Raw genomic sequence first — 72,089 nt, 5'->3', positions numbered from 1 at the left:
CTTGGGCCTTGAATCGGCAGATTGCGCCCGGGGTACCGTCCGCGCGAGGCATCACACACCCACTTAGTTGCGTGAATGCGCGCATATCGAGTTTATTTCAAGTATACCACGGCACTGTCACGCCGTAACACGCTCGCTAGGGCGGTGAATCGGCAGATTGCGACAGGGGTACCGCCCGCGCGAGGCATCAACACGCCCCCTTAGTTGCGTGAATGCGCTCATATCGAGTTTATTTTAGGCATACCACGGCACTGTCACGCCGTAACACGCTCGCTTGGGCCGTGCATGAGCAGATTGCGCCAGGGGTACCGTCCGAGCGAGGCATCACACGCCCCCTTAGTTGCGTGAATGCGCTCATATCGAGTTTATTTTAGGTATACCACGGCACTGTCATGTCGTAACACGCTCGCTAGTGCCGTGCATCGGCAGTTTGCGCCATGGGTACCGTCCGCGCGAGGCATCACACGCCCACTTAGTTGCGTGAATGCGCTCATATCGAGTTTATTTTAAGTATACCACGACACTGTCACGCCATAACACGCTCGCTAGGGCCGTGTATCAGCAGATTGCGCCAGGGGTACCGTCCGCGCAAGGTATCACACGCCCACTTAGTTGCGTGAATGCGCTCATATCAAGTTTATTTTAAGTATACCACGGCAGTGTCACGCCGTAAAACGCTCGCTAGGGCCATACATCAGCAGATTGCGCCAGGGGTACCGTCCGCGCAAGGTATCACACGTCCACTTAGTTGCATGAATGCGCTCATATCAAGTTTATTTTAAGTATACCACGGCAGTGTCACGCCGTAAAAACGCTCGCTAGGGCCATACATCAGCAGATTGCGCCAGGGGTACCGTCCGCGCAAGGTATCACACGCCCACTTAGTTGCGTGAATGCGCTCATATCAAGTTTATTTTAAGTATACCACGGCAGTGTCACGCCGTAAAACGCTCGCTAGGGCCATACATCAGCAGATTGCGCCAGGGGTACCGTCCGCGCAAGGTATCACACGCCCACTTAGTTGCGTGAATGCGCTCATATCAAGTTTATTTTAAGTATACCACGGCAGTGTCACGCCGTGACACGCTCGCTAGGGCCATGCATCAGCAGATTGCGCCAAGGGTACCGTCTGCGCGAGGTATCACACGCCCACTTATTTGCGTGAATGCGCTCATATCGAGTTTATTTTAAGTATACCACGGCAGTGTCACGCCGTAAAACGCTCGCTAGGGCCATACATCAGCAGATTGCGCCAGGGGTACTGTCCGTGCGAGGCATCACACGCACCCTTAGTTGCGTGAATGCGCTCATATCAGTTTATTTTAGGTATACCACGGCACTGTCACGCCGTAACACGCTCGCTTGGGCCGTGCATCAGCAGATTGCGCTAGGGGTACCGTCCGCGCGATATATCACACGCCCACTTATTTGCGTGAATGCGCTCATATCGAGTTCAAGAATACCACGGCACTGTCACGCCGTAGCACGCTCGCTTGGGCCGTGAATCGGCAGATTCCGCCAGGGGTACCGTCCGCGCGAGGCATCACACGCCCACTTATTTGCGTGAATGCGCTCATATCGGGTTTATTTTAAGTATACCACGGCACTGTCATGCCGTAACACGCTCGCTAGGGCCGTGTATCAGCAGATTGCGCCTGGGGTACCGTCCGCGCGAGGCATCACACACCCACTTAGTTGCGTGAATGCGCTCATATCGAGTTTATTTTAGGTATACCACGGCACTGTAACGCCCTGACACGCTCGCTAGGGCCATGCATCAGCAGATTGCGCCAGGTGTACCGTCCGCGCGAGGTATCACACGCCCACTTTGTTGCGTGAATGCGCTCATATCGAGTTTAAGTATACCACGGCAGTGTCACGCCGTAACACGCTCGCTTGGGCCGTGAATCGGCAGATTGCGCCAGGGGTACCGTCCGCGCGAGGCATCACACGCCCCCTTAGTTGCGTGAATGCGCACATATCGAGTTTATTTTAGGTATACCACGGCACTGTCATGCCGTAACACGCTCGCTAGGGCGTGCATCGGCAGATTGCGCCATGGGTAACGTCCGCGCGAGGTATCACACGCCCACTTAGTTGCGTGAATGCGCTCATATCGGGTTTATTTTAAGTATACCACGGAACTGTCACGCCGTAACACGCTCGCTTGGGCCGTGCATCAGCAGATTGCGCTAGGGGTACCGTCCGCGCGAGGTATCACACGCCCACTTATTTACGTGAATGCGCTCATATCGAGTTTTAGTATACCACGGCACTGTCACGCCGTAACACACTCGCTTGGACCGTGAATCGGCAGATTGCGCCAGGGGTACCGTCCGCGCGAGGCATCACACGCCCCCTTATTTGCGTGAATGCGCTCATATCAAGTTTATTTTAAGTATACCACGGCACTGTCACGCCGTAACCCGCTCGCTAGGGCCATGCATAAGCAGATTGCGCCAGGGGTACCGTCCGCGCGCAGTATCACACGCCCACTTAGTTGCGTAAATGCGCTCATATCGAGTTTATTTTAAGTATACCACGGAACTGTAACGCCGTAACACGCTCGCTAGGGCCGTGTATCAGCAGATTGCGCCAGGGGTACCGTCCGCGCAAGGTATCACACGCCCACTTAGTTGCGTGAATGCGCTCATATCGGGTTTATTTTAAGTATACCACGGCACTGTCACGCCGTAACACGCTCGCTAGGGCCGTGTATCAGCAGAATGCGCCAGGGGTACCGTCCGCCGAGGTATCACACGCCGACTTAGTTGCGTGAATGCGCTCATTTCGAGTTTATTTTAGGTATACCACGGCACTGTCACGCCGTAGCACGCTCGCTAGGGCCATGCATCAGCAGAATGCGCCAGGGGTACCGTCCGCCGAGGTATCACACGCCGACTTAGTTGCGTGAATGCGCTCATATCGAGTTTAAGTATACCACGGCACTGTCACGCCGTAACACGCTCGCTTGGGCCGTGAATCGGCAGATTGCGCCAGGGGTACCGTCCGCGCGAGGCATCTCTCGCCCCCCTTAGTTGCGTGAATGCGCTCATATCGAGTTTATTTTAGGTATACCACGACACTGTCATGCCGTAACACGCTCGCTAGGGCCGTGCATCGGCAGATTGCGCCATGGGTAACGTCCGCGCGAGGCATCACACGCCCTCTTAGTTGCGTGAATGCGCTCATGTCGAGCTTAAGTATACCACGGCACTGCCACGCCGTAACACGCTCGCTTGGGCCGTGCATCAGCAGAATGCGCTAGGGGTACCGTCCGCGCGAGGTATCACATGCCCACTTATTTGCGTGAATGCGCTCATATCGAGTTTAAGTATACCACGGCACAGTCACGCCGTAACACGCTCGCTTGGGCCGTGCATCAGCAGATTGCGCAAGGGGTACCGTCCGCGCGAGGTATCACACGCCCACTTAGTTGCGTGAATGCGCTCATATCGAGTTTATTTTAAGTATACCACGGCACTGTCACGCCGTAACACGCTCGCTTGGGCCGTGCATCAGCAGATTGCGCAAGGGGTACCGTCCGTGCGAGGCATCACACGCCCCCTTAGTTGCGTGAATGCGCTCATATCGAGTTTATTTTAGGTATACCACGGCACTGTCACGCCGTAACACGCTCGCTTGGGCCGTGCATCAGCAGATTGCGCTAGGGGTACCGTACGCGCGAGGTATCACACGCCCACTTATTTGCGTGAATGCGCTCATATCGAGTTTAAGAATACCACGGCACTGTCACGCCGTAACACGCTCGCTTGGGCCTTGAATCGGCAGATTGCGCCAGGGGTACCGTCCGCGCGAGGCATCACACGCCCCCTCAGTTGCGTGAATGCGCTCATATCAAGTTTATTTTAAGTATACCACGGCACTGTCACGCCGTAACACGCTCGCTAGGGCCATGCATCCGCAGATTGCGCCAGGGGTACCGTCCGCGCGAAGTATCACACGCCCACTTAGTTGCGTGAATGCGCTCATATCGGGTTTATTTTAAGTATATACCAGGGCACTGTCACGCCGTAACACGCTCGCTAGGGCCGTGTATAAGCAGATTGCGCCAGAGGTGCCGTCCGCGCGGTATCACACGCCCACTTAGTTGCGTGAATGCGCTCATATTGAGTTTAAGTATACCACGGCAGTGTCACGCCGTAAAACGCTCGCTAGGGCCGTGAATCGGCAGACTGCGCCAGGGGTAGCGTCCGCGCGGGGTATCACACGCCCACTGAGTTGCGTGAATGCGCTCATATAAAGTTTATTTTACGTAAACCACGGCACTGTCACGCCGTAACACGCTCGCTAGGTCCATGCATCAGCAGATTGCGCCAGGGGTACCGTCCGCTCGAAGTATCACACGCCCACTTAGTTGCGTGAATGCGCTCATATCGGGTTTAATTTAAGTATACCACGGCACTGTGACGCCGTAACACGCTCGCTAGGGCCGTGTATCAGCAGATTGCGCCCGGGGTACCGTCCGCGCGAGGCATCACACACCCACTTAGTTGCGTGAATGCGCGCATATCGAGTTTATTTCAAGTATACCACGGCACTGTCACGCCGTAACACGCTCGCTAGGGCGGTGAATCGGCAGATTGCGACAGGGGTACCGTCCGCGCGATGTATCACACGCCAATTTAGTTGCGTGAATGCGCTCATATCGAGTTTATTTTAAGTATACCACCGCACTGTCACGCCGTAACACGCTCGCTTGGGCCGTGCATCAGCAGATTGCGCAGAGGGTACCGTCCGCGCGAGGTATCACACGCCCACTTCGTTGCTGTGAATGCCCTCATATCGAGTTTATTTCAAGTATAGCACAACACTGCCATGCCGTAAGACGCTCGCTTGGGTCGTGCATCGGCAGATTGCGCAAGGGGTACTGTCCGCGCGGGGTATCACACGTCCACTTAGTTGCGTGAATGCGCTCATATCAAGTTTATTTTAAGTACACCACGGCAGTGTCACGGCGTAACACGCTCGCTAGGTGCATGCATCAGCAGATTGCGCCAGGGGCACCGTCCGCGCGAGGTATCACACGCCCACTTAGTTGCGTGAATACGCTCATATCGAGTTTAAGTATACCACGGCACTGTCACGCCGTAACACGCTCGCTTGGGCCTTGAATCGGCAGATTGCGCCCGGGGTACCGTCCGCGCGAGGCATCACACACCCACTTAGTTGCGTGAATGCGCGCATATCGAGTTTATTTCAAGTATACCACGGCACTGTCACGCCGTAACACGCTCGCTAGGGCGGTGAATCGGCAGATTGCGACAGGGGTACCGCCCGCGCGAGGCATCACACGCCCCCTTAGTTGCGTGAATGCGCTCATATCGAGTTTATTTTAGGCATACCACGGCACTGTCACGCCGTAACACGCTCGCTTGGGCCGTGCATGAGCAGATTGCGCCAGGGGTACCGTCCGAGCGAGGCATCACACGCCCCCTTAGTTGCGTGAATGCGCTCATATCGAGTTTATTTTAGGTATACCACGGCACTGTCATGTCGTAACACGCTCGCTAGTGCCGTGCATCGGCAGTTTGCGCCATGGGTACCGTCCGCGCGAGGCATCACACGCCCACTTAGTTGCGTGAATGCGCTCATATCGAGTTTATTTTAAGTATACCACGACACTGTCACGCCATAACACGCTCGCTAGGGCCGTGTATCAGCAGATTGCGCCAGGGGTACCGTCCGCGCAAGGTATCACACGCCCACTTAGTTGCGTGAATGCGCTCATATCAAGTTTATTTTAAGTATACCACGGCAGTGTCACGCCGTAAAACGCTCGCTAGGGCCATACATCAGCAGATTGCGCCAGGGGTACCGTCCGCGCAAGGTATCACACGTCCACTTAGTTGCATGAATGCGCTCATATCAAGTTTATTTTAAGTATACCACGGCAGTGTCACGCCGTAAAACGCTCGCTAGGGCCATACATCAGCAGATTGCGCCAGGGGTACCGTCCGCGCAAGGTATCACACGCCCACTTAGTTGCGTGAATGCGCTCATATCAAGTTTATTTTAAGTATACCACGGCAGTGTCACGCCGTAAAACGCTCGCTAGGGCCATACATCAGCAGATTGCGCCAGGGGTACCGTCCGCGCAAGGTATCACACGCCCACTTAGTTGCGTGAATGCGCTCATATCAAGTTTATTTTAAGTATACCACGGCAGTGTCACGCCGTGACACGCTCGCTAGGGCCATGCATCAGCAGATTGCGCCAAGGGTACCGTCTGCGCGAGGTATCACACGCCCACTTATTTGCGTGAATGCGCTCATATCGAGTTTATTTTAAGTATACCACGGCAGTGTCACGCCGTAAAACGCTCGCTAGGGCCATACATCAGCAGATTGCGCCAGGGGTACTGTCCGTGCGAGGCATCACACGCACCCTTAGTTGCGTGAATGCGCTCATATCAGTTTATTTTAGGTATACCACGGCACTGTCACGCCGTAACACGCTCGCTTGGGCCGTGCATCAGCAGATTGCGCTAGGGGTACCGTCCGCGCGATATATCACACGCCCACTTATTTGCGTGAATGCGCTCATATCGAGTTCAAGAATACCACGGCACTGTCACGCCGTAGCACGCTCGCTTGGGCCGTGAATCGGCAGATTCCGCCAGGGGTACCGTCCGCGCGAGGCATCACACGCCCACTTATTTGCGTGAATGCGCTCATATCGGGTTTATTTTAAGTATACCACGGCACTGTCATGCCGTAACACGCTCGCTAGGGCCGTGTATCAGCAGATTGCGCCTGGGGTACCGTCCGCGCGAGGCATCACACACCCACTTAGTTGCGTGAATGCGCTCATATCGAGTTTATTTTAGGTATACCACGGCACTGTAACGCCCTGACACGCTCGCTAGGGCCATGCATCAGCAGATTGCGCCAGGTGTACCGTCCGCGCGAGGTATCACACGCCCACTTTGTTGCGTGAATGCGCTCATATCGAGTTTAAGTATACCACGGCAGTGTCACGCCGTAACACGCTCGCTTGGGCCGTGAATCGGCAGATTGCGCCAGGGGTACCGTCCGCGCGAGGCATCACACGCCCCCTTAGTTGCGTGAATGCGCACATATCGAGTTTATTTTAGGTATACCACGGCACTGTCATGCCGTAACACGCTCGCTAGGGCGTGCATCGGCAGATTGCGCCATGGGTAACGTCCGCGCGAGGTATCACACGCCCACTTAGTTGCGTGAATGCGCTCATATCGAGTTTATTTTAAGTATACCACGGCACTGTCACGCCGTAACACGCTCGCTTGGGCCGTGAATCGGCAGATTGCGCCAGGGGTACCGTCCACGCGAGGCATCACACACCCACTTAGTTTCGTGAATGCGCGCATATCGAGTTTATTTCAAGTATACCACGGCACTGTCACGCCGTAACACGCTCGCTAGGGCCGTGAATCGGCAGATTGCGACAGGGGTACCGTCCGCGCGATGTATCACACGCCAACTTAGTTGCGTGAATGCGCTCATATCGAGTTTATTTTAAGTATACCACGGCACTGTCACGCCATAACACGCTCGCTTGGGCCGTGAATCGGCAGATTGCGCCAGGGGTACCGTGCGCGCGACGTATCACACGCCCACTTCGTTGTTGTGAATGCCCTCATATCGAGTTTATTTCAAGTATAGCACAACACTGCCACGCCGTAACACGCTCGCTTGGGCCGTGCATCGGCAGATTGCGCCAGGGGTACCGTCCGCGCGAAGTATCACCCGCCCACTTAGTTGCGTGAATGCGCTCATATCAAGTTTATTTTAAGTATACCACGGCACTGTCACGCCGTAATACGCTCGCTAGGGCCATGCATCAGCAGATTGCGCCAGGGGTACCGTCCGCGCGAAGTATCACACGCCCACTTAGTTGCGTGAATGCGCTCATATCGGGTTTATTTTAAGTATACCACGCCACTGTCACGCCATAACACGCTCGCTAGGGCCGTGTATCAGCAGATTGCGCCAGGGGTACCGTCCGCGCAAGGTATCACACGCCCACTTAGTTGCGTGAATGCGCTCATATCAAGTTTATTTTAAGTATACCACGGCAGTGTCACGCCGTAAAACGCTCGCTAGGGCCATACATCAGCAGATTGCGCCAGGGGTACCGTCCGCGCAAGGTATCACACGTCCACTTAGTTGCATGAATGCGCTCATATCAAGTTTATTTTAAGTATACCACGGCGGTGTCACGCCGTGACACGCTCGCTAGGGCCATGCATCAGCAGATTGCGCCAAGGGTACCGTCTGCGCGAGGTATCACACGCCCACTTATTTGCGTGAATGCGCTCATATCGAGTTTAAGTATTCCACGGCACTGTCACGCCGTAACACGCTCGCTTGGGCGGTGCATCAGCAGATTGCGCTAGGGGTACCGTCCGCACGGGGTATCACACGCCCACTTAGTTGCGTGAATGCGCTCATATCGAGTTTATTTTAAGTATACCACGGCACTGTCACACCGTAACACGCTCGCTTGGGCCGTGAATCGGCAGATTGCGCCAGGGGTACTGTCCGTGCGAGGCATCACACGCACCCTTAGTTACGTGAATGCGCTCATATCGAGTTTATTTTAGGTATACCACGGCACTGTCACGCCGTAACACGCTCGCTTGGGCCGTGCATCAGCAGATTGCGCTAGGGGTACCGTCCGCGCGATATATCACACGCCCACTTATTTGCGTGAATGCGCTCATATCGAGTTCAAGAATACCACGGCACTGTCACGCCGTAACACGCTCGCTTGGGCCGTGAATCGGCAGATTCCGCCGAGGGTACCGTCCGCGCGAGGCATCACACGCTCACTTATTTGCGTGAATGCGCTAATATCGGGTTTATTTTAAGTATACCACGGCACTGTCATGCCGTAACACGCTCGCTAGGGCCGTGTATCAGCAGATTGCGCCTGGGGTACCGTCCGCGCGAGGCATCACACGCCCACTTAGTTGCGTGAATGCGCTCATATCGAGTTTATTTTAGGTATACCACGGCACTGTAACGCCCTGACACGCTCGCTAGGGCCATGCATCAGCAGATTGCGCCAGGGGTACCGTCCGCGCGAGGTATCACACGCCCACTTAGTTGCGTGAATGCGCTCATATCGAGTTTAAGTATACCACGGCAGTGTCACGCCGTAACACGCTCGCTTGGGCCGTGAATCGGCTGATTGCGCCAGGGGTACCGTCCACGCGAGGCATCACACGCCCCCTTAGTTGCGTGAATGCGCACATATCGAGTTTATTTTAGGTATACCACGGCACTGTCATGCCGTAACACGCTCGCTAGGGCGTGCATCGGCAGATTGCGCCATGGGTAACGTCCGCGCGAGGCATCACACGCCCACATAGTTGCGTGAATGCGCTCATATCGAGCTTAAGTATACCACGGCACTGTCATGCCGTAACACGCTCGCTAGGGCCGTGTATCAGCAGATTGCGCCTGGGGTACCGTCCGCGCGAGGCATCACACACCCACTTAGTTGCGTGAATGCGCTCATATCGAGTTTATTTTAGGTATACCACGGCACTGTAACGCCCTGACACGCTCGCTAGGGCCGTGAATCGGCAGATTGCGACAGGGGTACCGTCCCCCGCGAGGTATCACACGCCCACTTAGTTGCGTGAATGCGCTCATATCGAGTTTAAGTATACCACGGCAGTGTCACGCCGTAAGACGCTCGCTTGGGCCGTGAATCGGCAGATTGCGCCAGGGGTACCGTGCGCGCGAGGTATCACACGCCCACTTCGTTGTTGTGAATGCCCTCATATCGAGTTTATTTCAAGTATAGCACAACACTGCCACGCCGTAACACGCTCGCTTGGGCCGTGCATCGGCAGATTGCGCCAGGGGTACCGTCCGCGCGAAGTATCACACGCCCACTTAGTTGCGTGAATGCGCTCATATCAAGTTTATTTTAAGTATACCACGGCACTGTCACGCCGTAACACGCTCGCTAGGGCCATGCATCAGCAGATTGCGCCAGGGGTACCGTCCGCGCGAAGTATCACACGCCCACTTAGTTGCGTGAATGCGCTCATATCGGGTTTATTTTAAGTATACCACGCCACTGTCACGCCATAACACGCTCGCTTGGGCCGTGCATCAGCAGATTGCGCCAAGGGTACCGTCTGCGCGGGGTAGCACACGCCAACTTCGTTGTTGTGAATGCCCTCATATCGAGTTTATTTCAAGTATAGCACGGCACTGTCATGCCGTAACACGCTCGCTAGGGCCGTGCATCGGCAGATTGCGCCATGGGTAACGTCCGCGCGAGGCATCACACGCCCTCTTAGTTGCGTGAATGCGCTCATGTCGAGCTTAAGTATACCACGGCACTGCCACGCCGTAACACGCTCGCTTGGGCCGTGCATCAGCAGAATGCGCTAGGGGTACCGTCCGCGCGAGGTATCACATGCCCACTTATTTGCGTGAATGCGCTCATATCGAGTTTAAGTATACCACGGCACAGTCACGCCGTAACACGCTCGCTTGGGCCGTGCATCAGCAGATTGCGCAAGGGGTACCGTCCGCGCGAGGTATCACACGCCCACTTAGTTGCGTGAATGCGCTCATATCGAGTTTATTTTAAGTATACCACGGCACTGTCACGCCGTAACACGCTCGCTTGGGCCGTGCATCAGCAGATTGCGCAAGGGGTACCGTCCGTGCGAGGCATCACACGCCCCCTTAGTTGCGTGAAAAGCGCTCATATCGAGTTTATTTTAGGTATACCACGGCACTGTCACGCCGTAACACGCTCGCTTGGGCCGTGCATCAGCAGTTTGCGCTAGGGGTACCGTACGCGCGAGGTATCACACGCCCACTTAGTTGCGTGAATGCGCTCATATCAAGTTTATTTTAAGTATACCACGGCACTGTCACGCCGTAACACGCTCGCTAGGGCCATGCATCCGCAGATTGCGCCAGGGGTACCGTCCGCGCGAAGTATCACACGCCCACTTAGTTGCGTGAATGCGCTCATATCGGGTTTATTTTAAGTATATACCACGGCACTGTCACGCCGTAACACGCTCGCTAGGGCCGTGTATCAGCAGATTGCGCCAGAGGTGCCGTCCGCGCGGTATCACACGCCCACTTAGTTGCGTGAATGCGCTCATATTGAGTTTAAGTATACCACGGCAGTGTCACGCCGTAAAACGCTCGCTAGGGCCGTGAATCGGCAGACTGCGCCAGGGGTAGCGTCCGCGCGGGGTATCACACGCCCACTGAGTTGCGTGAATGCGCTCATATAAAGTTTATTTTACGTAAACCACGGCACTGTCACGCCGTAACACGCTCGCTAGGTCCATGCATCAGCAGATTGCGCCAGGGGTACCGTCCGCTCGAAGTATCACACGCCCACTTAGTTGCGTGAATGCGCTCATATCGGATTTAATTTAAGTATACCACGGCACTGTGACGCCGTAACACGCTCGCTAGGGCCGTGTATCAGCAGATTGCGCCCGGGGTACCGTCCGCGCGAGGCATCACACACCCACTTAGTTGCGTGAATGCGCGCATATCGAGTTTATTTCAAGTATACCACGGCACTGCCACGCCGTAACACGCTCGCTAGGGCCGTGAATCGGCAGATTGCGACAGGGGTACCGTCCGCGCGATGTATCACACTCCAATTTAGTTGCGTGAATGCGCTCATATCGAGTTTATTTTAAGTATACCACCGCACTGTCACGCCGTAACACGCTCGCTTGGGCCGTGCATCAGCAGATTGCGCAGAGGGTACCGTCCACGCGAGGTATCACACGCCCACTTCGTTGCTGTGAATGCCCTCATATCGAGTTTATTTCAAGTATAGCACAACACTGCCATGCCGTAAGACGCTCGCTTGGGTCGTGCATCGGCAGATTGCGCAAGGGGTACTGTCCGCGCGGGGTATCACACGTCCACTTAGTTGCGTGAATGCGCTCATATCAAGTTTATTTTAAGTACACCACGGCAGTGTCACGGCGTAACACGCTCGCTAGGTGCATGCATCAGCAGATTGCGCCAGGGGCACCGTCCGCGCGAGGTATCACACGCCCACTTAGTTGCGTGAATACGCTCATATCGAGTTTAAGTATACCACGGCACTGTCACGCCGTAACACGCTCGCTTGGGCCTTGAATCGGCAGATTGCGCCAGGGGTACCGCCCGCGCGAGGCATCACACGCCCCCTTAGTTGCGTGAATGCGCTCATATCGAGTTTATTTTAGGCATACCACGGCACTGTCACGCCGTAACACGCTCGCTTGGGCCGTGCATGAGCAGATTGCGCCAGGGGTACCGTCCGAGCGAGGCATCACACGCCCCCTTAGTTGCGTGAATGCGCTCATATCGAGTTTATTTTAGGTATACCACGGCACTGTCATGTCGTAACACGCTCGCTAGTGCCGTGCATCGGCAGTTTGCGCCATGGGTACCGTCCGCGCGAGGCATCACACGCCCACTTAGTTGCGCGAATGCGCTCATATCGAGTTTAAGTATACCACGGCACTGTCACGCCGTAACAAGCTCGCTTGAGCCGTGAATCGGCAGATTGCGCCAGGGGTACCGTCCGCGCAAGGTATCACACGCCCACTTAGTTGCGTGAATGCGCTCATATCAAGTTTATTTTAAGTATACCACGGCAGTGTCACGCCGTAAAACGCTCGCTAGGGCCATACATCAGCAGATTGCGCCAGGGGTACCGTCCGCGCAAGGTATCACACGTCCACTTAGTTGCATGAATGCGCTCATATCAAGTTTATTTTAAGTATACCACGGCAGTATCACGCCGTGACACGCTCGCTAGGGCCATGCATCAGCAGATTGCGCCAAGGGTACCGTCTGCGCGAGGTATCACACGCCCACTTATTTGCGTGAATGCGCTCATATCGAGTTTAAGTATTCCACGGCACTGTCACGCCGTAACACGCTCGCTTGGGCGGTGCATCAGCAGATTGCGCTAGGGGTACCGTCCGCACGGGGTATCACACGCCCACTTAGTTGCGTGAATGCGCTCATATCGAGTTTATTTTAAGTATACCACGGCACTGTCACACCGTAACACGCTCGCTTGGGCCGTGAATCGGCAGATTGCGCCAGGGGTACTGTCCGTGCGAGGCATCACACGCACCCTTAGTTGCGTGAATGCGCTCATATCAGTTTATTTTAGGTATACCACGGCACTGTCACGCCGTAACACGCTCGCTTGGGCCGTGCATCAGCAGATTGCGCTAGGGGTACCGTCCGCGCGATATATCACACGCCCACTTATTTGCGTGAATGCGCTCATATCGAGTTCAAGAATACCACGGCACTGTCACGCCGTAACACGCTCGCTTGGGCCGTGAATCGGCAGATTCCGCCAGGGGTACCGTCCGCGCGAGGCATCACACGCCCACTTATTTGCGTGAATGCGCTCATATCGGGTTTATTTTAAGTATACCACGGCACTGTCATGCCGTAACACGCTCGCTAGGGCCGTGTATCAGCAGATTGCGCCTGGGGTACCGTCCGCGCGAGGCATCACACACCCACTTAGTTGCGTGAATGCGCTCATATCGAGTTTATTTTAGGTATACCACGGCACTGTAACGCCCTGACACGCTCGCTAGGGCCATGCATCAGCAGATTGCGCCAGGGGTACCGTCCGCGCGAGGTATCACACGCCCACTTTGTTGCGTGAATGCGCTCATATCGAGTTTAAGTATACCACGGCAGTGTCACGCCGTAACACGCTCGCTTGGGCCGTGAATCGGCAGATTGCGCCAGGGGTACCGTCCGCGCGAGGCATCACACGCCCCCTTAGTTGCGTGAATGCGCACATATCGAGTTTATTTTAGGTATACCACGGCACTGTCATGCCGTAACACGCTCGCTAGGGCGTGCATCGGCAGATTGCGCCATGGGTAACGTCCGCGCGAGGCATCACACGCCCACTTAGTTGCGTGAATGCGCTCATATCGAGCTTAAGTATACCACGGCACTGTCAGGCCGTAACACGCTCGCTTGGGCCGTGCATCAGCAGATTGCGCAAGGGGTACCGTCCGCGCGAGGTATCACACGCCCACTTAGTTGCGTGAATGCGCTCATATCGAGTTTATTTTAAGTATACCACGGCACTGTCACGCCGTAACACGCTCACTTGGGCCGTGAATCGGCAGATTGCGCCAGGGGTACCGTCCACGCGAGGCATCACACACCCACTTAGTTTCGTGAATGCGCGCATATCGAGTTTATTTCAAGTATACCACGGCACTGTCACGCCGTAACACGCTCGCTAGGGCCGTGAATCGGCAGATTGCGACAGGGGTACCGTCCGCGCGATGTATCACACGCCAACTTAGTTGCGTGAATGCGCTCATATCGAGTTTATTTTAAGTATACCACGGCACTGTCACGCCGTAACACGCTCGCTTGGGCCGTGAATCGGCAGATTGCGCCAGGGGTACCGTGCGCGCGACGTATCACACGCCCACTTCGTTGTTGTGAATGCCCTCATATCGAGTTTATTTCAAGTATAGCACAACACTGCCACGCCGTAACACGCTCGCTTGGGCCGTGCATCGGCAGATTGCGCCAGGGGTACCGTCCGCGCGAAGTATCACCCGCCCACTTAGTTGCGTGAATGCGCTCATATCAAGTTTATTTTAAGTATACCACGCCACTGTCACGCCATAACACGCTCGCTAGGGCCGTGTATCAGCAGATTGCGCCAGGGGTACCGTCCGCGCAAGGTATCACACACCCACTTAGTTGCGTGAATGCGCTCATATCAAGTTTATTTTAAGTATACCACGGCAGTGTCACGCCGTAAAACGCTCGCTAGGGCCATACATCAGCAGATTGCGCCAGGGGTACCGTCCGCGCAAGGTATCACACGTCCACTTAGTTGCATGAATGCGCTCATATCAAGTTTATTTTAAGTATACCACGGCGGTGTCACGCCGTGACACGCTCGCTAGGGCCATGCATCAGCAGATTGCGCCAAGGGTACCGTCTGCGCGAGGTATCACACGCCCACTTATTTGCGTGAATGCGCTCATATCGAGTTTAAGTATTCCACGGCACTGTCACGCCGTAACACGCTCGCTTGGGCGGTGCATCAGCAGATTGCGCTAGGGGTACCGTCCGCACGGGGTATCACACGCCCACTTAGTTGCGTGAATGCGCTCATATCGAGTTTATTTTAAGTATACCACGGCACTGTCACACCGTAACACGCTCGCTTGGGCCGTGAATCGGCAGATTGCGCCAGGGGTACTGTCCGTGCGAGGCATCACACGCACCCTTAGTTGCGTGAATGCGCTCATATCGAGTTTATTTTAGGTATACCACGGCACTGTCACGCCGTAACACGCTCGCTTGGGCCGTGCATCAGCAGATTGCGCTAGGGGTACCGTCCGCGCGATATATCACACGCCCACTTATTTGCGTGAATGCGCTCATATCGAGTTCAAGAATACCACGGCACTGTCACGCCGTAACACGCTCGCTTGGGCCGTGAATCGGCAGATTCCGCCGAGGGTACCGTCCGCGCGAGGCATCACACGCTCACTTATTTGCGTGAATGCGCTCATATCGGGTTTATTTTAAGTATACCACGGCACTGTCATGCCGTAACACGCTCGCTAGGGCCGTGTATCAGCAGATTGCGCCTGGGGTACCGTCCGCGCGAGGCATCACACACCCACTTAGTTGCGTGAATGCGCTCATATCGAGTTTATTTTAGGTATACCACGGCACTGTAACGCCCTGACACGCTCGCTAGGGCCATGCATCAGCAGATTGCGCCAGGGGTACCGTCCGCGCGAGGTATCACACGCCCACTTAGTTGCGTGAATGCGCTCATATCGAGTTTAAGTATACCACGGCACTGTCAGGCCGTAACACGCTCGCTTGGGCCGTGCATCAGCAGATTGCACCAGGGGTACCGTCCACGCGAGGCATCACACGCCCCCTTAGTTGCGTGAATGCGCACATATCGAGTTTATTTTAGGTATACCACGGCACTGTCATGCCGTAACACGCTCGCTAGGGCGTGCATCGGCAGATTGCGCCATGGGTAACGTCCGCGCGAGGCATCACACGCCCACTTAGTTGCGTGAATGCGCTCATATCGAGCTTAAGTATACCACGGCACTGTCAGGCCGTAACACGCTCGCTTGGGCCGTGCATCAGCAGATTGCGCAAGGGGTACCGTCCGCGCGAGGTATCACACGCCCACTTAGTTGCGTGAATGCGCTCATATCGAGTTTATTTTAAGTATACCACGGCACTGTCACGCCGTAACACGCTCGCTTGGGCCGTGAATCGGCAGATTGCGCCAGGGGTACCGTCCCCGCGATGTATCACACGCCAACTTAGTTGCGTGAATGCGCTCATATCGAGTTTATTTTAAGTATACCACGGCACTGTCACGCCGTAAGACGCTCGCTTGGGCCGTGAATCGGCAGATTGCGCCAGGGGTACCGTGCGCCCGAGGTATCACACGCCCACTTCGTTGTTGTGAATGCCCTCATATCGAGTTTATTTCAAGTATAGCACAACACTGCCACGCCGTAACACGCTCGCTTGGGCCGTGCATCGGCAGATTGCGCCAGGGGTACCGTCCGCGCGAAGTATCACACGCCCACTTAGTTGCGTGAATGCGCTCATATCAAGTTTATTTTAAGTATACCACGGCACTGTCACGCCGTAACACGCTCGCTAGGGCCATGCATCAGCAGATTGCGCCAGGGGTACCGTCCGCGCGAAGTATCACACGCCCACTTAGTTGCGTGAATGCGCTCATATCGAGTTTAAGTATACCACGGCAGTGTCACGCCGTAACACGCTCGCTTGGGCCGTGAATCGGCAGATTGCACCAGGGGTACCGTCCACGCGAGGCATCACACGCCCCCTTAGTTGCGTGAATGCGCACATATCGAGTTTATTTTAGGTATACCACGGCACTGTCATGCCGTAACACGCTCGCTAGGGCGTGCATCGGCAGATTGCGCCATGGGTAACGTCCGCGCGAGGCATCACACGCCCACTTAGTTGCGTGAATGCGCTCATATCGAGCTTAAGTATACCACGGCACTGTCAGGCCGTAACACGCTCGCTTGGGCCGTGCATCAGCAGATTGCGCAAGGGGTACCGTCCGCGCGAGGTATCACACGCCCACTTAGTTGCGTGAATGCGCTCATATCGAGTTTATTTTAAGTATACCACGGCACTGTCACGCCGTAACACGCTCGCTTGGGCCGTGAATCGGCAGATTGCGCCAGGGGTACCGTCCACGCGAGGCATCACACACCCACTTAGTTTCGTGAATGCGCGCCTATCGAGTTTATTTCAAGTATACCACGGCACTGTCACGCCGTAACACGCTCGCTTGGGCCGTGAATCGGCAGATTGCGCCAGGGGTACCGTGCGCCCGAGGTATCACACGCCTACTTCGTTGTTGTGAATGCCCTCATATCGAGTTTATTTCAAGTATAGCACAACACTGCCACGCCGTAACACGCTCGCTTGGGCCGTGCATCGGCAGATTGCGCCAGGGGTACCGTCCGCGCGAAGTATCACACGCCCACTTAGTTGCGTGAATGCGCTCATATCGAGTTTATTTTAAGTATACCACGGCACTGTCACGCCGTAACACGCTCGCTAGGGCCATGCATCAGCAGATTGCGCCAGGGGTACCGTCCGCGCGAAGTATCACACGCCCACTTAGTTGCGTGAATGCGCTCATATCGGGTTTATTTTAAGTATACCACGCCACTGTCACGCCATAACACGCTCGCTTGGGCCGTGCATCAGCAGATTGCGCCAAGGGTACCGTCTGCGCGGGGTATCACACGCCAACTTCGTTTTTGTGAATGCCCTCATATCGAGTTTATTTCAAGTATAGCACAACACTGCCACGCCGTAACACGCTCGCTTGGGCCGTGTTTCGGCAGATTGCGCCAGGGGTACCGTCCGCGCGGGGTATCACACGCCCACATAGTTGCCTGAATGCGCTCATATCGAGTTTATTTTAAGTATCCCACGGCACTGTCACGCCGTAACACGCTCGCTTGGGCCGTGCATCAGCAGATTGCGCAAGGGGTACCGTCCGCGCGAGGTATCACACACCCACTTATTTGCGTGAATGCGCTCATATCGAGTTTATTTTAAGTATACCACGGCACTGTCACGCCGTAACACGCTCGCTTGGGCCGTGAATCGGCAGATTGCGCCAGGGGTACCGTGCGCGCGAGGTATCACACGCCCACTTATTTGCGTGAATGCGCTCATATCGAGTTTAAGAATACCACGGCACTGTCTCGCCGTAACACGCTCGCTTGGGCCGTGAATCGGCAGATTGCGCCAGGGGTACCGTCCGCGCGAGGCATCACACGCCCCCTTAGTTGCGTGAATGCGCTCATATCAAGTTTATTTTAAGTATACCACGGCACTGTCACGCCGTAACACGCTCGCTAGGGCCATGCATCAGCAGATTGCGCCAGGGGTACCGTCCGCGCGAAGTATCACACGCCCACTTAGTTGCGTGAATGTGCTCATATCGGGTTTATTTTAAGTATACCACGGCACTGTCACGCCGTAACACGCTCGCTAGGGCCGTGTATCAGCAGATTGCGCCAGGGGTGCCGTCCGCGCGGTATCACACGCCCACTTAGTTGCGTGAATGCGCTCATATCGAGTTTAAGTATACCACGGCAGTGTCACGCCGTAAAACGCTCGCTAGGGCCGTGAATCGGCAGACTGCGCCAGAAGTAGCGTCCGCGCGGGGTATCACACGCCCCCTTAGTTGCGTGAATGTGCTCATATAAAGTTCATTTTACGTAAACCACGGCACTGTCACGCCGTAACACGCTCGCTATGTCCATGCATCAGCAGATTGCGCCAGGGGTACCGTCCGCGCGGTATCACACGCCCACTTAGTTGCGTGAATGCGCTCATATCGAGTTTAAGTATACCACGGCAGTGTCACGCCGTAAAACGCTCGCTAGGGCCGTGAATCGGCAGACTGCGCCAGAAGTAGCGTCCGCGCGGGGTATCACACGCCCCCTTAGTTGCGTGAATGTGCTCATATAAAGTTTATTTTACGTAAACCACGGCACTGTCACGCCGTAACACGCTCGCTATGTCCATGCATCAGCAGATTGCGCCAGGGGTGCCGTCCGCGCTGTATCACACGCCCACTTAGTTGCGTGAATGCGCTCATATCGAGTTTAAGAATACCACGGCAGTGTCACGCCGTAAAACGCTCGCTAGGGCCGTGAATCGGCAGACTGCGCCAGAAGTACCGTCCGCGCGAGGCATCACACGCCCCCTTAGTTGCGTGAATGTGCTCATATAAAGTTTATTTTACGTAAACCACGGCACTGTCACGCCGTAACACGCTCGCTATGTCCATGCATCAGCAGATTGCGCCAGGGGTACCGTCCGCTCGAAGTATCACACGCCCAATTAGTTGCGTGAATGCGCTCATATCGGGTTAAATTTAAGTATACCACGGCACTGTGACGCCGTAACACGCTCGCTAGGGCCGTGTATCAGCAGATTGCGCCAGGGGTACCGTCCGCGCAAGGTATCACACGCCCACTTAGTTGCGTGAATGCGCTCAGATCAAGTTTATTTTAAGTATACCACGGCAGTGTCACGCCGTAAAACGCTCGCTAGGGCCATACATGAGCAGATTGCGACAGGGGTACCGTCCGCGCGATGTATCACACGCCAACTTAGTTGCGTGAATGCGCTCATATCGAGTTTATTTTAAGTATAGCACAGCACTGCCACGCCGTAACACGCTCGCTTGGGCTGTGCATCGGCAGATTGCGCCAGGGGTACCGTCCGCGCGAGTTATCACACGCCCACTTCGTTGTTGTGAATGCCCTCATATCGAGTTTATTTCAAGTATAGCACAACACTGCCACGCCGTAACACGCTCGCTTGGGCCGTGCATCAGCAGATTGCGCCAGCAGTACCGTCCGCGCGGGTTATCACACGCCCACTTAGTTGCGGGAATGCGCTCATATCAAGTTTATTTTAAGTATACCACGGCACTGTCACGCCGTAACACGCTCGCTAGGGCCATGCATCAGCAGATTGCGCCAGGGGTACCGTCCGCTCGAAGTATCACACGCCCACTTAGTTGCGTGAATGCGCTCATATCGGGTTAAATTTAAGTATACCACGGCACTGTGACGCCGTAACACGCTCGCTAGGGCCGTGTATCAGCAGATTGCGCCCGGGGTACCGTCCGCGCGAGGCATCACACACCCACTTAGTTGCGTGAATGCGCTCATATCGAGTTTATTTTAAGTATACCACGGTACTGTCAAGCCGTAACACGCTCGCTTGGGCCGTGCATCAGCAGATTGCGCCAAGGGTACCGTCCGCGCGAGGCATCACACACCCACTTAGTTGCGTGAATGCGCGCATATCGAGTTTATTTCAAGTATACCACCGCACTGTCACGCCGTAACACACTCGCTTGGGCAGTGAATCGGCAGATTGCGACAGGGGTACCGTCCGCGCGATGTATCACACGCCAACTTAGTTGCGTGAATGCGCTCATATCGAGTTTATTTTAAGTATAGCACAGCACTGCCACGCCGTAACACGCTCGCTTGGGCCGTGCATCGGCAGATTGCGCCAGGGGTACCGTCCGCGCGAGTTATCACACGCCCACATCGTTGTTGTGAATGCCCTCATATCGAGTTTATTTCAAGTATAGCACAACACTGCCACGCCGTAACACGCTCGCTTGGGCCGTGCATCAGCAGATTGCGCCCGGGGTACCGTCCGCGCGAGGCATCACACACCCACTTAGTTGCGTGAATGCGCGCATATCGAGTTTATTTTAAGTATTCCACGGCACTGTCACACCGTAACACGCTCGCTTGGGCCGTGCATCAGCAGATTGCGCCAAGGGTACCGTCCGCGCGAGGTATCACACGCCCACTTCGTTGTTGTGAATGCCCTCATATCGAGTTTATTTCAAGTATAGCACAGCACTGCCACGCCGTAAGACGCTCGCTTGGGTCGTGCATCGGCAGATTGCGCCAGGGGTACTGTCCGCGCGGGGTATCACACGCCCACTTATTTGCGTGAATGCGCTCATATTGAGTTTATTTTAAGTATCCCACGGCACTGTCACGCCGTTACACGCTCGCTTGGGCCGTGCATCAGCAGATTGCGCCAAGGGTACCGTCCGCGCGAGGTATCACACGCCCACTTCGTTGTTGTGAATGCCCTCATATCGAGTTTATTTCAACTATAGCACAACACTGCCACGCCGTAACACGCTCGCTTGGGCCGTGCATCAGCAGATTGCGCCAGCAGTACCGTCCGCGCGGGGTATCACACGTCCACTTAGTTGCGTGAATGCGCTCATATCAAGTTTATTTTAAGTATACCACGGCACTGTCACGCCGTAAGACGCTCGTTTGGGCCGTGCATCGGCAGATTGCGCCAGGGGTACCGTCCGAGCGAGGTACCACACACGCCCACTTAGCTGCGTGAATGCGCGCATATCGAATTTATTTCAAGTATAGCACGGCGCGTGCACGCCGTAACACGCTCGCTTGGGCCGTGCATTAGCAGATTGCGCCAGGGGTACCGTCCGCACGCGGTATCACACGCCTACTTAGTTGCGTGAATGCGCTCATATAAAATTTATTTTAAGTATACCACGGCACTGTCACGCCGTAGCGCGCTCGCTAGCGCCGTGCATCGGCAGATTGCGCCAGGGGTACCGTCCGCGCGATGTATCACACGCCCACTTATTTGCGTGAATGCGCTCATAACAAGTTTATTTTAAGTATACCACGGCACTGCCACGCCGTAACACGCTGGTTAAGGCCATGCATCAGCAGATTGCGCCAGGGGTATCGTCCGCACGAGGTATCACACGCCCACTTGGTGGCGTGAATGCGCTCATATCGAGTTTATTTTAAGTATACCACGGCACTGTCAGGCCGTAAAACGCTCGCTTGGGCCGTGAATCGACAGATTGCGCCAGAGGTAACGTCCGCGCGAGGTATCACACACCCAATTAGTTGCGTGAATGCGCTGATATCAAGATTATTTTAAGTATACCACCGCACTGCCACGCCGTAACACGCTCGCTAGATGCCATGCATCAGCAGATTGCGCCAGGGGTACCGTCCGCGCGATGTATCACACGCCCACTTAGTTGCGTGAATGCGCTCGTATCAAGTTTAAGTATACCACGGCACTGTCACGCCGTAACACGCTCGCTAGGGCCGTGCATCGGCAGATTGCGCCAGGGGTACCGTCCGCGCGAGGTATTACACGCCCACTTAGTTGCGTGAATGCGCTCATATCGAGTTTATTTTAAGTATACCACGGTACTGTCACGCAGTAACACGCTCGCTAGGGCCGTGCATCGGCATATTGCGCCAGAGTACCGTCCGCGCGAGGTATCACACGCCAACTTAGTTGCGTGAATGCGCTCATATCGAGTTTATTTTAAGTATACCACGGTACTGTCACGCCGTAACACGCTCGCTAGGGCCGTGCATCGGCAGATTGCGCCAGGGGTACCGTCCGCGCGAGGTATCACACGCCCACTTAGTTGCGTGAATGCGCTCATATCGAGTTTATTTTAAGTATACCACGGTACTGTCACGCCGTAACACGCTCGCTAGGACCGTGCATCGGCATATTGCGCCAGGGGTACCGTCCGCGCGAGGTATCACACGCCCACTTAGTTGCGTGAATGCGCTCATATCGAGTTTATTTTAAGTATACCACGGTACTGTCAAGCCGTAACACGCTCGCTAGGGCCGTGCATCGGCAGATTGCGCCAGGGGTACCGTCCGCGCGAGGTATCACACGCCCACTTAGTTGCGTGAATGCGCTCATATCGAGTTTATTTTAAGTATACCACGGCACTGTCACGCCGTGACACGCTCGCTAGGGCCGTGCATCGGCAGATTGCGCCAGGGGTACCGTCCGCGCGAGGTATCACACGCCCACTTGGTAGCGTGAATGCGCTCATATCAAGTTTATTTTAAGTATACCACGGCACTGTCACGCCGTAACACGCTCGCTAGGGCCGTGTATCAGTAGAATGCGCCAGGGGTACCATCCGCGCGAGGTATCACACGCCCACTTAGTTGCGTGAATGCGCTCATATCGAGTTTATTTTAAGTATACCACGGTACTGTCACGCCGTAACACGCTCGCTAGGGCCGTGCATTGGCATATTGCGCCAGGGGTACCGTCCGCGCGAGGTATCACACGCCAACTTAGTTGCGTGAATGCGCTCATATTTAGTTTATTTTAAGTATACCACGGCACTGTCACGCCGTAACACTCTCGCTAGGGCCGTGTATCAGCAGATTGCGGCAGGGGTACCGTCCGCGCGAGGTATCACACGTCCACTTAGTTGCGTGAATGCGCTCATATCAAGTTTATTTTAAGTATACCACGGCAGTGTCACGCCGTAATACGCTCGCTAGGGCCATGCATCAGCAGATTGCGCCAGGGGTACCGTCTGCGCGAGGTATCACCCGCCCACTCAGTTTCGTGAATGCGCTCATATCGAGTTTAAGTATACCACGACACTGTCGCGCCGTAACACGCTTGCTAGGGCCATGCATCAGCAGATTGCGCCAGGGGTACCGTCCGCTCGAAGTATCACACGCCCACTTAGTTGCGTGAATGCGCTCATATCGGGTTAAATTTAAGTATACCACGGCACTGTGACGCCGTAACACGCTCGCTAGGGCCGTGTATCAGCAGATTGCGCCCGGGGTACCGTCCGCGCGAGGCATCACACACCCACTTAGTTGCGTGAATGCGCTCATATCGAGTTTATTTTAAGTATACCACGGTACTGTCAAGCCGTAACACGCTCGCTTGGGCCGTGCATCAGCAGATTGCGCCAAGGGTACCGTCCGCGCGAGGCATCACACACCCACTTAGTTGCGTGAATGCGCGCATATCGAGTTTATTTCAAGTATACCACCGCACTGTCACGCCGTAACACACTCGCTTGGGCAGTGAATCGGCAGATTGCGACAGGGGTACCGTCCGCGCGATGTATCACACGCCAACTTAGTTGCGTGAATGCGCTCATATCGAGTTTATTTTAAGTATAGCACAGCACTGCCACGCCGTAACACGCTCGCTTGGGCCGTGCATCGGCAGATTGCGCCAGGGGTACCGTCCGCGCGAGTTATCACACGCCCACATCGTTGTTGTGAATGCCCTCATATCGAGTTTATTTCAAGTATAGCACAACACTGCCACGCCGTAACACGCTCGCTTGGGCCGTGCATCAGCAGATTGCGCCCGGGGTACCGTCCGCGCGAGGCATCACACACCCACTTAGTTGCGTGAATGCGCGCATATCGAGTTTATTTTAAGTATTCCACGGCACTGTCACACCGTAACACGCTCGCTTGGGCCGTGCATCAGCAGATTGCGCCAAGGGTACCGTCCGCGCGAGGTATCACACGCCCACTTCGTTGTTGTGAATGCCCTCATATCGAGTTTATTTCAAGTATAGCACAGCACTGCCACGCCGTAAGACGCTCGCTTGGGTCGTGCATCGGCAGATTGCGCCAGGGGTACTGTCCGCGCGGGGTATCACACGCCCACTTATTTGCGTGAATGCGCTCATATTGAGTTTATTTTAAGTATCCCACGGCACTGTCACGCCGTTACACGCTCGCTTGGGCCGTGCATCAGCAGATTGCGCCAAGGGTACCGTCCGCGCGAGGTATCACACGCCCACTTCGTTGTTGTGAATGCCCTCATATCGAGTTTATTTCAACTATAGCACAACACTGCCACGCCGTAACACGCTCGCTTGGGCCGTGCATCAGCAGATTGCGCCAGCAGTACCGTCCGCGCGGGGTATCACACGTCCACTTAGTTGCGTGAATGCGCTCATATCAAGTTTATTTTAAGTATACCACGGCACTGTCACGCCGTAAGACGCTCGTTTGGGCCGTGCATCGGCAGATTGCGCCAGGGGTACCGTCCGAGCGAGGTACCACACACGCCCACTTAGCTGCGTGAATGCGCGCATATCGAATTTATTTCAAGTATAGCACGGCGCGTGCACGCCGTAACACGCTCGCTTGGGCCGTGCATTAGCAGATTGCGCCAGGGGTACCGTCCGCACGCGGTATCACACGCCTACTTAGTTGCGTGAATGCGCTCATATAAAATTTATTTTAAGTATACCACGGCACTGTCACGCCGTAGCGCGCTCGCTAGCGCCGTGCATCGGCAGATTGCGCCAGGGGTACCGTCCGCGCGATGTATCACACGCCCACTTATTTGCGTGAATGCGCTCATAACAAGTTTATTTTAAGTATACCACGGCACTGCCACGCCGTAACACGCTGGTTAAGGCCATGCATCAGCAGATTGCGCCAGGGGTATCGTCCGCACGAGGTATCACACGCCCACTTGGTGGCGTGAATGCGCTCATATCGAGTTTATTTTAAGTATACCACGGCACTGTCAGGCCGTAAAACGCTCGCTTGGGCCGTGAATCGACAGATTGCGCCAGAGGTAACGTCCGCGCGAGGTATCACACACCCAATTAGTTGCGTGAATGCGCTGATATCAAGATTATTTTAAGTATACCACCGCACTGCCACGCCGTAACACGCTCGCTAGATGCCATGCATCAGCAGATTGCGCCAGGGGTACCGTCCGCGCGATGTATCACACGCCCACTTAGTTGCGTGAATGCGCTCGTATCAAGTTTAAGTATACCACGGCACTGTCACGCCGTAACACGCTCGCTAGGGCCGTGCATCGGCAGATTGCGCCAGGGGTACCGTCCGCGCGAGGTATTACACGCCCACTTAGTTGCGTGAATGCGCTCATATCGAGTTTATTTTAAGTATACCACGGTACTGTCACGCAGTAACACGCTCGCTAGGGCCGTGCATCGGCATATTGCGCCAGAGTACCGTCCGCGCGAGGTATCACACGCCAACTTAGTTGCGTGAATGCGCTCATATCGAGTTTATTTTAAGTATACCACGGTACTGTCACGCCGTAACACGCTCGCTAGGGCCGTGCATCGGCAGATTGCGCCAGGGGTACCGTCCGCGCGAGGTATCACACGCCCACTTAGTTGCGTGAATGCGCTCATATCGAGTTTATTTTAAGTATACCACGGTACTGTCACGCCGTAACACGCTCGCTAGGACCGTGCATCGGCATATTGCGCCAGGGGTACCGTCCGCGCGAGGTATCACACGCCCACTTAGTTGCGTGAATGCGCTCATATCGAGTTTATTTTAAGTATACCACGGTACTGTCAAGCCGTAACACGCTCGCTAGGGCCGTGCATCGGCAGATTGCGCCAGGGGTACCGTCCGCGCGAGGTATCACACGCCCACTTAGTTGCGTGAATGCGCTCATATCGAGTTTATTTTAAGTATACCACGGCACTGTCACGCCGTGACACGCTCGCTAGGGCCGTGCATCGGCAGATTGCGCCAGGGGTACCGTCCGCGCGAGGTATCACACGCCCACTTGGTAGCGTGAATGCGCTCATATCAAGTTTATTTTAAGTATACCACGGCACTGTCACGCCGTAACACGCTCGCTAGGGCCGTGTATCAGTAGAATGCGCCAGGGGTACCATCCGCGCGAGGTATCACACGCCCACTTAGTTGCGTGAATGCGCTCATATCGAGTTTATTTTAAGTATACCACGGTACTGTCACGCCGTAACACGCTCGCTAGGGCCGTGCATTGGCATATTGCGCCAGGGGTACCGTCCGCGCGAGGTATCACACGCCAACTTAGTTGCGTGAATGCGCTCATATTTAGTTTATTTTAAGTATACCACGGCACTGTCACGCCGTAACACTCTCGCTAGGGCCGTGTATCAGCAGATTGCGGCAGGGGTACCGTCCGCGCGAGGTATCACACGTCCACTTAGTTGCGTGAATGCGCTCATATCAAGTTTATTTTAAGTATACCACGGCAGTGTCACGCCGTAATACGCTCGCTAGGGCCATGCATCAGCAGATTGCGCCAGGGGTACCGTCTGCGCGAGGTATCACCCGCCCACTCAGTTTCGTGAATGCGCTCATATCGAGTTTAAGTATACCACGACACTGTCGCGCCGTAACACGCTTGCTAGGGCCATGCATCAGCAGATTGCGCCAGGGGTACCGTCCGCGCGAAGTATCACACGCCCACTTAGTTGCGTGAATGCGCTCATATCGGGTCTATTTTAAGTATACCACGGCACTGTCACGCCGTAACACGCTCGCTAGGGCCTTGTATGAGCAGATTGCGCCAGGGGTACCGTCCGCGCAAGGTATCACCAGCCCACTTAGTTGCGTGAATGCGCTCATATCAAGTTTATTTTAAGTATACCACGGCAGTGTCACGCCGTAAAACGCTCGCTAGGGCCATACATCAGCAGATTGCGCCAGAGGTACCGTCCGCGCAAGGTATCACATGTCCACTTAGTTGCATGAATGCGCTCATATCAAGTTTATTTTAAGTATACCACGGCAGTGTCATGCCGTGACACGCTCGCTAGGGCCATGCATCAGCCGATTGCGCCAGGGGTACCGTCTGCGGGAGGTATCACAAGAACACTTAGATGCGTGAATGCGCTCATATCGAGTTAAAGTATACCACGGCACTGTCACGCCGTAACACGCTCGCTTGGGCCGTGAATCGGCAGATTGCGCCAGGGGTACCGTCCGCGCAAGGTATCACACGTCCACTTAGTTGCATGAATGCGCTCATATCAAGTTTATTTTAAGTATACCACGGCAGTGTCAGGCCGTGACACGCTCGCTAGGGCCATGCATCAGCAGATTGCGCCAGGGGTACCGTCTGCGCTAGGTATCACACGCCCACTTAGTTGCGTGAATGCGCTCATATCGAATTTAAGTATACCACGGCACTGTAACGCCGTAACACGCTCGCTTGGGCCGTGAATGGGCAGATTGCGCCAGGGGTTCCGTCCGCGCGCAGTATCACACGCCCACTTAGTTGCGTGAATGCGCTCATATCGGGTTTATTTTAAGTACACCACGGAACTGTCACGCCGTAACACGCTCGCTTGTGCCGTGCATGAGCAGATTGCGCTAGAGGTACCGTCCAGGCGAGGTATCACACGCCCACTTATTTACGTGAATGCGCTCATATCGAGTTTAAGTATACCACGGCACTGTCACGCCGTAACCCGCTCGCCAGGGCCATGCATAAGCAGATTGCGCCAGGGGTACCGTCCGCGCGCAGTATCACACGCCCACTTAGTTGCGTGAATGCGCTCATATCGGGTTTATTTGAAGTATACCACTGCACTGTAACGCCGTAACACGCTCGCTTGGGCCGTGAATCGGCAGATTGCGCCAGGGGTACCGTCCGCGCGAGGCATCACACGCCCCCTTATTTGGGTGAATGCGCTCATATCAAGTTTATTTTAAGTATACCACGGCACTGTCACGCCGTAACCCGCTCGCTAGGGCCATGCATAAGCAGATTGCGCCAGGGGTACCGTCCGCGCGCAGTATCACACGCCCACTTAGTTGCGTGAATGCGCTCATATCGGGTTTATTTTAAGTATACCACGGAACTGTCACGCCGTAACACGCTCGCTAGGGCCGTGTATCAGCAGATTGCGCCAGGGGTACCGTCCGCGCAAGGTATCACACGCCCACTTAGTTGCGTGAATGTGCTCATATCAAGTTTATTTTAAGTATACCACGGCAGTGTCACGCCGTAAAACGCTCGCTAGGGCCAGGAATCGGCAGATTGCGCCAGGGGTAGCGTCCGCGCGGGGTATCACACGCCCACTTAGTTTCGTGAATGCGCTCATATCAAGTTTATTTTACGTAAACCACTGCACTGTCACGCCGTAACACGCTCGCTAGGTCCATGCATCAGCAGATTGCGCTAGGGGTACCATCCGCTCGAAGTATCACACGCCCACTTATTTGCGTGAATGCGCTCATATCGGGTTTATTTTAAGTATACTACGGCACTGTCACGCCGTAACACGCTCGCTAGGGCCGTGTATCAGCAGATTGCGCCTGGGGTACCGTCCGCGCTAGGCATCACACACCCACTTAGTTTCGTGAATGCGCTCATATCAAGTTTATTTTACGTAAACCACGGCACTGTCACGCCGTAACACGCTCGCTAGGTCCATGCATCAGCAGATTGCGCTAGGGGTACCATCCGCTCGAAGTATCACACGCCCACTTATTTGCGTGAATGCGCTCATATCGGGTTTAATTTAAGTATACCACGGCACTGTCACGCCGTAACACGCTCGCTAGGGCCGTGTATCAGCAGATTGCGCCAGGGGTGCCGTCCGCGCGGTATCACACGCCCACTTAGTTGCGTGAATGCGCTCATATCAAGTTTATTTTAAGTATACCACGGCAGTGTCATGCCGTAAAACGCTCGCTAGGGCCATACATCAGCAAATTGCGCCAGGGGTACCGTCCGCGCAAGGTATCACACGTCCACTTAGTTGCATGAATGCGCTCATATCAAGTTTATTTTAAGTATACCACGGCAGTGTCAGGCCGTGACACGCTCGCTAGGGCCATGCATCAGCAGATTGCGCCAGGGGTACCGTCTGCGGGAGGTATCACACGGACAATTAGATGCGTGAATGCGCTCATATCGAGTTAAAGTATACCACGGCACTGTCACACCGTAACACGCTCGCTTGGGCCGTGAATCGGCAGATTGCGCCAAGGGTACCGTCCGCGCAAGGTATCACACGTCCACTTTGTTGCATGAATGCGCTCATATCAAGTTTATTTTAAGTATACCACGGCAGTGTCATGCCGTGACACGCTCGCTATGGCCATGCATCAGCAGATTGCGCCAGGGGTACCGTCTGCGCGAGGTATCACACGCCCACTTAGTTGCGTGAATGCGCTCATATCGAGTTTAAGTATACCACGGCACTGTCACGCCGTAACACGCTCGCTTGGGCCGTGAATCGGCAGATTGCGCCAGGGGTTCCGTCCGCGCAAGGTATCACACGTCCACTTTGTTGCATGAATGCGCTCATATCAAGTTTATTTTAAGTATACCACGGCAGTGTCATGCCGTAAAACGCTCGCTAGGGCCATACATCAGCAAATTGCGCCAGGGGTACCGTCCGCGCAAGGTATCACACGTCCACTTAGTTGCATGAATGCGCTCATATCAAGTTTATTTTAAGTATACCACGGCAGTGTCATGCCGTGACACGCTCGCTAGGGCCATGCATCAGCCGATTGCGCCAGGGGTACCGTCTGCGGGAGGTATCACAAGAACACTTAGATGCGCGAATGCGCTCATATCGCGTTAAAGTATACCACGGCACTGTCACGCCGTAACACGCTCGCTTGGGCCGTGAATCGGCAGATTGCGCCAGGGGTACCGTCCGCGCAAGGTATCACACGTCCACTTAGTTGCATGAATGCGCTCATATCAAGTTTATTTTAAGTATACCACGGCAGTGTCAGGCCGTGACACGCTCGCTAGGGCCATGCATCAGCAGATTGCGCCAGGGGTACCGTCTGCGCTAGGTATCACACGCCCACTTAGTTGCGTGAATGCGCTCATATCGAATTTAAGTATAGCACGGCACTGTAACGCCGTAACACGCTCGCTTGGGCCGTGAATGGGCAGATTGCGCCAGGGGTTCCGTCCGCGCGCAGTATCACACGCCCACTTAGTTGCGTGAATGCGCTCATATCGGGTTTATTTTAAGTACACCACGGAACTGTCACGCCGTAACACGCTCGCTTGTGCCGTGCATCAGCAGATTGCGCTAGGGGTACCGTCCAGGCGAGGTATCACACGCCCACTTATTTGCGTGAATGCGCTCATATCGAGTTTTATTTTAGGTATACCACGGCACTGTCACGCCGTAACACGCTTGCTTGGTCCATGCATCCGCAGATTGCGCCAGGGGTACCGTCCGCGCGAAGTATCACACGCCAACTTAGTTGCGTGAATGCGCTCATATCGGGTTAATTTTAAGTATATACCACGGCACTGTCACGCCGTAACACGCTCGCTAGGGCCGTGTATCAGCAGATTGCGCCAGGGGTGCCGTCCGCGCGGTATCACACGCCCACTTAGTTGCGTGAATGCGCTCATATCAAGTTTATTTTAAGTATACCACGGCAGTGTCATGCCGTAAAACGCTCGCTAGGGCCATACATCAGCAGATTGCGCCAGGGGTACCGTCCGCGCAAGGTATCACACGTCCACTTAGTTGCATGAATGCGCTCATATCAAGTTTATTTTAAGTATACCACGGCAGTGTCACGCCGTGACACGCTCGCTAGGGCCATGCATCAGCAGATTGCGCCAGGGGTACCGTCTGCGGGAGGTATCACACGAACAATTAGATGCGTGAATGCGCTCATATCGAGTTAAAGTATACCACGGCACTGTCACACCGTAACACGCTCGCTTGGGCCGTGAATCGGCAGATTGCGCCAAGGGTACCGTCCGCGCAAGGTATCACACGTCCACTTTGTTGCATGAATGCGCTCATATCAAGTTTATTTTAAGTATACCACGGCAGTGTCATGCCGTGACACGCTCGCTATGGCCATGCATCAGCAGATTGCGCCAGGGGTACCGTCTGCGCGAGGTATCACACGCCCACTTAGTTGCGTGAATGCGCTCATATCGAATTTAAGTATACCACGTCACTGTCACGCCGTAACACGCTCGCTTGGGCCGTGAATCGGCAGACTGCGCCAGGGGTACCGTCCGCGCGAGGCATCTCTCGCCCCCTTAGTTGCGTGAATGCGCTCATATCGAGTTTATTTTAGGTATACCACGGCACTGTCACGCCGTAACACGCTCGCTAGGGCCTTGTATGAGCAGATTGCGCCAGGGGTACCGTCCGCGCAAGGTATCACCAGCCCACTTAGTTGCGTGAATGCGCTCATATCAAGTTTATTTTAAGTATACCACGGCAGTGTCACGCCGTAAAACGCTCGCTAGGGCCATACATCAGCAGATTGCGCCAGAGGTACCGTCTGCGGGAGGTATCACAAGAACACTTAGATGCGTGAATGCGCTCATATCGAGTTAAAGTATACCACGGCACTGTCACGCCGTAACACGCTCGCTTGGGCCGTGAATCGGCAGATTGCGCCAGGGGTACCGTCCGCGCAAGGTATCACACGTCCACTTAGTTGCATGAATGCGCTCATATCAAGTTTATTTTAAGTATACCACGGCAGTGTCAGGCCGTGACACGCTCGCTAGGGCCATGCATCAGCAGATTGCGCCAGGGGTACCGTCTGCGCTAGGTATCACACGCCCACTTAGTTGCGTGAATGCGCTCATATCGAATTTAAGTATACCACGGCACTGTAACGCCGTAACACGCTCGCTTGGGCCGTGAATGGGCAGATTGCGCCAGGGGTTCCGTCCGCGCGCAGTATCACACGCCCACTTAGTTGCGTGAATGCGCTCATATCGGGTTTATTTTAAGTACACCACGGAACTGTCACGCCGTAACACGCTCGCTTGTGCCGTGCAGCAGCAGATTGCGCTAGGGGTACCGTCCAGGCGAGGTATCACACGCCCACTTATTTACGTGAATGCGCTCATATCGAGTTTAAGTATATACCACGGCACTGTCACGCCGTAACCCGCTCGCTAGGGCCGTGTATCAGCAGATTGCGCCAGGGGTACCGTCCGCGCAAGGTATCACACGCCCACTTATTTGCGTGAATGCGCTCATATCGGGTTTATTTTAAGTATACTACGGCACTGTCACGCCGTAACACGCTCGCTAGGGCCGTGTATCAGCAGATTGCGCCTGGGGTACCGTCCGCGCGAGGCATCACACACCCACTTAGTTGCGTGAATGCGCTCATATCGAGTTTTATTTTAGGTATACCACGGCACTGTCACGCCGTAACACGCTCGCTTGGTCCATGCATCCGCAGATTGCGCCAGGGGTACCGTCCGCGCGAAGTATCACACGCCAACTTAGTTGCGTGAATGCGCTCATATCGGGTTTATTTTAAGTATATACCACGGCACTGTCACGCCGTAACACGCTCGCTAGGGCCGTGTATCAGCAGATTGCGCCAGGGGTGCCGTCCGCGCGGTATCACACGCCCACTTAGTTGCGTGAATGCGCTCATATCAAGTTTATTTTAAGTATACCACGGCAGTGTCATGCCGTAAAACGCTCGCTAGGGCCATACATCAGCAGATTGCGCCAGGGGTACCGTCCGCGCAAGGTATCACACGTCCACTTAGTTGCATGAATGCGCTCATATCAAGTTTATTTTAAGTATACCACGGCAGTGTCACGCCGTGACACGCTCGCTAGGGCCATGCATCAGCAGATTGCGCCAGGGGTACCGTCTGCGGGAGGTATCACACGAACAATTAGATGCGTGAATGCGCTCATATCGAGTTAAAGTATACCACGGCACTGTCACGCCGTAACACGCTCGCTTGGGCCGTGAATCAGCAGATTGCGCCAGGGGTTCCGTCCGCGCGCAGTATCACACGCCCACTTAGTTGCGTGAATGCGCTCATATCGGGTTTATTTTAAGTATACCACGGAACTGTCACGCCGTAACACGCTCGCTTGCGCCGTGCATCAGCAGATTGCGCTAGGGGTACCGTCCGCGCGAGGTATCACACGCCCACTTATTTACGTGAATGCGCTCATATCGAGTTTAAGTATACCACGGCACTGTCACGCCGTAACACACTCGCTTGGACCGTGAATCGGCAGATTGCGCCAGGGGTACCGTCCGCGCGAGGCATCACACGCCCCCTTATTTGCGTGAATGCGCTCATATCAAGTTTATTTTAAGTATACCACGGCACTGTCACGCCGTAACCCGCTCGCTAGGGCCATGCATAAGCAGATTGCGCCAGGGGTACCGTCCGCGCGCAGTATCACACGCCCACTTAGTTGCGTAAATGCGCTCATATCGAGTTTATTTTAAGTATACCACGGAACTGTAACGCCGTAACACGCTCGCTAGGGCCGTGTATCAGCAGATTGCGCCAGGGGTACCGTCCGCGCAAGGTATCACACGCCCACTTAGTTGCGTGAATGCGCTCATATCGGGTTTATTTTAAGTATACCACGGCACTGTCACGCCGTAACACGCTCGCTAGGGCCGTGTATCAGCAGAATGCGCCAGGGGTACCGTCCGCCGAGGTATCACACGCCGACTTAGTTGCGTGAATGCGCTCATTTCGAGTTTATTTTAGGTATACCACGGCACTGTCACGCCGTAGCACGCTCGCTAGGGCCATGCATCAGCAGAATGCGCCAGGGGTACCGTCCGCCGAGGTATCACACGCCGACTTAGTTGCGTGAATGCGCTCATATCGAGTTTAAGTATACCACGGCACTGTCACGCCGTAACACGCTCGCTTGGGCCGTGAATCGGCAGATTGCGCCAGGGGTACCGTCCGCGCGAGGCATCTCTCGCCCCCTTAGTTGCGTGAATGCGCTCATATCGAGTTTATTTTAGGTATACCACGGCACTGTCATGCCGTAACACGCTCGCTAGGGCCGTGCATCGGCAGATTGCGCCATGGGTAACGTCCGCGCGAGGCATCACACGCCCTCTTAGTTGCGTGAATGCGCTCATGTCGAGCTTAAGTATACCACGGCACTGCCACGCCGTAACACGCTCGCTTGGGCCGTGCATCAGCAGAATGCGCTAGGGGTACCGTCCGCGCGAGGTATCACATGCCCACTTATTTGCGTGAATGCGCTCATATCGAGTTTAAGTATACCACGGCACAGTCACGCCGTAACACGCTCGCTTGGGCCGTGCATCAGCAGATTGCGCAAGGGGTACCGTCCGCGCGAGGTATCACACGCCCACTTAGTTGCGTGAATGCGCTCATATCGAGTTTATTTTAAGTATACCACGGCACTGTCACGCCGTAACACGCTCGCTTGGGCCGTGCATCAGCAGATTGCGCAAGGGGTACCGTCCGTGCGAGGCATCACACGCCCCCTTAGTTGCGTGAATGCGCTCATATCGAGTTTATTTTAGGTATACCACGGCACTGTCACGCCGTAACACGCTCGTTTGGGCCGTGCATCAGCAGATTGCGCTAGGGGTACCGTACGCGCGAGGTATCACACGCCCACTTATTTGCGTGAATGCGCTCATATCGAGTTTAAGAATACCACGGCACTGTCACGCCGTAACACGCTCGCTTGGGCCTTGAATCGGCAGATTGCGCCAGGGGTACCGTCCGCGCGAGGCATCACACGCCCCCTTAGTTGCGTGAATGCGCTCATATCAAGTTTATTTTAAGTATACCACGGCACTGTCACGCCGTAACACGCTCGCTAGGGCCATGCATCCGCAGATTGCGCCAGGGGTACCGTCCGCGCGAAGTATCACACGCCCACTTAGTTGCGTGAATGCGCTCATATCAGGTTTATTTTAAGTATATACCACGGCACTGTCACGCCGTAACACGCTCGCTAGGGCCGTGTATCAGCAGATTGCGCCAGAGGTGCCGTCCGCGCGGTATCACACGCCCACTTAGTTGCGTGAATGCGCTCATATTGAGTTTAAGTATACCACGGCAGTGTCACGCCGTAAAACGCTCGCTAGGGCCGTGAATCGGCAGACTGCGCCAGGGGTAGCGTCCGCGCGGGGTATCACACGCCCACTGAGTTGCGTGAATGCGCTCATATAAAGTTTATTTTACGTAAACCACGGCACTGTCACGCCGTAACACGCTCGCTAGGTCCATGCATCAGCAGATTGCGCCAGGGGTACCGTCCGCTCGAAGTATCACACGCCCACTTAGTTGCGTGAATGCGCTCATATCGGGTTTAATTTAAGTATACCACGGCACTGTGACGCCGTAACACGCTCGCTAGGGCCGTGTATCAGCAGATTGCGCCCGGGGTACCGTCCGCGCGAGGCATCACACACCCACTTAGTTGCGTGAATGCGCGCATATCGAGTTTATTTCAAGTATACCACGGCACTGTCACGCCGTAACACGCTCGCTAGGGCCGTGAATCGGCAGATTGCGACAGGGGTACCGTCCGCGCGATGTATCACACGCCAATTTAGTTGCGTGAATGCGCTCATATCGAGTTTATTTTAAGTATACCACCGCACTCTCACGCCGTAGCACGCTCGCTTGGGCCGTGCATCAGCAGATTGCGCAGAGGGTACCGTCAGCGCGAGGTATCACACGCCCACTTCGTTGCTGTGAATGCCCTCATATCGAGTTTATTTCAAGTATAGCACAACACTGCCATGCCGTAAGACGCTCGCTTGGGTCGTGCATCGGCAGATTGCGCAAGGGGTACTGTCCGCGCGGGGTATCACACGTCCACTTAGTTGCGTGAATGCGCTCATATCAAGTTTATTTTAAGTACACCACGGCAGTGTCACGGCGTAACACGCTCGCTAGGTGCATGCATCAGCAGATTGCGCCAGGGGCACCGTCCGCGCGAGGTATCACACGCCCACTTAGTTGCGTGAATACGCTCATATCGAGTTTAAGTATACCACGGCACTGTCACGCCGTAACACGCTCGCTTGGGCCTTGAATCGGCAGATTGCGCCAGGGGTACCGCCCGCGCGAGGCATCACACGCCCCCTTAGTTGCGTGAATGCGCTCATATCGAGTTTATTTTAGGCATACCACGGCACTGTCACGCCGTAACACGCTCGCTTGGGCCGTGCATGAGCAGATTGCGCCAGGGGTACCGTCCGAGCGAGGCATCACACGCCCCCTTAGTTGCGTGAATGCGCTCATATCGAGTTTATTTTAGGTATACCACGGCACTGTCATGTCGTAACACGCTCGCTAGTGCCGTGCATCGGCAGTTTGCGCCATGGGTACCGTCCGCGCGAGGCATCACACGCCCACTTAGTTGCGTGAATGCGCTCATATCGAGTTTAAGTATACCACGGCACTGTCACGCCGTAACAAGCTCGCTTGGGCCGTGAATCGGCAGATTGCGCCAGGGGTACCGTCCGCGCGAGGCATCACACGCCCCCTTAGTTGCGTGAATGCGCTCATATCAAGTTTATTTTAAGTATACCACGGCACTGTCACGCCGTAACACGCTCGCTAGGGCCATGCATCAGCAGATTGAGCCAGGGGTACCGTCCGCGCGAAGTATCACACGCCCACTTAGTTGCGTGAATGCGCTCACATCGGGTTTATTTTAAGTATACCACGACACTGTCACGCCATAACACGCTCGCTAGGGCCGTGTATCAGCAGATTGCGCCAGGGGTACCGTCCGCGCAAGGTATCACACGCCCACTTAGTTGCGTGAATGCGCTCATATCAAGTTTATTTTAAGTATACCACGGCAGTGTCACGCCGTAAAACGCTCGCTAGGGCCATACATCAGCAGATTGCGCCAGGGGTACCGTCCGCGCAAGGTATCACACGTCCACTTAGTTGCATGAATGCGCTCATATCAAGTTTATTTTAAGTATACCACGGCAGTGTCACGCCGTGACACGCTCGCTAGGGCCATGCATCAGCAGATTGCGCCAAGGGTACCGTCTGCGCGAGGTATCACACGCCCACTTATTTGCGTGAATGCGCTCATATCGAGTTTAAGTATTCCACGGCACTGTCACGCCGTAACACGCTCGCTTGGGCGGTGCATCAGCAGATTGCGCTAGGGGTACCGTCCGCACGGGGTATCACACGCCCACTTAGTTGCGTGAATGCGCTCATATCGAGTTTATTTTAAGTATACCACGGCACTGTCACACCGTAACACGCTCGCTTGGGCCGTGAATCGGCAGATAGCGCCAGGGGTACTGTCCGTGCGAGGCATCACACGCACCCTTAGTTGCGTGAATGCGCTCATATCAGTTTATTTTAGGTATACCACGGCACTGTCACGCCGTAACACGCTCGCTTGGGCCGTGCATCAGCAGATTGCGCTAGGGGTACCGTCCGCGCGATATATCACACGCCCACTTATTTGCGTGAATGCGCTCATATCGAGTTCAAGAATACCACGGCACTGTCACGCCGTAACACGCTCGCTTGGGCCGTGAATCGGCAGATTCCGCCAGGGGTACCGTCCGCGCGAGGCATCACACGCCCACTTATTTGCGTGAATGCGCTCATATCGGGTTTATTTTAAGTATACCACGGCACTGTCATGCCGTAACACGCTCGCTAGGGCCGTGTATCAGCAGATTGCGCCTGGGGTACCGTCCGCGCGAGGCATCACACACCCACTTAGTTGCGTGAATGCGCTCATATCGAGTTTATTTTAGGTATACCACGGCACTGTAACGCCCTGACACGCTCGCTAGGGCCATGCATCAGCAGATTGCGCCAGGGGTACCGTCCGCGCGAGGTATCACACGCCCACTTTGTTGCGTGAATGCGCTCATATCGAGTTTAAGTATACCACGGCAGTGTCACGCCGTAACACGCTCGCTTGGGCCGTGAATCGGCAGATTGCGCCAGGGGTACCGTCCGCGCGAGGCATCACACGCCCCCTTAGTTGCGTGAATGCGCACATATCGAGTTTATTTTAGGTATACCACGGCACTGTCATGCCGTAACACGCTCGCTAGGGCGTGCATCGGCAGATTGCGCCATGGGTAACGTCCGCGCGAGGCATCACACGCCCACTTATTTGCGTGAATGCGCTCATATCGAGCTTAAGTATACCACGGCACTGTCAGGCCGTAACACGCTCGCTTGGGCCGTGCATCAGCAGATTGCGCAAGGGGTACCGTCCGCGCGAGGTATCACACGCCCACTTAGTTGCGTGAATGCGCTCATATCGAGTTTATTTTAAGTATACCACGGCACTGTCACGCCGTAACACGCTCGCTTGGGCCGTGAATCGGCAGATTGCGCCAGGGGTACCGTCCACGCGAGGCATCACACACCCACTTAGTTTCGTGAATGCGCGCATATCGAGTTTATTTCAAGCATACCACGGCACTGTCACGCCGTAACACGCTCGCTAGGGCCGTGAATCGGCAGATTTCGACAGGGGTACCGTCCGCGCGATGTATCACACGCCAACTTAGTTGCGTGAATGCGCTCATATCGAGTTTATTTTAAGTATACCACGGCACTGTCACGCCGTAACACGCTCGCTTGGGCCGTGAATCGGCAGATTGCGCCAGGGGTACCGTGCGCGCGACGTATCACACGCCCACTTCGTTGTTGTGAATGCCCTCATATCGAGTTTATTTCAAGTATAGCACAACACTGCCACGCCGTAACACGCTCGCTTGGGCCGTGCATCGGCAGATTGCGCCAGGGGTACCGTCCGCGCGAAGTATCACCCGCCCACTTAGTTGCGTGAATGCGCTCATATCAAGTTTATTTTAAGTATACCACGGCACTGTCACGCCGTAATACGCTCGCTAGGGCCATGCATCAGCAGATTGCGCCAGGGGTACCGTCCGCGCGAAGTATCACACGCCCACTTAGTTGCGTGAATGCGCTCATATCGGGTTTATTTTAAGTATACCACGCCTCTGTCACGCCATAACACGCTCGCTAGGGCCGTGTATCAGCAGATTGCGCCAGGGGTACCTTCCGCGCAAGGTATCACACGCCCACTTAGTTGCGTGAATGCGCTCATATCAAGTTTATTTTAAGTATACCACGGCAGTGTCACGCCGTAAAACGCTCGCTAGGGCCATACATCAGCAGATTGCGCCAGGGGTACCGTCCGCGCAAGGTATCACACGTCCACTTAGTTGCATGAATGCGCTCATATCAAGTTTATTTTAAGTATACCACGGCGGTGTCACGCCGTGACACGCTCGCTAGGGCCATGCATCAGCAGATTGCGCCAAGGGTACCGTCTGCGCGAGGTATCACACGCCCACTTATTTGCGTGAATGCGCTCATATCGAGTTTAAGTATTCCACGGCACTGTCACGCCGTAACACGCTCGCTTGGGCGGTGCATCAGCAGATTGCGCTAGGGGTACCGTCCGCACGGGGTATCACACGCCCACTTAGTTGCGTGAATGCGCTCATATCGAGTTTATTTTAAGTATACCACTGCACTGTCACACCGTAACACGCTCGCTTGGGCCGTGAATCGGCAGATTGCGCCAGGGGTACTGTCCGTGCGAGGCATCACACGCACCCTTAGTTGCGTGAATGCGCTCATATCGAGTTTATTTTAGGTATACCACGGCACTGTCACGCCGTAACACGCTCGCTTGGGCCGTGCATCAGCAGATTGCGCTAGGGGTACCGTCCGCGCGATATATCACACGCCCACTTATTTGCGTGAATGCGCTCATATCGAGTTCAAGAATACCACGGCACTGTCACGCCGTAACACGCTCGCTTGGGCCGTGAATCGGCAGATTCCGCCGAGGGTACCGTCCGCGCGAGGCATCACACGCTCACTTATTTGCGTGAATGCGCTAATATCGGGTTTATTTTAAGTATACCACGGCACTGTCATGCCGTAACACGCTCGCTAGGGCCGTGTATCAGCAGATTGCGCCTGGGGTACCGTCCGCGCGAGGCATCACACACCCACTTAGTTGCGTGAATGCGCTCATATCGAGTTTATTTTAGGTATACCACGGCACTGTAACACCCTGACACGCTCGCTAGGGCCATGCATCAGCAGATTGCGCCAGGGGTACCGTCCGCGCGAGGTATCACACGCCCACTTAGTTGCGTGAATGCGCTCATATCGAGTTTAAGTATACCACGGCAGTGTCACGCCGTAACACGCTCGCTTGGGCCGTGAATCGGCAGATTGCGCCAGGGGTACCGTCCACGCGAGGCATCACACGCCCCCTTAGTTGCGTGAATGCGCACATATCGAGTTTATTTTAGGTATACCACGGCACTGTCATGCCGTAACACGCTCGCTAGGGCGTGCATCGGCAGATTGCGCCATGGGTAACGTCCGCGCGAGGCATCACACGCCCACTTAGTTGCGTGAATGCGCTCATATCGAGCTTAAGTATACCACGGCACTGTCAGGCCGTAACACGCTCGCTTGGGCCGTGCATCAGCAGATTGCGCAAGGGGTACCATCCGCGCGAGGTATCACACGCCCACTTAGTTGCGTGAATGCGCTCATATCGAGTTTATTTTAAGTATACCACGGCACTGTCACGCCGTAACACGCTCGCTTCGGCCGTGAATCGGCAGATTGCGCCAGGGGTACCGTCCACGCGAGGCATCACACACCCACTTAGTTTCGTGAATGCGCGCATATCGAGTTTATTTCAAGTATACCACGGCACTGTCACGCCGTAACACGCTCGCTAGGGCCGTGTATCAGCAGATTGCGCCAAGGGTACCGTCTGCGCGGGGTATCACACGCCAACTTCGTTGTTGTGAATGCCCTCATATCGAGTTTATTTCAAGTATAGCACGGCACTGTCATGCCGTAACACGCTCGCTAGGGCCGTGCATCGGCAGATTGCGCCATGGGTAACGTCTGCGCGAGGCATCACACGCCCTCTTAGTTGCGTGAATGCGCTCATGTCGAGCTTAAGTATACCACGGCACTGCCACGCCGTAACACGCTCGCTTGGGCCGTGCATCAGCAGAATGCGCTAGGGGTACCGTCCGCGCGAGGTATCACATGCCCACTTATTTGCGTGAATGCGCTCATATCGAGTTTAAGTATACCACGGCACAGTCACGCCGTAACACGCTCGCTTGGGCCGTGCATCAGCAGATTGCGCAAGGGGTACCGTCCGCGCGAGGTATCACACGCCCACTTAGTTGCGTGAATGCGCTCATATCGAGTTTATTTTAAGTATACCACGGCACTGTCACGCCGTAACACGCTCGCTTGGGCCGTGCATCAGCAGATTGCGCAAGGGGTACCGTTCGTGCGAGGCATCACACGCCCCCTTAGTTGCGTGAATGCGCTCATATCGAGTTTATTTTAGGTATACCACGGCACTGTCACGCCGTAACACGCTCGCTTGGGCCGTGCATCAGCAGATTGCGCTAGGGGTACCGTACGCGCGAGGTATCACACGCCCACTTATTTGCGTGAATGCGCTCATATCGAGTTTAAGAATACCACGGCACTGTCACGCCGTAACACGCTCGCTTGGGCCGTGAATCGGCAGATTGCGCCAGGGGTACCGTCCGCGCGAGGCATCACACGCCCCCTTAGTTGCGTGAATGCGCTCATATAAAGTTTATTTTACGTAAACCACGGCACTGTCACGCCGTAACACGCTCGCTAGGTCCATGCATCAGCAGATTGCGCCAGGGGTACCGTCCGCTCGAAGTATCACACGCCCACTTAGTTGCGTGAATGCGCTCATATCGGGTTTAATTTAAGTATACCACGGCACTGTGACGCCGTAACACGCTCGCTAGGGCCGTGTATCAGCAGATTGCGCCCGGGGTACCGTCCGCGCGAGGCATCACACACCCACTTAGTTGCGTGAATGCGCGCATATCGAGTTTATTTCAAGTATACCACGGCACTGCCACGCCGTAACACGCTCGCTAGGGCCGTGAATCGGCAGATTGCGACAGGGGTACCGTCCGCGCGATGTATCACACGCCAATTTAGTTGCGTGAATGCGCTCATATCGAGTTTATTTTAAGTATACCACCGCACTGTCACGCCGTAACACGCTCGCTTGGGCCGTGCATCAGCAGATTGCGCAGAGGGTACCGTCCGCGCGAGGTATCACACGCCCACTTCGTTGCTGTGAATGCCCTCATATCGAGTTTATTTCAAGTATAGCACAACACTGCCATGCCGTAAGACGCTCGCTTGGGTCGTGCATCGGCAGACTGCGCAAGGGGTACTGTCCGCGCGGGGTATCACACGTCCACTTAGTTGCGTGAATGCGCTCATATCAAGTTTATTTTAAGTACACCACGGCAGTGTCACGGCGTAACACGCTCGCTAGGTGCATGCATCAGCAGATTGCGCCAGGGGTACCGTCCGAGCGAGGCATCACACGCCCCCTTAGTTGCGTGAATGCGCTCATATCGAGTTTATTTTAGGTATACCACGGCACTGTCATGTCGTAACACGCTCGCTAGTGCCGTGCATCGGCAGTTTGCGCCATGGGTACCGTCCGCGCGAGGCATCACACGCCCACTTAGTTGCGTGAATGCGCTCATATCGAGTTTAAGTATACCACGGCACTGTCACGCCGTAACAAGCTCGCTTGGGCCGTGAATCGGCAGATTGCGCCAGGGGTACCGTCCGCGCGAGGCATCACACGCCCCCTTAGTTGCGTGAATGCGCTCATATCAAGTTTATTTTAAGTATACCACGGCACTGTCACGCCGTAACACGCTCGCTAGGGCCATGCATCAGCAGATTGCGCCAGGGGTACCGTCCGCGCGAAGTATCACACGCCCACTTAGTTGCGTGAATGCGCTCACATCGGGTTTATTTTAAGTATACCACGACACTGTCACGCCATAACACGCTCGCTAGGGCCGTGTATCAGCAGATTGCGCCAGGGGTACCGTCCGCGCAAGGTATCACACGCCCACTTAGTTGCGTGAATGCGCTCATATCAAGTTTATTTTAAGTATACCACGGCAGTGTCACGCCGTGACACGCTCGCTAGGGCCATGCATCAGCAGATTGCGCCAGGGGTACCGTCCGCGCGAAGTATCACACGCCCACTTAGTTGCGTGAATGCGCTCACATCGGGTTTATTTTAAGTATACCACGGCAGTGTCACGCCGTAAAACGCTCGCTAGGGCCATACATCAGCAGATTGCGCCAGGGGTACCGTCCGCGCAAGGTATCACACGTCCACTTAGTTGCATGAATGCGCTCATATCAAGTTTATTTCAAGTATACCACGGCAGTGTCACACCGTAACACGCTCGCTTGGGCCGTGAATCGGCAGATTGCGCCAGGGGTACTGTCCGTGCGAGGCATCAAACGCACCCTTAGTTGCGTGAATGCGCTCATATCAGTTTATTTTAGGTATACCACGGCACTGTCACGCCGTAACACGCTCGCTTGGGCCGTGCATCAGCAGATTGCGCTACGGGTACCGTCCGCGCGATATATCACACGCCCACTTATTTGCGTGAATGCGCTCATATCGAGTTCAAGAATACCACGGCACTGTCACGCCGTAGCACGCTCGCTTGGGCCGTGAATCGGCAGATTCCGCCAGGGGTACCGTCCGCGCGAGGCATCACACGCCCACCTTTTTGCTTGAATGCGCTCATATCGGGTTTATTTTAAGTATACCACGGCACTGTCATGCCGTAACACGCTCGCTAGGGCCGTGTATCAGCAGATTGCGCCTGGGGTACCGTCCGCGCGAGGCATCACACACCCACTTAGTTGCGTGAATACGCTCATATCGAGTTTATTTTAGGTATACCACGGCACTGTAACGCCCTGACACGCTCGCTAGGGCCATGCATCAGCAGATTGCGCCAGGGGTACCGTCCGCGCGAGGTATCACACGCCCACTTTGTTGCGTGAAAGCGCTCATATCGAGTTTAAGTATACCACGGCAGTGTCACGCCGTAACACGCTCGCTTGGGCCGTGAATCGGCAGATTGCGCCAGGGGTACCGTCCGCGCGAGGCATCACACGCCCCCTTAGTTGCGTGAATGCGCACATATCGAGTTTATTTTAGGTATACCACGGCACTGTCATGCCGTAACACGCTCGCTAGGGCGTGCATCGGCAGATTGCGCCATGGGTAACGTCCGCGCGAGGCATCACACGCCCACTTAGTTGCGTGAATGCGCTCATATCGAGCTTAAGTATACCACGGCACTGTCAGGCCGTAACACGCTCGCTTGGGCCGTGCATCAGCAGATTGCGCAAGGGGTACCGTCCGCGCGAGGTATCACACGCCCACTTAGTTGCGTGAATGCGCTCATATCGAGTTTATTTTAAGTATACCACGGCACTGTCACGCCGTAACACGCTCGCTAGGGCCGTGTATCAGCAGATTGCGCCAGGGGTGCCGTCCGCGCGGTATCACACGCCCACTTAGTTGCGTGAATGCGCTCATATCAAGTTTATTTTAAGTATACCACGGCAGTGTCATGCCGTAAAACGCTCGCTAGGGCCATACATCAGCAGATTGCGCCAGGGGTACCGTCCGCGCAAGGTATCACACGTCCACTTAGTTGCATGAATGCGCTCATATCAAGTTTATTTTAAGTATACCACGGCAGTGTCACGCCGTGACACGCTCGCTAGGGCCATGCATCAGCAGATTGCGCCAGGGGTACCGTCTGCGGGAGGTATCACACGAACAATTAGATGCGTGAATGCGCTCATATCGAGTTAAAGTATACCACGGCACTGTCACACCGTAACACGCTCGCTTGGGCCGTGAATCGGCAGATTGCGCCAAGGGTACCGTCCGCGCAAGGTATCACACGTCCACTTTGTTGCATGAATGCGCTCATATCAAGTTTATTTTAGTATACCACGGCAGTGTCATGCCGTGACACGCTCGCTATGGCCATGCATCAGCAGATTGCGCCAGGGGTACCGTCTGCGCGAGGTATCACACGCCCACTTAGTTGCGTGAATGCGCTCATATCGAGTTTAAGTATACCACGGCACTGTCACGCCGTAACACGCTCGCTTGGGCCGTGAATCGGCAGATTGCGCCAGGGGTACCGTCCGCGCGAGGCATCTCTCGCCCCCTTAGTTGCGTGAATGCGCTCATATCGAGTTTATTTTAGGTATACCACGGCACTGTCACGCCGTAACACGCTCGCTAGGGCCTTGTATGAGCAGATTGCGCCAGGGGTACCGTCCGCGCAAGGTATCACCAGCCCACTTAGTTGCGTGAATGCGCTCATATCAAGTTTATTTTAAGTATACCACGGCAGTGTCACGCCGTAAAACGCTCGCTAGGGCCATACATCAGCAGATTGCGCCAGAGGTACCGTCCGCGCAAGGTATCACATGTCCACTTAGTTGCATGAATGCGCTCATATCAAGTTTATTTTAAGTATACCACGGCAGTGTCATGCCGTGACACGCTCGCTAGGGCCATGCATCAGCCGATTGCGCCAGGGGTACCGTCTGCGGGAGGTATCACAAGAACACTTAGATGCGCGAATGCGCTCATATCGCGTTAAAGTATACCACGGCACTGTCACGCCGTAACACGCTCGCTTGGGCCGTGAATCGGCAGATTGCGCCAGGGGTACCGTCCGCGCAAGGTATCACACGTCCACTTAGTTGCATGAATGCGCTCATATCAAGTTTATTTTAAGTATACCACGGCAGTGTCAGGCCGTGACACGCTCGCTAGGGCCATGCATCAGCAGATTGCGCCAGGGGTACCGTCTGCGCTAGGTATCACACGCCCACTTAGTTGCGTGAATGCGCTCATATCGAATTTAAGTATACCACGGCACTGTAACGCCGTAACACGCTCGCTTGGGCCGTGAATGGGCAGATTGCGCCAGGGGTTCCGTCCGCGCGCAGTATCACACGCCCACTTAGTTGCGTGAATGCGCTCATATCGGGTTTATTTTAAGTACACCACGGAACTGTCACGCCGTAACACGCTCGCTTGTGCCGTGCATCAGCAGATTGCGCTAGGGGTACCGTCCAGGCGAGGTATCACACGCCTACTTATTTGCGTGAATGCGCTCATATCGAGTTTTATTTTAGGTATACCACGGCACTGTCACGCCATAACACGCTTGCTTGGTCCATGCATCCGCAGATTGCGCCAGGGGTACCGTCCGCGCGAAGTATCACACGCCAACTTAGTTGCGTGAATGCGCTCATATCGGGTTAATTTTAAGTATATACCACGGCACTGTCACGCCGTAACACGCTCGCTAGGGCCGTGTATCAGCAGATTGCGCCAGGGGTGCCGTCCGCGCGGTATCACACGCCCACTTAGTTGCGTGAATGCGCTCATATCAAGTTTATTTTAAGTATACCACGGCAGTGTCATGCCGTAAAACGCTAGCTAGGGCCATACATCAGCAGATTGCGCCGGGGGTACCGTCCGCGCAAGGTATCACACGTCCACTTAGTTGCATGAATGCGCTCATATCAAGTTTATTTTAAGTATACCACGGCAGTGTCACGCCGTGACACGCTCGCTAGGGCCATGCATCAGCAGATTGCGCCAGGGGTACCGTCTGCGGGAGGTATCACACGAACAATTAGATGCGTGAATGCGCTCATATCGAGTTAAAGTATACCACGGCACTGTCACGCCGTAACACGCTCGCTTGGGCCGTGAATCGGCAGATTGCGCCAAGGGTACCGTCCGCGCAAGGTATCACACGTCCACTTTGTTGCATGAATGCGCTCATATCAAGTTTATTTTAAGTATACCACGGCAGTGTCAGGCCGTGACACGCTCGCTAGGGCCATGCATCAGCAGATTGCGCCAGGGGTACCGTCTGCGCTAGGTATCACACGCCCACTTAGTTGCGTGAATGCGCTCATATCGAATTTAAGTATACCACGGCACTGTAACGCCGTAACACGCTCGCTTGGGCCGTGAATGGGCAGATTGCGCCAGGGGTTCCGTCCGCGCGCAGTATCACACGCCCACTTAGTTGCGTGAATGCGCTCATATCGGGTTTATTTTAAGTACACCACGGAACTGTCACGCCGTAACACGCTCGCTTGTGCCGTGCATCAGCAGATTGCGCTAGGGGTACCGTCCAGGCGAGGTATCACACGCCCACTTATTTACGTGAATGCGCTCATATCGAGTTTAAGTATATACCACGGCACTGTCACGCCGTAACCCGCTCGCTAGGGCCGTGTATCAGCAGATTGCGCCAGGGGTACCGTCCGCGCAAGGTATCACACGCCCACTTATTTGCGTGAATGCGCTCATATCGGGTTTATTTTAAGTATACTACGGCACTGTCACGCCGTAACACGCTCGCTAGGGCCGTGTATCAGCAGATTGCGCCTGGGGTACCGTCCGCGCGAGGCATCACACACCCACTTAGTTGCGTGAATGCGCTCATATCGAGTTTTATTTTAGGTATACCACGGCACTGTCACGCCGTAACACGCTCGCTTGGTCCATGCATCCGCAGATTGCGCCAGGGGTACCGTCCGCGCGAAGTATCACACGCCAACTTAGTTGCGTGAATGCGCTCATATCGGGTTTATTTTAAGTATATACCACGGCACTGTCACGCCGTAACACGCTCGCTAGGGCCGTGTATCAGCAGATTGCGCCAGGGGTGCCGTCCGCGCGGTATCACACGCCCACTTAGTTGCGTGAATGCGCTCATATCAAGTTTATTTTAAGTATACCACGGCAGTGTCATGCCGTAAAACGCTCGCTAGGGCCATACATCAGCAGATTGCGCCAGGGGTACCGTCCGCGCAAGGTATCACACGTCCACTTAGTTGCATGAATGCGCTCATATCAAGTTTATTTTAAGTATACCACGGCAGTGTCACGCCGTGACACGCTCGCTAGGGCCATGCATCAGCAGATTGCGCCAGGGGTACCGTCTGCGGGAGGTATCACACGAACAATTAGATGCGTGAATGCGCTCATATCGAGTTAAAGTATACCACGGCACTGTCACGCCGTAACACGCTCGCTTGGGCCGTGAATCGGCAGATTGCGCCAGGGGTTCCGTCCGCGCGCAGTATCACACGCCCACTTAGTTGCGTGAATGCGCTCATATCGTGTTTATTTTAAGTATACCACGGAACTGTCACGCCGTAACACGCTCGCTTGGGCCGTGCATCAGCAGATTGCGCTAGGGGTACCGTCCGCGCGAGGTATCACACGCCCACTTATTTACGTGAATGCGCTCATATCGAGTTTAAGTATACCACGGCACTGTCACGCCGTAACACACTCGCTTGGACCGTGAATCGGCAGATTGCGCCAGGGGTACCGTCCGCGCGAGGCATCACACGCCCCCTTATTTGCGTGAATGCGCTCATATCAAGTTTATTTTAAGTATACCACGGCACTGTCACGCCGTAACCCGCTCGCTAGGGCCATGCATAAGCAGATTGCGCCAGGGGTACCGTCCGCGCGCAGTATCACACGCCCACTTAGTTGCGTAAATGCGCTCATATCGAGTTTATTTTAAGTATACCACGGAACTGTAACGCCGTAACACGCTCGCTAGGGCCGTGTATCAGCAGATTGCGCCAGGGGTACCGTCCGCGCAAGGTATCACACGCCCACTTAGTTGCGTGAATGCGCTCATATCGGGTTTATTTTAAGTATACCACGGCACTGTCACGCCGTAACACGCTCGCTAGGGCCGTGTATCAGCAGAATGCGCCCGGGGTACCGTCCGCCGAGGTATCACACGCCGACTTAGTTGCGTGAATGCGCTCATTTCGAGTTTATTTTAGGTATACCACGGCACTGTCACGCCGTAGCACGCTCGCTAGGGCCATGCATCAGCAGAATGCGCCAGGGGTACCGTCCGCCGAGGTATCACACGCCGACTTAGTTGCGTGAATGCGCTCATATCGAGTTTAAGTATACCACGGCACTGTCACGCCGTAACACGCTCGCTTGGGCCGTGAATCGGCAGATTGCGCCAGGGGTACCGTCCGCGCGAGGCATCTCTCGCCCCCTTAGTTGCGTGAATGCGCTCATATCGAGTTTATTTTAGGTATACCACGGCACTGTCATGCCGTAACACGCTCGCTAGGGCCGTGCATCGGCAGATTGCGCCATGGGTAACGTCCGCGCGAGGCATCACACGCCCTCTTAGTTGCGTGAATGCGCTCATGTCGAGCTTAAGTATACCACGGCACTGCCACGCCGTAACACGCTCGCTTGGGCCGTGCATCAGCAGAATGCGCTAGGGGTACCGTCCGCGCGAGGTATCACATGCCCACTTATTTGCGTGAATGCGCTCATATCGAGTTTAAGTATACCACGGCACAGTCACGCCGTAACACGCTCGCTTGGGCCGTGCATCAGCAGATTGCGCAAGGGGTACCGTCCGCGCGAGGTATCACACGCCCACTTAGTTGCGTGAATGCGCTCATATCGAGTTTATTTTAAGTATACCACGGCACTCTCACGCCGTAACACGCTCGCTTGGGCCGTGCATCAGCAGATTGCGCAAGGGGTACCGTCCGTGCGAGGCATCACACGCCCCCTTAGTTGCGTGAATGCGCTCATATCGAGTTTATTTTAGGTATACCACGGCACTGTCACGCCGTAACACGCTCGCTTGGGCCGTGCATCAGCAGATTGCGCTAGGGGTACCGTACGCGCGAGGTATCACACGCCCACTTATTTGCGTGAATGCGCTCATATCGAGTTTAAGAATACCACGGCACTGTCACGCCGTAACACGCTCGCTTGGGCCTTGAATCGGCAGATTGCGCCAGGGGTACCGTCCGCGCGAGGCATCACACGCCCCCTTAGTTGCGTGAATGCGCTCATATCAAGTTTATTTTAAGTATACCACGGCACTGTCACGCCGTAACACGCTCGCTAGGGCCATGCATCCGCAGATTGCGCCAGGGGTACCGTCCGCGCGAAGTATCACACGCCCACTTAGTTGCGTGAATGCGCTCATATCGGGTTTATTTTAAGTATATACCACGGCACTGTCACGCCGTAACACGCTCGCTAGGGCCGTGTATAAGCAGATTGCGCCAGAGGTGCCGTCCGCGCGGTATCACACGCCCACTTAGTTGCGTGAATGCGCTCATATTGAGTTTAAGTATACCACGGCAGTGTCACGCCGTAAAACGCTCGCTAGGGCCGTGAATCGGCAGACTGCGCCAGGGGTAGCGTCCGCGCGGGGTATCACACGCCAACTGAGTTGCGTGAATGCGCTCATATAAAGTTTATTTTACGTAAACCACGGCACTGTCACGCCGTAACACGCTCGCTAGGTCCATGCATCAGCAGATTGCGCCAGGGGTACCGTCCGCTCGAAGTATCACACACCCACTTAGTTGCGTGAATGCGCGCATATCGAGTTTATTTCAAGTAAACCACGGCACTGTCACGCCGTAACACGCTCGCTAGGGCGGTGAATCGGCAGATTGCGACAGGGGTACCGTCCGCGCGATGTATCACACGCCAATTTAGTTGCGTGAATGCGCTCATATCGAGTTTATTTTAAGTATACCACCGCACTGTCACGCCGTAACACGCTCGCTTGGGCCGTGCATCAGCAGATTGCGCAGAGGGTACCGTCCGCGCGAGGTATCACACGCCCACTTCGTTGCTGTGAATGCCCTCATATCGAGTTTATTTCAAGTATAGCACAACACTGCCATGCCGTAAGACGCTCGCTTGGGTCGTGCATCGGCAGATTGCGCAAGGGGTACTGTCCGCGCGGGGTATCACACGTCCACTTAGTTGCGTGAATGCGCTCATATCAAGTTTATTTTAAGTACACCACGGCAGTGTCACGGCGTAACACGCTCGCTTGGGCCGTGAATCGGCAGATTGCGCCAGGGGTTCCGTCCGCGCGCAGTATCACACGCCCACTTAGTTGCGTGAATGCGCTCATATCGTGTTTATTTTAAGTATACCACGGAACTGTCACGCCGTAACACGCTCGCTTGGGCCGTGCATCAGCAGATTGCGCTAGGGGTACCGTCCGCGCGAGGTATCACACGCCCACTTATTTACGTGAATGCGCTCATATCGAGTTTAAGTATACCACGGCACTGTCACGCCGTAACACACTCGCTTGGACCGTGAATCGGCAGATTGCGCCAGGGGTACCGTCCGCGCGAGGCATCACACGCCCCCTTATTTGCGTGAATGCGCTCATATCAAGTTTATTTTAAGTATACCACGGCACTGTCACGCCGTAACCCGCTCGCTAGGGCCATGCATAAGCAGATTGCGCCAGGGGTACCGTCCGCGCGCAGTATCACACGCCCACTTAGTTGCGTAAATGCGCTCATATCGAGTTTATTTTAAGTATACCACGGAACTGTAACGCCGTAACACGCTCGCTAGGGCCGTGTATCAGCAGATTGCGCCAGGGGTACCGTCCGCGCAAGGTATCACACGCCCACTTAGTTGCGTGAATGCGCTCATATCGGGTTTATTTTAAGTATACCACGGCACTGTCACGCCGTAACACGCTCGCTAGGGCCGTGTATCAGCAGAATGCGCCCGGGGTACCGTCCGCCGAGGTATCACACGCCGACTTAGTTGCGTGAATGCGCTCATTTCGAGTTTATTTTAGGTATACCACGGCACTGTCACGCCGTAGCACGCTCGCTAGGGCCATGCATCAGCAGAATGCGCCAGGGGTACCGTCCGCCGAGGTATCACACGCCGACTTAGTTGCGTGAATGCGCTCATATCGAGTTTAAGTATACCACGGCACTGTCACGCCGTAACACGCTCGCTTGGGCCGTGAATCGGCAGATTGCGCCAGGGGTACCGTCCGCGCGAGGCATCTCTCGCCCCCTTAGTTGCGTGAATGCGCTCATATCGAGTTTATTTTAGGTATACCACGGCACTGTCATGCCGTAACACGCTCGCTAGGGCCGTGCATCGGCAGATTGCGCCATGGGTAACGTCCGCGCGAGGCATCACACGCCCTCTTAGTTGCGTGAATGCGCTCATGTCGAGCTTAAGTATACCACGGCACTGCCACGCCGTAACACGCTCGCTTGGGCCGTGCATCAGCAGAATGCGCTAGGGGTACCGTCCGCGCGAGGTATCACATGCCCACTTATTTGCGTGAATGCGCTCATATCGAGTTTAAGTATACCACGGCACAGTCACGCCGTAACACGCTCGCTTGGGCCGTGCATCAGCAGATTGCGCAAGGGGTACCGTCCGCGCGAGGTATCACACGCCCACTTAGTTGCGTGAATGCGCTCATATCGAGTTTATTTTAAGTATACCACGGCACTCTCACGCCGTAACACGCTCGCTTGGGCCGTGCATCAGCAGATTGCGCAAGGGGTACCGTCCGTGCGAGGCATCACACGCCCCCTTAGTTGCGTGAATGCGCTCATATCGAGTTTATTTTAGGTATACCACGGCACTGTCACGCCGTAACACGCTCGCTTGGGCCGTGCATCAGCAGATTGCGCTAGGGGTACCGTACGCGCGAGGTATCACACGCCCACTTATTTGCGTGAATGCGCTCATATCGAGTTTAAGAATACCACGGCACTGTCACGCCGTAACACGCTCGCTTGGGCCTTGAATCGGCAGATTGCGCCAGGGGTACCGTCCGCGCGAGGCATCACACGCCCCCTTAGTTGCGTGAATGCGCTCATATCAAGTTTATTTTAAGTATACCACGGCACTGTCACGCCGTAACACGCTCGCTAGGGCCATGCATCCGCAGATTGCGCCAGGGGTACCGTCCGCGCGAAGTATCACACGCCCACTTAGTTGCGTGAATGCGCTCATATCGGGTTTATTTTAAGTATATACCACGGCACTGTCACGCCGTAACACGCTCGCTAGGGCCGTGTATAAGCAGATTGCGCCAGAGGTGCCGTCCGCGCGGTATCACACGCCCACTTAGTTGCGTGAATGCGCTCATATTGAGTTTAAGTATACCACGGCAGTGTCACGCCGTAAAACGCTCGCTAGGGCCGTGAATCGGCAGACTGCGCCAGGGGTAGCGTCCGCGCGGGGTATCACACGCCAACTGAGTTGCGTGAATGCGCTCATATAAAGTTTATTTTACGTAAACCACGGCACTGTCACGCCGTAACACGCTCGCTAGGTCCATGCATCAGCAGATTGCGCCAGGGGTACCGTCCGCTCGAAGTATCACACACCCACTTAGTTGCGTGAATGCGCGCATATCGAGTTTATTTCAAGTAAACCACGGCACTGTCACGCCGTAACACGCTCGCTAGGGCGGTGAATCGGCAGATTGCGACAGGGGTACCGTCCGCGCGATGTATCACACGCCAATTTAGTTGCGTGAATGCGCTCATATCGAGTTTATTTTAAGTATACCACCGCACTGTCACGCCGTAACACGCTCGCTTGGGCCGTGCATCAGCAGATTGCGCAGAGGGTACCGTCCGCGCGAAGTATCACACGCCCACTTCGTTGCTGTGAATGCCCTCATATCGAGTTTATTTCAAGTATAGCACAACACTGCCATGCCGTAAGACGCTCGCTTGGGTCGTGCATCGGCAGATTGCGCAAGGGGTACTGTCCGCGCGGGGTATCACACGTCCACTTAGTTGCGTGAATGCGCTCATATCAAGTTTATTTTAAGTACACCACGGCAGTGTCACGGCGTAACACGCTCGCTAGGTGCATGCATCAGCAGATTGCGCCAGGGGCACCGTCCGCGCGAGGTATCACACGCCCACTTAGTTGCGTGAATACGCTCATATCGAGTTTAAGTATACCACGGCACTGTCACGCCGTAACACGCTCGCTTGGGCCTTGAATCGGCAGATTGCGCCAGGGGTACCGCCCGCGCGAGGCATCACACGCCCCCTTAGTTGCGTGAATGCGCTCATATCGAGTTTATTTTAGGCATACCACGGCACTGTCACGCCGTAACACGCTCGCTTGGGCCGTGCATGAGCAGATTGCGCCAGGGGTACCGTCCGAGCGAGGCATCACACGCCCCCTTAGTTGCGTGAATGCGCTCATATCGAGTTTATTTTAGGTATACCACGGCACTGTCATGTCGTAACACGCTCGCTAGTGCCGTGCATCGGCAGTTTGCGCCATGGGTACCGTCCGCGCGAGGCATCACACGCCCACTTAGTTGCGTGAATGCGCTAATATCGAGTTTATTTTAAGTATACCACGACACTGTCACGCCATAACACGCTCGCTAGGGCCGTGTATCAGCAGATTGCGCCAGGGGTACCGTCCGCGCAAGGTATCACACGCCCACTTAGTTGCGTGAATGCGCTCATATCAAGTTTATTTTAAGTATACCACGGCAGTGTCACGCCGTAAAACGCTCGCTAGGGCCATACATCAGCAGATTGCGCCAGGGGTACCGTCCGCGCAAGGTATCACACGTCCACTTAGTTGCATGAATGCGCTCATATCAAGTTTATTTTAAGTATACCACGGCAGTGTCACGCCGTGACACGCTCGCTAGGGCCATGCATCAGCAGATTGCGCCAAGGGTACCGTCTGCGCGAGGTATCACACGCCCACTTATTTGCGTGAATGCGCTCATATCGAGTTTAAGTATTCCACGGCACTGTCACGCCGTAACACGCTCGCTTGGGCGGTGCATCAGCAGATTGCGCTAGGGGTACCGTCCGCACGGGGTATCACACGCCCACTTAGTTGCGTGAATGCGCTCATATCGAGTTTATTTTAAGTATACCACGGCACTGTCACACCGTAACACGCTCGCTTGGGCCGTGAATCGGCAGATTGCGCCAGGGGTACTGTCCGTGCGAGGCATCACACGCACCCTTAGTTGCGTGAATGCGCTCATATCAGTTTATTTTAGGTATACCACGGCACTGTCACGCCGTAACACGCTCGCTTGGGCCGTGCATCAGCAGATTGCGCTAGGGGTACCGTCCGCGCGATATATCACACGCCCACTTATTTGCGTGAATGCGCTCATATCGAGTTCAAGAATACCACGGCACTGTCACGCCGTAACACGCTCGCTTGGGCCGTGAATCGGCAGATTCCGCCAGGGGTACCGTCCGCGCGAGGCATCACACGCCCACTTATTTGCGTGAATGCGCTCATATCGGGTTTATTTTAAGTATACCACGGCACTGTCATGCCGTAACACGCTCGCTAGGGCCGTGTATCAGCAGATTGCGCCTGGGGTACCGTCCGCGCGAGGCATCACACACCCACTTAGTTGCGTGAATGCGCTCATATCGAGTTTATTTTAGGTATACCACGGCACTGTAACGCCCTGACACGCTCGCTAGGGCCATGCATCAGCAGATTGCGCCAGGTGTACCGTCCGCGCGAGGTATCACACGCCCACTTTGTTGCGTGAATGCGCTCATATCGAGTTTAAGTATACCACGGCAGTGTCACGCCGTAACACGCTCGCTTGGGCCGTGAATCGGCAGATTGCGCCAGGGGTACCGTCCGCGCGAGGCATCACACGCCCCCTTAGTTGCGTGAATGCGCACATATCGAGTTTATTTTAGGTATACCACGGCACTGTCATGCCGTAACACGCTCGCTAGGGCGTGCATCGGCAGATTGCGCCATGGGTAACGTCCGCGCGAGGCATCACACGCCCACTTAGTTGCGTGAATGCGCTCATATCGAGCTTAAGTATACCACGGCACTGTCAGGCCGTAACACGCTCGCTTGGGCCGTGCATCAGCAGATTGCGCAAGGGGTACCGTCCGCGCGAGGTATCACACGCCCACTTAGTTGCGTGAATGCGCTCATATCGAGTTTATTTTAAGTATACCACGGCAGTGTCACGCCGTGACACGCTCGCTAGGGCCATGCATCAGCAGATTGCGCCAAGGGTACCGTCTGCGCGAGGTATCACACGCCCACTTATTTGCGTGAATGCGCTCATATCGAGTTTAAGTATTCCACGGCACTGTCACGCCGTAACACGCTCGCTTGGGCGGTGCATCAGCAGATTGCGCTAGGGGTACCGTCCGCACGGGGTATCACACGCCCACTTAGTTGCGTGAATGCGCTCATATCGAGTTTATTTTAAGTATACCACGGCACTGTCACACCGTAACACGCTCGCTTGGGCCGTGAATCGGCAGATTGCGCCAGGGGTACTGTCCGTGCGAGGCATCACACGCACCCTTAGTTGCGTGAATGCGCTCATATCAGTTTATTTTAGGTATACCACGGCACTGTCACGCCGTAACACGCTCGCTTGGGCCGTGCATCAGCAGATTGCGCTAGGGGTACCGTCCGCGCGATATATCACACGCCCACTTATTTGCGTGAATGCGCTCATATCGAGTTCAAGAATACCACGGCACTGTCACGCCGTAACACGCGCGCTTGGGCCGTGAATCGGCAGATTCCGCCAGGGGTACCGTCCGCGCGAGGCATCACACGCCCACTTATTTGCGTGAATGCGCTCATATCGGGTTTATTTTAAGTATACCACGGCACTGTCATGCCGTAACACGCTCGCTAGGGCCGTGTATCAGCAGATTGCGCCTGGGGTACCGTCCGCGCGAGGCATCACACACCCACTTAGTTGCGTGAATGCGCTCATATCGAGTTTATTTTAGGTATACCACGGCACTGTAACGCCCTGACACGCTCGCTAGGGCCATGCATCAGCAGATTGCGCCAGGTGTACCGTCCGCGCGAGGTATCACACGCCCACTTTGTTGCGTGAATGCGCTCATATCGAGTTTAAGTATACCACGGCACTGTCACGCCGTAACACGCTCGCTTGGGCCGTGAATCGGCAGATTGCGCCAGGGGTACCGTCCGCGCGAGGCATCACACGCCCCCTTAGTTGCGTGAATGCGCACATATCGAGTTTATTTTAGGTATACCACGGCACTGTCATGCCGTAACACGCTCGCTAGGGCGTGCATCGGCAGATTGCGCCATGGGTAACGTCCGCGCGAGGCATCACACGCCCACTTAGTTGCGTGAATGCGCTCATATCGAGCTTAAGTATACCACGGCACTGTCAGGCCGTAACACGCTCGCTTGGGCCGTGCATCAGCAGATTGCGCAAGGGGTACCGTCCGCGCGAGGTATCACACGCCCACTTAGTTGCGTGAATGCGCTCATATCGAGTTTATTTTAAGTATACCACGGCACTGTCACGCCGTAACACGCTCGCTTGGGCCGTGAATCGGCAGATTGCGCCAGGGGTACCGTCCACGCGAGGCATCACACACCCACTTAGTTTCGTGAATGCGCGCATATCGAGTTTATTTCAAGTATACCACGGCACTGTCACGCCGTAACACGCTCGCTAGGGCCGTGAATCGGCAGATTGCGACAGGGGTACCGTCCGCGCGATGTATCACACGCCAACTTAGTTGCGTGAATGCGCTCATATCGAGTTTATTTTAAGTATACCACGGCACTGTCACGCCGTAACACGCTCGCTTGGGCCGTGAATCGGCAGATTGCGCCAGGGGTACCGTGCGCGCGACGTATCACACGCCCACTTCGTTGTTGTGAATGCCCTCATATCGAGTTTATTTCAAGTATAGCACAACACTGCCACGCCGTAACACGCTCGCTTGGGCCGTGCATCGGCAGATTGCGCCAGGGGTACCGTCCGCGCGAAGTATCACCCGCCCACTTAGTTGCGTGAATGCGCTCATATCAAGTTTATTTTAAGTATACCACGGCACTGTCACGCCGTAATACGCTCGCTAGGGCCATGCATCAGCAGATTGCGCCAGGGGTACCGTCCGCGCGAAGTATCACACGCCCACTTAGTTGCGTGAATGCGCTCATATCGGGTTTATTTTAAGTATACCACGCCACTGTCACGCCATAACACGCTCGCTAGGGCCGTGTATCAGCAGATTGCGCCAGGGGTACCGTCCGCGCAAGGTATCACACGCCCACTTAGTTGCGTGAATGCGCTCATATCGGGTTTATTTTAAGTATACCACGCCACTGTCACGCCATAACACGCTCGCTAGGGCCATGCATCAGCAGATTGCGCCAAGGGTACCGTCTGCGCGAGGTATCACACGCCCACTTATTTGCGTGAATGCGCTCATATCGAGTTTAAGTATTCCACGGCACTGTCACGCCGTAACACGCTCGCTTGGGCGGTGCATCAGCAGATTGCGCTAGGGGTACCGTCCGCACGGGGTATCACACGCCCACTTAGTTGCGTGAATGCGCTCATATCGAGTTTATTTTAAGTATACCACGGCACTGTCACACCGTAACACGCTCGCTTGGGCCGTGAATCGGCAGATTGCGCCAGGGGTACTGTCCGTGCGAGGCATCACACGCACCCTTAGTTACGTGAATGCGCTCATATCGAGTTTATTTTAGGTATACCACGGCACTGTCACGCCGTAACACGCTCGCTTGGGCCGTGCATCAGCAGATTGCGCTAGGGGTACCGTCCGCGCGATATATCACACGCCCACTTATTTGCGTGAATGCGCTCATATCGAGTTCAAGAATACCACGGCACTGTCACGCCGTAACACGCTCGCTTGGGCCGTGAATCGGCAGATTCCGCCGAGGGTACCGTCCGCGCGAGGCATCACACGCTCACTTATTTGCGTGAATGCGCTAATATCGGGTTTATTTTAAGTATACCACGGCACTGTCATGCCGTAACACGCTCGCTAGGGCCGTGTATCAGCAGATTGCGCCTGGGGTACCGTCCGCGCGAGGCATCACGCACCCACTTAGTTGCGTGAATGCGCTCATATCGAGTTTATTTTAGGTATACCACGGCACTGTCATGCCGTAACACGCTCGCTAGGGCGTGCATCGGCAGATTGCGCCATGGGTAACGTCCGCGCGAGGCATCACACGCCCACTTAGTTGCGTGAATGCGCTCATATCGAGCTTAAGTATACCACGGCACTGTCAGGCCGTAACACGCTCGCTTGGGCCGTGCATCAGCAGATTGCGCAAGGGGTACCGTCCGCGCGAGGTATCACACGCCCACTTAGTTGCGTGAATGCGCTCATATCGAGTTTATTTTAAGTATACCACGGCACTGTCACGCCGTAACACGCTCGCTTGGGCCGTGAATCGGCAGATTGCGCCAGGGGTACCGTCCACGCGAGGCATCACACACCCACTTAGTTTCGTGAATGCGCGCATATCGAGTTTATTTCAAGTATACCACGGCACTGTCACGCCGTAACACGCTCGCTAGGGCCGTGAATCGGCAGATTGCGCCAAGGGTACCGTCTGCGCGATGTATCACACGCCAACTTAGTTGCGTGAATGCGCTCATATCGGGTTTATTTTAAGTATACCACGCCACTGTCACGCCATAACACGCTCGCTTGGGCCGTGCATCAGCAGATTGCGCCAAGGGTACCGTCTGCGCGAAGTATCACACGCCCACTTAGTTGCGTGAATGCGCTCATATCAAGTTTATTTTAAGTATACCACGGCACTGTCACGCCGTAACACGCTCGCTTGGGCCGTGCATCAGCAGATTGCGCAAGGGGTACCGTCCGTGCGAGGCATCACACGCCCCCTTAGTTGCGTGAATGCGCTCATATCGAGTTTATTTTAGGTATACCACGGCACTGTCACGCCGTAACACGCTCGCTTGGGCCGTGCATCAGCAGTTTGCGCTAGGGGTACCGTACGCGCGAGGTATCACACGCCCACTTATTTGCGTGAATGCGCTCATATCGAGTTTAAGAATACCACGGCACTGTCACGCCGTAACACGCTCGCTTGGGCCGTGAATCGGCAGATTGCGCCAGGGGTACCGTCCGCGCGAGGCATCACACGCCCCCTTAGTTGCGTGAATGCGCTCATATCAAGTTTATTTTAAGTATACCACGGCACTGTCACGCCGTAACACGCTCGCTAGGGCCATGCATCCGCAGATTGCGCCAGGGGTACCGTCCGCGCGAAGTATCACACGCCCACTTAGTTGCGTGAATGCGCTCATATCGGGTTTATTTTAAGTATATACCACGGCACTGTCACGCCGTAACACGCTCGCTAGGGCCGTGTATCAGCAGATTGCGCCAGAGGTGCCGTCCGCGCGGTATCACACGCCCACTTAGTTGCGTGAATGCGCTCATATTGAGTTTAAGTATACCACGGCAGTGTCACGCCGTAAAACGCTCGCTAGGGCCGTGAATCGGCAGACTGCGCCAGGGGTAGCGTCCGCGCGGGGTATCACACGCCCACTGAGTTGCGTGAATGCGCTCATATAAAGTTTATTTTACGTAAACCACGGCACTGTCACGCCGTAACACGCTCGCTAGGTCCATGCATCAGCAGATTGCGCCAGGGGTACCGTCCGCTCGAAGTATCACACGCCCACTTAGTTGCGTGAATGCGCTCATATCGGGTTTAATTTAAGTATACCACGGCACTGTGACGCCGTAACACGCTCGCTAGGGCCGTGTATCAGCAGATTGCGCCCGGGGTACCGTCCGCGCGAGGCATCACACACCCACTTAGTTGCGTGAATGCGCGCATATCGAGTTTATTTCAAGTATACCACGGCACTGCCACGCCGTAACACGCTCGCTAGGGCCGTGAATCGGCAGATTGTGACAGGGGTACCGTCCGCGCGATGTATCACACTCCAATTTAGTTGCGTGAATGCGCTCATATCGAGTTTATTTTAAGTATACCACCGCACTGTCACGCCGTAACACGCTCGCTTGGGCCGTGCATCAGCAGATTGCGCAGAGGGTACCGTCCGCGCGAGGTATCACACGCCCACTTCGTTGCTGTGAATGCCCTCATATCGAGTTTATTTCAAGTATAGCACAACACTGCCATGCCGTAAGACGCTCGCTTGGGTCGTGCATCGGCAGATTGCGCAAGGGGTACTGTCCGCGCGGGGTATCACACGTCCACTTAGTTGCGTGAATGCGCTCATATCAAGTTTATTTTAAGTACACCACGGCAGTGTCACGGCGTAACACGCTCGCTAGGTGCATGCATCAGCAGATTGCGCCAGGGGCACCGTCCGCGCGAGGTATCACATGCCCACTTAGTTGCGTGAATACGCTCATATCGAGTTTAAGTATACCACGGCACTGTCACGCCGTAACACGCTCGCTTGGGCCTTGAATCGGCAGATTGCGCCAGGGGTACCGCCCGCGCGAGGCATCACACGCCCCCTTAGTTGCGTGAATGCGCTCATATCGAGTTTATTTTAGGCATACCACGGCACTGTCACGCCGTAACACGCTCGCTTGGGCCGTGCATGAGCAGATTGCGCCAGGGGTACCGTCCGAGCGAGGCATCACACGCCCCCTTAGTTGCGTGAATGCGCTGATATCGAGTTTATTTTAGGTATACCACGGCACTGTCATGTCGTAACACGCTCGCTAGTGCCGTGCATCGGCAGTTTGCGCCATGGGTACCGTCCGCGCGAGGCATCACACGCCCACTTAGTTGCGCGAATGCGCTCATATCGAGTTTAAGTATACCACGGCACTGTCACGCCGTAACAAGCTCGCTTGAGCCGTGAATCGGCAGATTGCGCCAGGGGTACCGTCCGCGCGAGGCATCACACGCCCCCTTAGTTGCGTGAATGCGCTCATATCAAGTTTATTTTAAGTATACCACGGCACTGTCACGCCGTAACACGCTCGCTAGGGCCATGCATCAGCAGATTGCGCCAGGGGTACCGTCCGCGCGAAGTATCACACGCCCACTTAGTTGCGTGAATGCGCTCACATCGGGTTTATTTTAAGTATACCACGACACTGTCACGCCATAACACGCTCGCTAGGGCCGTGTATCAGCAGATTGCGCCAGGGGTACCGTCCGCGCAAGGTATCACACGCCCACTTAGTTGCGTGAATGCGCTCATATCAAGTTTATTTTAAGTATACCACGGCAGTGTCACGCCGTAAAACGCTCGCTAGGGCCATACATCAGCAGATTGCGCCAGGGGTACCGTCCGCGCAAGGTATCACACGTCCACTTAGTTGCATGAATGCGCTCATATCAAGTTTATTTTAAGTATACCACGGCAGTGTCACGCCGTGACACGCTCGCTAGGGCCATGCATCAGCAGATTGCGCCAAGGGTACCGTCTGCGCGAGGTATCACACGCCCACTTATTTGCGTGAATGCGCTCATATCGAGTTTAAGTATTCCACGGCACTGTCACGCCGTAACACGCTCGCTTGGGCGGTGCATCAGCAGATTGCGCTAGGGGTACCGTCCGCACGGGGTATCACACGCCCACTTAGTTGCGTGAATGCGCTCATATCGAGTTTATTTTAAGTATACCACGGCACTGTCACACCGTAACACGCTCGCTTGGGCCGTGAATCGGCAGATTGCGCCAGGGGTACTGTCCGTGCGAGGCATCACACGCACCCTTAGTTGCGTGAATGCGCTCATATCAGTTTATTTTAGGTATACCACGGCACTGTCACGCCGTAACACGCTCGCTTGGGCCGTGCATCAGCAGATTGCGCTAGGGGTACCGTCCGCGCGATATATCACACGCCCACTTATTTGCGTGAATGCGCTCATATCGAGTTCAAGAATACCACGGCACTGTCACGCCGTAACACGCTCGCTTGGGCCGTGAATCGGCAGATTCCGCCAGGGGTACCGTCCGCGCGAGGCATCACACGCCCACTTATTTGCGTGAATGCGCTCATATCGGGTTTATTTTAAGTATACCACGGCACTGTCATGCCGTAACACGCTCGCTAGGGCCGTGTATCAGCAGATTGCGCCTGGGGTACCGTCCGCGCGAGGCATCACACACCCACTTAGTTGCGTGAATGCGCTCATATCGAGTTTATTTTAGGTATACCACGGCACTGTAACGCCCTGACACGCTCGCTAGGGCCATGCATCAGCAGATTGCGCCAGGGGTACCGTCCGCGCGAGGTATCACACGCCCACTTTGTTGCGTGAATGCGCTCATATCGAGTTTAAGTATACCACGGCAGTGTCACGCCGTAACACGCTCGCTTGGGCCGTGAATCGGCAGATTGCGCCAGGGGTACCGTCCGCGCGAGGCATCACACGCCCCCTTAGTTGCGTGAATGCGCACATATCGAGTTTATTTTAGGTATACCACGGCACTGTCATGCCGTAACACGCTCGCTAGGGCGTGCATCGGCAGATTGCGCCATGGGTAACGTCCGCGCGAGGCATCACACGCCCACTTAGTTGCGTGAATGCGCTCATATCGAGCTTAAGTATACCACGGCACTGTCAGGCCGTAACACGCTCGCTTGGGCCGTGCATCAGCAGATTGCGCAAGGGGTACCGTCCGCGCGAGGTATCACACGCCCACTTAGTTGCGTGAATGCGCTCATATCGAGTTTATTTTAAGTATACCACGGCACTGTCACGCCGTAACACGCTCGCTTGGGCCGTGAATCGGCAGATTGCGCCAGGGGTACCGTCCACGCGAGGCATCACACACCCACTTAGTTTCGTGAATGCGCGCATATCGAGTTTATTTCAAGTATACCACGGCACTGTCACGCCGTAACACGCTCGCTAGGGCCGTGAATCGGCAGATTGCGACAGGGGTAACGTCCGCGCGATGTATCACACGCCAACTTAGTTGCGTGAATGCGCTCATATCGAGTTTATTTTAAGTATACCACGGCACTGTCACGCCGTAACACGCTCGCTTGGGCCGTGAATCGGCAGATTGCGCCAGGGGTACCGTGCGCGCGACGTATCACACGCCCACTTCGTTGTTGTGAATGCCCTCATATCGAGTTTATTTCAAGTATAGCACAACACTGCCACGCCGTAACACGCTCGCTTGGGCCGTGCATCGGCAGATTGCGCCAGGGGTACCGTCCGCGCGAAGTATCACCCGCCCACTTAGTTGCGTGAATGCGCTCATATCAAGTTTATTTTAAGTATACCACGGCACTGTCACGCCGTAATACGCTCGCTAGGGCCATGCATCAGCAGATTGCGCCAGGGGTACCGTCCGCGCGAAGTATCAAACGCCCACTTAGTTGCGTGAATGCGCTCATATCGGGTTTATTTTAAGTATACCACGCCACTGTCACGCCATAACACGCTCGCTAGGGCCGTGTATCAGCAGATTGCGCCAGGGGTACCGTCCGCGCAAGGTATCACACACCCACTTAGTTGCGTGAATGCGCTCATATCAAGTTTATTTTAAGTATACCACGGCAGTGTCACGCCGTAAAACGCTCGCTAGGGCCATACATCAGCAGATTGCGCCAGGGGTACCGTCCGCGCAAGGTATCACACGTCCACTTAGTTGCATGAATGCGCTCATATCAAGTTTATTTTAAGTATACCACGGCGGTGTCACGCCGTGACACGCTCGCTAGGGCCATGCATCAGCAGATTGCGCCAAGGGTACCGTCTGCGCGAGGTATCACACGCCCACTTATTTGCGTGAATGCGCTCATATCGAGTTTAAGTATTCCACGGCACTGTCACGCCGTAACACGCTCGCTTGGGCGGTGCATCAGCAGATTGCGCTAGGGGTACCGTCCGCACGGGGTATCACACGCCCACTTAGTTGCGTGAATGCGCTCATATCGAGTTTATTTTAAGTATACCACGGCACTGTCACACCGTAACACGCTCGCTTGGGCCGTGAATCGGCAGATTGCGCCAGGGGTACTGTCCGTGCGAGGCATCACACGCACCCTTAGTTGCGTGAATGCGCTCATATCGAGTTTATTTTAGGTATACCACGGCACTGTCACGCCGTAACACGCTCGCTTGGGCCGTGCATCAGCAGATTGCGCTAGGGGTACCGTCCGCGCGATATATCACACGCCCACTTATTTGCGTGAATGCGCTCATATCGAGTTCAAGAATACCACGGCACTGTCACGCCGTAACACGCTCGCTTGGGCCGTGAATCGGCAGATTCCGCCGAGGGTACCGTCCGCGCGAGGCATCACACGCTCACTTATTTGCGTGAATGCGCTCATATCGGGTTTATTTTAAGTATATACCACGGCACTGTCATGCCGTAACACGCTCGCTAGGGCCGTGTATCAGCAGATTGCGCCTGGGGTACCGTCCGCGCGAGGCATCACACACCCACTTAGTTGCGTGAATGCGCTCATATCGAGTTTATTTTAGGTATACCACGGCACTGTAACGCCCTGACACGCTCGCTAGGGCCATGCATCAGCAGATTGCGCCAGGGGTACCGTCCGCGCGAAGTATTACACGCCCACTTAGTTGCGTGAATGCGCTCATATCGAGTTTAAGTATACCACGGCAGTGTCACGCCGTAACACGCTCGCTTGGGCCGTGAATCGGCAGATTGCACCAGGGGTACCGTCCACGCGAGGCATCACACGCCCCCTTAGTTGCGTGAATGCGCACATATCGAGTTTATTTTAGGTATACCACGGCACTGTCATGCCGTAACACGCTCGCTAGGGCGTGCATCGGCAGATTGCGCCATGGGTAACGTCCGCGCGAGGCATCACACGCCCACTTAGTTGCGTGAATGCGCTCATATCGAGCTTAAGTATACCACGGCACTGTCAGGCCGTAACACGCTCGCTTGGGCCGTGCATCAGCAGATTGCGCAAGGGGTACCGTCCGCGCGAGGTATCACACGCCCACTTAGTTGCGTGAATGCGCTCATATCGAGTTTATTTTAAGTATACCACGGCACTGTCACGCCGTAACACGCTCGCTTGGGCCGTGAATCGGCAGATTGCGCCAGGGGTACCGTCCACGCGAGGCATCACACACCCACTTAGTTTCGTGAATGCGCGCCTATCGAGTTTATTTCAAGTATACCACGGCACTGTCACGCCGTAACACGCTCGCTAGGGCCATGCATCAGCAGATTGCGCCAAGGGTACCGTCTGCGCGGGGTATCACACGCCAACTTCGTTTTTGTGAATGCCCTCATATCGAGTTTATTTCAAGTATAGCACAACACTGCCACGCCGTAACACGCTCGCTTGGGCCGTGCATCAGCAGATTGCGCCAAGGGTACCGTCTGCGCGGGGTATCACACGCCCACATAGTTGCCTGAATGCGCTCATATCGAGTTTATTTTAAGTATCTCACGGCACTGTCACGCCGTAACACGCTCGCTTGGGCCGTGCATCAGCAGATTGCGCAAGGGGTACCGTCCGCGCGAGGTATCACACACCCACTTATTTGCATGAATGCGCTCATATCGAGTTTATTTTAAGTATACCACGGCACTGTCACGCCGTAACACGCTCGCTTGGGCCGTGAATCGGCAGATTGCGCCAGGGGTACCGTGCGCGCGAGGTATCACACGCCCACTTATTTGCGTGAATGCGCTCATATCGAGTTTAAGAATACCACGGCACTGTCTCGCCGTAACACGCTCGCTTGGGCCGTGAATCGGCAGATTGCGCCAGGGGTACCGTCCGCGCGAGGCATCACACGCCCCCTTAGTTGCGTGAATGTGCTCATATAAAGTTTATTTTACGTAAACCACGGCACTGTCACGCCGTAACACGCTCGCTATGTCCATGCATCAGCAGATTGCGCCAGGGGTACCGTCCGCTCGAAGTATCACACGCCCAATTAGTTGCGTGAATGCGCTCATATCGGGTTAAATTTAAGTATACCACGGCACTGTGACGCCGTAACACGCTCGCTAGGGCCGTGTATCAGCAGATTGCGCCAGGGGTACCGTCCGCGCGAGGTATCACACGCCCACTTAGTTGCGTGAATGCGCTCATATCGAGTTTATTTTAAGTATACCACGGCACTGTCACGCCGTAAGACGCTCGCTTGGGCGTGAATCGGCAGATTGCGCCAGGGGTACCGTGCGCCCGAGGTATCACACGCCTACTTCGTTGTTGTGAATGCCCTCATATCGAGTTTATTTCAAGTATAGCACAACACTGCCACGCCGTAACACGCTCGCTTGGGCCGTGCATCGGCAGATTGCGCCAGGGGTACCGTCCGCGCGAAGTATCACACGCCCACTTAGTTGCGTGAATGCGCTCATATCAAGTTTATTTTAAGTATACCACGGCACTGTCACGCCGTAACACGCTCGCTAGGGCCATGCATCAGCAGATTGCGCCAGGGGTACCGTCCGCGCGAAGTATCACACGCCCACTTAGTTGCGTGAATGCGCTCATATCGGGTTTATTTTAAGTATACCACGCCACTGTCACGCCATAACACGCTCGCTTGGGCCGTGCATCAGCAGATTGCGCCAAGGGTACCGTCTGCGCGGGGTATCACACGCCAACTTCGTTTTTGTGAATGCCCTCATATCGAGTTTATTTCAAGTATAGCACAACACTGCCACGCCGTAACACGCTCGCTTGGGCCGTGTTTCGGCCGATTGCGCCAGGGGTACCGTCCGCGCGGGGTATCACACGCCCACATAGTTGCCTGAATGCGCTCATATCGAGTTTATTTTAAGTATCTCACGGCACTGTCACGCCGTAACACGCTCGCTTGGGCCGTGCATCAGCAGATTGCGCAAGGGGTACCGTCCGCGCGAGGTATCACACACCCACTTATTTGCGTGAATGCGCTCATATCGAGTTTATTTTAAGTATACCACGGCACTGTCACGCCGTAACACGCTCGCTTGGGCCGTGAATCGGCAGATTGCGCCAGGGGTACCGTGCGCGCGAGGTATCACACGCCCACTTATTTGCGTGAATGCGCTCATATCGAGTTTAAGAATACCACGGCACTGTCTCGCCGTAACACGCTCGCTTGGGCCGTGAATCGGCAGATTGCGCCAGGGGTACCGTCCGCGCGAGGCATCACACGCCCCCTTAGTTGCGTGAATGCGCTCATATCAAGTTTATTTTAAGTATACCACGGCACTGTCACGCCGTAACACGCTCGCTAGGGCCATGCATCAGCAGATTGCGCCAGGGGTACCGTCCGCGCGAAGTATCACACGCCCACTTAGTTGCGTGAATGTGCTCATATCGGGTTTATTTTAAGTATACCACGGCACTGTCACGCCGTAACACGCTCGCTAGGGCCGTGTATCAGCAGATTGCGCCAGGGGTGCCGTCCGCGCGGTATCACACGCCCACTTAGTTGCGTGAATGCGCTCATATCGAGTTTAAGTATACCACGGCAGTGTCACGCCGTAAAACGCTCGCTAGGGCCGTGAATCGGCAGACTGCGCCAGAAGTAGCGTCCGCGCGGGGTATCACACGCCCCCTTAGTTGCGTGAATGTGCTCATATAAAGTTTATTTTACGTAAACCACGGCACTGTCACGCCGTAACACGCTCGCTATGTCCATGCATCAGCAGATTGCGCCAGGGGTACCGTCCGCGCGGTATCACACGCCCACTTAGTTGCGTGAATGCGCTCATATCGAGTTTAAGTATACCACGGCAGTGTCACGCCGTAAAACGCTCGCTAGGGCCGTGAATCGGCAGACTGCGCCAGAAGTAGCGTCCGCGCGGGGTATCACACGCCCCCTTAGTTGCGTGAATGTGCTCATATAAAGTTTATTTTACGTAAACCACGGCACTGTCACGCCGTAACACGCTCGCTATGTCCATGCATCAGCAGATTGCGCCAGGGGTGCCGTCCGCGCTGTATCACACGCCCACTTAGTTGCGTGAATGCGCTCATATCGAGTTTAAGTACACCACGGCAGTGTCACGCCGTAAAACGCTCGCTAGGGCCGTGAATCGGCAGACTGCGCCAGAAGTACCGTCCGCGCGAGGCATCACACGCCCCCTTAGTTGCGTGAATGTGCTCATATAAAGTTTATTTTACGTAAACCACGGCACTGTCACGCCGTAACACGCTCGCTATGTCCATGCATCAGCAGATTGCGCCAGGGGTACCGTCCGCTCGAAGTATCACACGCCCAATTAGTTGCGTGAATGCGCTCATATCGGGTTAAATTTAAGTATACCACGGCACTGTGACGCCGTAACACGCTCGCTAGGGCCGTGTATCAGCAGATTGCGCCAGGGGTACCGTCCGCGCAAGGTATCACACGCCCACTTAGTTGCGTGAATGCGCTCATATCAAGTTTATTTTAAGTATACCACGGCAGTGTCACGCCGTAAAACGCTCGCTAGGGCCATACATGAGCAGATTGCGACAGGGGTACCGTCCGCGCGATGTATCACACGCCAACTTAGTTGCGTGAATGCGCTCATATCGAGTTTATTTTAAGTATAGCACAGCACTGCCACGCCGTAACACGCTCGCTTGGGCTGTGCATCGGCAGATTGCGCCAGGGGTACCGTCCGCGCGAGTTATCACACGCCCACTTCGTTGTTGTGAATGCCCTCATATCGAGTTTATTTCAAGTATAGCACAACACTGCCACGCCGTAACACGCTCGCTTGGGCCGTGCATCAGCAGATTGCGCCAGCAGTACCGTCCGCGCGGGTTATCACACGCCCACTTAGTTGCGGGAATGCGCTCATATCAAGTTTATTTTAAGTATACCACGGCACTGTCACGCCGTAACACGCTCGCTAGGGCCATGCATCAGCAGATTGCGCCAGGGGTACCGTCCGCTCGAAGTATCACACGCCCACTTAGTTGCGTGAATGCGCTCATATCGGGTTAAATTTAAGTATACCACGGCACTGTGACGCCGTAACACGCTCGCTAGGGCCGTGTATCAGCAGATTGCGCCCGGGGTACCGTCCGCGCGAGGCATCACACACCCACTTAGTTGCGTGAATGCGCGCATATCAAGTTTATTTCAAGTATACCACCGCACTGTCACGCCGTAACACACTCGCTTGGGCCGTGCATCGGCAGATTGCGCCAAGGGTACCGTCCGCGCGAGGTATCACACGCCCACTTCGTTGTTGTGAATGCCCTCATATCGAGTTTATTTCAAGTATAGCACAGCACTGCCACGCCGTAACACGCTCGCTTGGGCCGTGCATCGGCAGATTGCGCCAGGGGTACCGACCGCGCGGGGTATCACACGCCCTCTTAGTTGCGTGAATGCGCTCATATCGAGTTTATTTTAAGTATTCCACGGCACTGTCACGCCGTAACACGCTCGCTTGGGCCGTGCATCAGCAGATTGCGCCAAGGGTACCGTCCGCGCGAGGTATCACACGCCCACTTCGTTGTTGTGAATGCCCTCATATCGAGTTTATTTCAAGTATAGCACAGCACTGCCACGCCGTAAGACGCTCGCTTGGGTCGTGCATCGGCAGATTGCGCCAGGGGTACTGTCCGCGCGGGGTATCACACGCCCACTTAATTGCGTGAATGCGCTCATATCGAGTTTATTTTAAGTATCCCACGGCACTGTCACGCCGTAACACGCTCGCTTGGGCCGTGCATCGGCAGATTGCTCCAAGGGTACCGTCCGCGCGAGTTATCACACGCCCACTTCGTTGTTGTGAATGCCCTCATATCGAGTTTATTTCAAGTATAGCACAACACTGCCACGCCGTAACACGCTCGCTTGGGCCGTGCATCAGCAGATTGCGCCAGCAGTACCGTCCGCGCGGGGTATCAAACGCCCACTTAGTTGCGTGAATGCGCTCATATCAAGTTCATTTTAAGTATACCACGGCACTGTCACGCCGTAACACGCTCGCTAGGGCCATGCATCAGCAGATTGCGCCAGGGGTACCGTCCGCGCGGGGTATCACACGCCCACTTAGTTGCGTGAATGCGCTCATATCGAGTTTATTTTAAGTATCCCACGGCACTGTCACGCCGTAACACGCTCGCTTGGGCCGTGCATCAGCAGATTGCGCCAAGGGTACCGTCCGCGCGAGGTATCACACGTCCACTTCGTTGTTGTGAATGCCCTCATATCGAGTTTATTTCAAGTATAGCACAACACTGCCACGCCGTAACACGCTCGCTTGTGTCGTGCATCGGTAGATTGCGCCAGGGGTACCGTCCGCGCGGGGTATCACACGCCCACTTATTTGCGTGAATGCGCTCATATCGAGTTTATGTTAAGTATCCCACGGCACTGTCACGCCGTAACACGCTCGCTTGGGCCGTGCATCAGCAGATTGCGCCAAGGGTACCGTCCGCGCGAGTTATCACACGCCCACTTCGTTGTTGTGAATGCCCTCATATCGAGTTTATTTCAAGTATAGCACAACACTGCCACGCCGTAACACGCTCGCTTGGGCCGTGCATCAGCAGATTGCGCCAGCAGTACCGTCCGCGCGGGGTATCACACGCCCACTTAGTTGCGTGAATGCGCTCATATCGAGTTTATGTTAAGTATCCCACGGCACTGTCACTCCGTAACACGCTCGCTTGGGCCGTGCGTCAGCAGATTTCGCCAAGGGTACCGTCCGCGCGAGGTATCACACGCCCACTTCGTTGTTGTGAATGCCCTCATATCGAGTTTATTTCAAGTATAGCAGAACAATGCTACGCCGTAACACGCTCGCTTGGGCCGTGCATCAGCAGATTGCGCCAGCAGTACCGTCCGCGCGGGGTATCACACGTCCACTTAGTTGCGTGAATGCGCTCATATCGAGTTTATTTTAAGTATCCCACGGCACTGTCACGCCGTAACACGCTCGCTTGGGCCGTGCATCAGCATATTGCGCCAAGGGTACCGTCCGCGCGAGGTATCACACGCCCACTTCGTTGTTGTGAATG

Source organism: Amblyomma americanum, chromosome 2 (assembly GCF_052857255.1).
Source record: "Amblyomma americanum isolate KBUSLIRL-KWMA chromosome 2, ASM5285725v1, whole genome shotgun sequence".
Lineage (NCBI taxonomy): Eukaryota > Metazoa > Arthropoda > Arachnida > Ixodida > Ixodidae > Amblyomma > Amblyomma americanum.
Note: the sequence above shows the minus strand (reverse complement) of the source record.